This window comes from Rhinopithecus roxellana, chromosome 4 (genome assembly GCF_007565055.1).
Source record: "Rhinopithecus roxellana isolate Shanxi Qingling chromosome 4, ASM756505v1, whole genome shotgun sequence".
NCBI lineage: Eukaryota > Metazoa > Chordata > Mammalia > Primates > Cercopithecidae > Rhinopithecus > Rhinopithecus roxellana.
This window is the reverse complement of record NC_044552.1, coordinates 50,622,837-50,694,925: the sequence shown is the minus strand read 5'-3', so window position 1 is coordinate 50,694,925 and position 72,089 is coordinate 50,622,837. Positions and strand designations below refer to the sequence as shown.

At 41.3% G+C, this 72,089-nt stretch overlaps 1 protein-coding gene across 2 annotated transcripts; it reads right to left on the bottom strand.

The window, feature by feature from the left end:
- Positions 1-17,476: 17,476 nt before the first annotated feature.
- On the bottom strand, positions 17,477-65,231 carry GCLC (glutamate-cysteine ligase catalytic subunit). Of its 2 annotated transcripts, XM_010363973.2 has the most exons (16): positions 64,601-65,231; positions 42,540-42,652; positions 40,895-41,077; positions 36,245-36,358; positions 34,595-34,653; positions 34,360-34,493; positions 29,275-29,349; positions 28,689-28,805; positions 27,577-27,715; positions 27,006-27,118; positions 25,899-25,991; positions 25,488-25,592; positions 20,537-20,618; positions 20,352-20,455; positions 20,150-20,270; positions 17,477-19,105 (listed from the first exon to the last, which is right to left on the bottom strand). In XM_010363973.2, the coding sequence occupies exons 1-16, from the start codon at positions 64,748-64,750 to the stop codon at positions 18,894-18,896; spliced, it is 1,914 nt and encodes a 637-aa protein (XP_010362275.1). In that variant the 5' UTR covers positions 64,751-65,231; the 3' UTR covers positions 17,477-18,893. The 2 variants fall into 2 exon arrangements, with proteins under 2 accessions (XP_010362275.1, XP_030784586.1); XM_030928726.1 differs by lacking the exon at positions 25,488-25,592.
- Between the last annotated feature and the right edge of the window lie 6,858 nt (positions 65,232-72,089).

The window sequence follows — 72,089 nt, the reverse complement described above, 5'->3', positions numbered from 1 at the left end:
TTGTCTGACTTGGGCAGCCAGACTATGGGGTCCAAGGAAGAATCGAATACCTGGAAAGTGACAACAGTGTTTTTGGGGTCAGAACTCTCAAGTGGCAAAGTTACTCAAGATCCAGCTGCAGAATGAATGAGTATGTTCTCTGCTGTTTTTTAAAAAAAGTTTTATTTTTAAAAAAGAAGTAATAAAGTTGGGCGTGGTGGTGCTTGCCTGTAGTCCCAGTTGCTCAGGAGGCTGAGATGGGAGAATCGCTTGAGACTCCATCTGTAGAAAAAAAAAAGCAAAAAAAAAAACAAAACAAAAAAAAAACAAAAAAAAAAAAGAAAGAAAAGAAAAAGGAGTAATAAAGAGAGAGATTGGTGCTAAAGGGCTTTGAGGAAAGAGTTCTAGGCTCTCCACAGAATTTGGGAATGAATCCTGGGGGACTGGACTGTGAAAAACATCTGAGACACAAACTCTATGTGATACTTGGTGAATACTCATGAACACGCAGGGTTCTTGAGGGCTTGAACTGCTTGTTTTGGTAGCCTTGCATTTTCAGTGCAACAATCCCTGGCATCGAGTGGACCCTCAAGAAATATTTGTTAGCTGCCAGATGCAACTTTCCGCTGCATTGTCAACACTTTTTCAAAACAGGGCACTGAGGACTTCAGTAACTTCCCAGCAGTTACAAGGAATCTTGGGAATCTTTTCTCTAGGCAGAGCAGGCTATTTAATACCCCATTTGTAAAAGGGTGATTTAAAGATACTTTGAAAGCCACCCTAAGAAACAACATTTCCTCGATGGTGCCTGAAATTCGATGCATAGAGGTTTTTCTGTCTGTTATCCTCGCTAACTTCTTTGAAAATGCCTACAGTAGAAGGGGTATCCATATCAGGCCCTTGTGCTTCATGAGAATAAGTTGATCAGGTAAAATTTTTCTCCACAAGAGAGACCACTAGTGGGAGGGGTCAGTTGCCCAGTTAGGAGGTTTGACTTGTCCTACACCAATATTGTCAAGTAAGTGGGGTCAAGGGTCCCTCTGGACTTTCCTGCTTAACCTTCACCATTGGCTTAAATATAGGAGTGACCATCCCTTCTCTCCAGAAACTGGCCTATTTATAAACTGGCCTCAGTCCTGTAGCCTATTTATTGGGATCAGTAACCCACCTCCACTTTCCATCACCTGGTCCAGAGGCTCCAGAGAGAACCTATCCCTGTCTAAACAGCCATTATTAAATGTGACTGTATTTTTTTCTCTATAGGAATGATGTATTTTCTATAAAAAACAAAACAAAACAAAACAAAAAAACCTCCCACAATCTTTGTGTGACTTGCATTTGAGAGCAGCCAAAGGACCTACTTGCAAAGCAGTGCAGAGGTTGACATTTACTGAGAATCTGCCATGAACCAGGCACCCAGCCAGATGGACGCTTCCTGTTCAAAACGACTGTTAAGCAGATGCTATCATTTCCATATTACTGAGAACAAAGTTGAATCTCTGACAGAGAAAAAAAAGAATGTTCACACGGTCACAAAGGTGGGTTGAATTCCAGAAACCCTGTTCTCTTCTACAGCAAGGAAAATCGCCCATACCTAGGACAGCAGGGAAATGTCATAAATTCTTTGTATGCCCTCACTGCACTTTGCACAGGCCTTGGAGTCTTTGATGGAGAATGCATGTAATATAACCCACTGAAATTAAGGTTAAACAAAAATGATACTTTGCTCGGAGGGATCCTGGTCACCCCCTAAAATCTGAGGAAAGTTGAACAACCAGGATTCAGTACCAAGAATTCTTGGGTTTTATATCTGTCTAATGCTACACCCATAAGTGGACTAAATAACCTGCATCTCTGTCTCTTAGTTGGAGTTCTCAAGAGAGAGACCCTAAATGGTTCCTGGTCAGCCAATGGACTGCTTCCTCCTGAGTCAGGTGTTCACTTCTAGTCCAATCAGCTATGACCAAGAGTCAGGTAAAAACAAAACTTCTGGGGGCTAATTCTGAAGTCTGCCCAATGGTTTCTACTGTACCCAGATGTAATTCAATACTTGTTTATTGTCTGGTGGTTTTTTTGTGTGTTCATTAGTTGCAACCAAGCTCTTTAAGAACCTTGGATACGTCGTCCTTCATTTAATCATCAGGCAGGGGTTGATAAGCCATAGTGATCAAAAAAAATATGTGAAATTTCTATATGCCAGTTATCCCTGTGTTTAAAACTTTCAGAGCAAATTAAGAAAGAAGAAATGAATTATTTGTTCTTAAATGTTTGGTTTCAAGGGGACGGAGAAAATGGGAAAAGCATCTGTGGACAGGGCTATTGTGTTTGCTGCTGGAAGACTACCAACGCCGGTTACTAAATGGGTGGGCAGCAACAAGTAGTTGCTTTGTTTTTTTGTTTGTTTGTTTGTTTTTTCACCATAGGAAGTTGTTGTCTGTTTTGCAAGTTTGTCAAATTTCTTTTGTGTCTGGGGTCAATAACCTAGATACCTGAGACTCTTTTTTCCCCTTCCGAGGGTCCTAATTTTGCATTTTACGTAACACCAGTCTTGACCCAAAGCTGATTTATTAAGGAGGTTTCTTCTGGGTTAGTTGCTGGTGCTGGAGGCTGCGTGTACATGGATTAGTCTTATACTGCCACCATGAGGGAGATGCTGGGATTGCAAGGCTCTTTTAGTTAACAAATGTACATTTTCAGAAATGAAAGTGAGCACGTTTAAAATATCTATCTGTCTATCTATGTATCTATCTTATGTTCATATATACATACATATATATATACATACATATATATACACATACATATATATAAAATGGAACAATCCACCTCCTAAAACATATCCTCTGGAAGGCTTAAAGAGATATATAGTATTGCCAAGTGTGTCTGAGTTAGGTAGGCAAGGGTTTGAGACTTGCCTCTGCCTACCTACCACTATAACTGCCCTTACACTAGACATTTAAGTCTTCTAAGCCACAGGTGTAAAAACGATCTGATAGTACCCATTTCACAGGGCTTTGTGTTGAAAAAATGACATAGCCTGTGTCAGTCTCTAGCATTTGGTAAGCACTCAATAAATGACTACCATTGCTATCACCTGAAATTGACAATGGCTGAAAAAGTATTAGAAAAGTGTTAGAAAAGCCTTCTGCAGGGAAAGAGAGAGGGGTGAGGATGGAGGGCACCAGTAACCCCGTCAAAACACCCAGTGTACAGCTGGAGTGGATGCTCAATAAACATACGAAGGGTTCAGGGGAAAGGGGTAAGATCACCAGGGATGGCTCTAACAGCCAAAAAGGGATGAAAAACACTCTTTTACACTGACCATTTTAGAGTCAAAGAACCAAAAATATAGAATGTCCATGTGGTGAGGATTCTAGATATGTACTCCAGCTTTTTTTTTTTTTTTTTTTTTTAAGTAGGACAACCAAGTAATTGAATCACTCTTCAAGTTAAAATGTGAATCAGTAGTAGAGTGGGACTGGAACCCAAGACTTGTGTTTTCCCTCCCCGCCTCCCCTCCCCTCCCCTTCCCTCTCTCCTTTTTTTTTTCCCAGACAGGATCTAACTCTGTTGCCTAGCTTGGAGTGCTATGGCACATTTGTAGCTTACTGTAACCTTGAAGCCCTGGGTTCAAACAATCCTTCTGCCTCAGCCTCCTGAGTAGCTGGGACTATACACACACACCACTATGACCAGCTAATTTTTAAATAGGTAGAGACAGGAATCTCACTGTATTGCCCAAGCTGGTCTGAAACTCCTGGCTTCAAGTGATCCTCCCGACTTGGTCTCTCAAAGTGCTGAGATTTCAGGCATGAGCCACTATGCCCACCCCCTCAAGACTTTTGACAAATAATCCAGAGCTCTTTATATATAAGCACCAAAATATCAGTCAAGATTGGCCAAATCAGGACTGTCTTAGATTAAAAACAAAAACAAAAACAAAAACAGGCAAGTTGCTTAACCTGATTTTGCTTTAGTTTCCTTACTGGCAAAATGGCAATCATAATATCCTACTGCAGGGGGTTCTAGTAAAGACTGAGATGCCACATGGAAAGCATTTAGATTTGTGTAATAAATGTCCACTGGTATGATTATATGACTACAGAGTTCATTCGTTACAATTACAGTGTCTCCTGAAAGTGATCAATGAAACTTTGCCATCTCTAAAACTACTGGCTTCCTAACCCTGCCTCCATGATAAACTCTTTAATGGTGGGAACATTTGTACCTCTTTATACCTTCTCATGCCTGTATAATTACCTTTTTAAAATTAAACTTTTATTTTTGAGGTCATTCTAGGTTTATATACAGTTATAAGAAATAATACAGAATGATCCCATGTATTCTTTACCCAGTATTTTTCCAGTGGAAACAGTCTGAAGAACTATAGTACAGTATCACAACTAAGATATTGGCATTGATAAGATCTACCCATCTTATTCAGTTTCTCCTGTTTTACTTGTGTGTGTGTGTGTGTGTGTGTGTATTTAGTTGTATACAATTTTATCACCTTTGTAGGTTCATGTTTCCACTTCACAGTAAAGATACCAAACAGTTCTATCTTTCATGAGGATCCCTTGAACTGGCCTTTTATAACCACACCAACCTCTCTCCTGTATCCCCCCACCCCATCCTGAAACTCTGGCAACCGATCGGTATTGGGCTTTTTTTTTTTTTTTTTTTCTTGATTATAATTCACTGGAGACTCATCCAGATTGTTGCTGGTATCACTAGTTTTTTCCTTTTTGTTGATGAGTAGTATTCAATGAGATAGATGTACCACTGTTTGCTCAGTCATTTACTCCTTGAAGGACATCTGGGTTGTTTCCTGTGTTTGGCTAGTAGGAGTAAAGCTGCCGTGAACATTTGTGTACGGGCTTTTGTGTAAATATAAGCTTTCATTTCTCTGGGATAAATGCCCAAGAGTGCAACTGCTGGGCCAAATGGTAATCACACATTTAGTTTTATAAGAAATTGCGTAACTGTTTCCTGGACTGCCTGTACTATTTTATATCCCCACCAGCAACACACGAGTGATCAAGTGTCCTGTGTCCTTGCCGCATTTGATATTATCACAATTTTTAAATTTTAACTCTTTAAATAGGCAAGTAGTAAGATTCATTGTGGTTTTAATTTGCATTTCCCTAATGGCTAATGATGTTGAACATCTTTTCACGTGCTTATTTGCCATCTGCCTCACCTCTTTGGTGAAATAGTTCTTTTATGACGTTTGCCCGTTCTATGATTAGATTGTTTGTTTTTCTCTGTTGAGTTTTGAGAGTTCTTTACATATTTTAGATACAAAGCCTTGACATATTTTACTTTTAAAGTAAAACGTCAACACTGGATTGTGAGCAGCATAACACATGTGGTAGTAAAATATATGACAACAATAGCACAGAGAATGGGAGGTGGGTAGGTGAACGTGTACTCCTCATGGTGTTTCATTTTATATGAGCTGATTTAGTGTTATCTATGCTTAATTTGTAGTAAGTTAGAGATAAATATTATAATCATTTAAAAATATGCAAAGAGAAACCTTATTTATTTATTTATTATACTTTAAGTTCTGGGATACATGTGCAGAACGTGCTGTTTTGTTACATAGGCATACACGTGCCATGGTGGTTTGCTGTACCCATCAACCCATCATCTACATTAGGTATTTCTCCTAATGCTCTCCCTCCCCTAGCTTCCCACCCCCTGATAGGCCCCAGTGTGTAATGTTCCACCCCCTGTGTCCATGTATTCTCATTGTTCAACTCCCACTTATGAGTGAGAACATGCGGTGTTTGGTTTTCTGTTCTTGTGTTAGTTTGCTGGGAATGATAGTTTCCAGCTTCATCCATGTCCCTGCAAAGGACATGTACTCATCCTTTTTTTATGGCTGCATAGTATTCCATGGTATATATGTGCCACATTTTCTTAATCCAGTCAATTTCTTATCATTGATGGACATTTGGGTTGGTTCCAAGTCTTTGCTATTGTGAATAGTGCTGCAATAAACATACATGTGCATGTGTCTTTATAGTATAATGATTTATTATCCTTTGGGTATATATCCAGTAATGGGATCACTGGGTCAAATGGTATTTCTGGTTCTAGATCCTTGAGGAATCACCACACTGTCTTCCACAATGGTTGAACTAATTTACACTCCCACCAATAGTGTAAAAGCGTTCCTATTTCTCCACATCCTCTCCAGCATGTGTTGTTTCCTGACTTTTTAATGATCACCATTCTAACTGGCGTGAAATGGTATCTCATTGTGGTTTTGATTTGCATTTCTCTAATGACCAGTGGTGATGAGCTTTTTTTCATATGTTTGTTGGCCCCATAAATGTCTTCTTTTGAGAAGTGTCTGTTCATATCCTTTGCCCAGTTTTTGATGGGGTTGTTTGGAGAAATCATTTTTAAATACAAGATATTATTAAGTCAATAGAGTAGATAAAATGGGATACCAAAAGATGACAGGAAAGGTGCATTAAAGGAAACAGACCATTAGAAATAAATAGGAAACTACTGCCAAATATATATTATTCTGAAGTGTACATGGAATATTCATCAAGAAAGACTACACTGGGCTATTTACAAAGTCAAACATTCAACACATTGAAATAATACAGAATATTCTACAATCAAAATGAAACTATACTAGACTCAGTAATAAAAAAGACGTCCAGAAAATTCCCAAAGGTTTTGAAATGAAGCCACATTCTACTAAGTAACCCATGGCCAAAGAAGAAATCACAAGGGGTAGTAGAAAACACGTATGGTTGAGAGCAAGATGGCCAAATAGGAACAACTCCAGTCTCTAACTCCCAGCACGAGCAACACAGAAGATGGCTGATTTCTGCATTTTCAACTGAGGTACCGGGTTCATCTCACTGGGGAGTGCCAGACAATCAGTGCTGGTCAGCTGGTGCAGCTCGACCAGCAAGAGCTGAAGCAGGGCGAGGCATTGCCTCACCTGGGAAGCACAAGGGGGGAGGGAATCCCTTTTCCTAGCCAGGGGAACTGAGACACACAACACCTGGAAAATCGAGTAACTCCCACGCTAATACTGCGCTTTACCAAGGGTCTTAGCAAACGGCACACCAGGAGATTATATCCCACACCTGGCCAGGAGGGTCCTATGCCCACGGAGCCTCCCTCATTGCTAGCACAGCAGTCTGCGATCTAACCGCAAGGCAGCAGCGAGGCTGGGGGAGGGGTGCCCGCCATTGCTGAGGCTTAAGTAGGTAAACAAAGCCACTGGGAAGCTTGAACTGGGTGGAGCCCACAGCAGCTCAAGGAGGCCTGCCTGTCTCTGTAGACTCCACCTCTGGAGACAGGGCATTGCTAAACAAAAAGCAGGAGAAACCTCTTCAGATGCAAATGACCCTGCCTGACAGCTTTGAAGAGAGCAGTGGATCTCCCAACACAGACGTTGAGATCTGAGAATGGACAGACTGCCTGCTCAAGTGGGTCCCTGACCCCTGAGTAGCCTACCTGGGAGATATCCCCCACCAGATGCAGACCGACATCCCACACCTCACACGGCGGGGTACACCCCTGAGACCAAGCTTCCAGAGCAAGAATCAGACAGGAACACTCGCTGTTCAGCAATATTCTATCTTCTGCAGCCTCCGCTGCTGATACCCAGGCAAACAGGGTCTGGAGTGGACCTCAAGCAATCTCCAACAGACCTACAGGAAGGAAAACTAACAAACAGGAAGGACACCCACACCAAAACCCCATCAGTACATCACCATCATCAAAGACCAAAGGCAGATAAAACCACAAAGATGGGGAAAAAGCAGGGCAGAAAAGCTGGAAATTCAAAAAATAAGAGTGCATCTCCCTCTCAAAAGGAACGCAGCTCGTCACCAGCAACGGATCAAAGTTGGACGGAGAATGACTTTGACGAGTTGAGAGAAGAAGGCTTCAGTCCATCAAACTTCTCAGGGCTACAGGAGGAATTACGTACCCAGTGCAAAGAAACTAAAAATCTTGAAAAAAGAATGGAAGAATGGATAACTAGAATAATCAATGTAAAGAAGGCCATAAACGAACTGACAGAGATAAAAAGCATGACACGAGAAACACGTGACAAATGCACAAGCTTCAGTAACCGAATCGATCAACTGGAAGAAAGAGTATCAGTGATTGAGCATCAAATGAATGAAATGAAGCGAAAAGAGAAGTCTAAAGAAAAATGAGGAAAAAGAAATGAACAAAGCCTTCAAGAAGTATGAGATTATGTGAAAAGACCAAATCTACATCTGATTGGGGTGCCTGAAAGTGAGGGGGAAAATAGAACCAAGTTGGAAAACACTCCTCAGGATATCATCCAGGAGAACTTCCCCAACCTAGTAGGGCAGGACAACATTCAAATTCAGGAAATACAGAGAACGCCACAAAGATACTCCTCGAGAAGAGCAACTCCAAGACACATAATTGTCAGATTCACCAAAGTTGAAATGAAGGAAAAAATGTTAAGGGCAGCCAGAAAGAAAGGTCGGGTTACCCACAACGGGAAAAGCCCATCAGACTAACAGCAGATCTCTCGGCAGAAACTCTACAAGCCAGAATAGAGTGGGGGCCAATATTTAACATTCTTAAGGAAAAGAATTTTCAACCCAGAATTTCATATCCAGCCAAACTAAGTTTCATCAGTAAAGGATAAATAGAAACCTTTACAGACAAGTAAATGCTTAGAGATTTTGTCACCACCAGGCCTGCCTTTCAAGAGATCCTGAAGGAAGCACTAAACAGGGAAAGGAACAACCAGTACCAGCCATTGCAAAAACATGCCAAAATATAAAGACTATCGATGCTAGGAAGAAACTGCATAAACTAACGAGCAAAATAACCAGCTAATATCACAATGACAGGATCAAGTTCACACATAACAATATTAACCTTGAATGTAAATGGACTAAGTGGTCCAATTAAAAGACACAGACTGGCAAATTGAATAAAGAGTCAAGACCCATCAGTTTGCTGTATTCAGGAGACCCATCTCACATGCAGACACACATAGGCTCAAAATAAAGGGATGGAGGAAGATCTACCAAGCAAATGGAGAACAAAAAGAAGCAGGGGTTGCAATCCTAGTCTCTGATAAAACAGACTTTAAACCATCAAAGATCAAAAGAGACAAAGAAGGCCATTACATAATGGTAAAGGGATCAATTCAACAGCAAGAGCTAACTATCCTAAATATATATGCACCCAATACAGGAGCACCCAGATTCATAAAGCAAGTCCTTAGAGACTTACAAAGAGATTTAGACTCCCATACAATAATAATGGAAGACTTCAACACCCCACTGTCAACATTAGACAGATCAATGAGACAGAAAGTTAACAAGGATATCCAGGAATTGAACTCAACTCTGCACCAAGCGGACCTAATAGAAATCTATAGAACTCTCCACCCCAAATCAACAGAATATACATTCTTCTCAGCATCACATCATACTTATTCCAAAATTGACCACCAAAATTGGAAGTAAAGCACTCCTCAGCAAATGTACAAGAACAGAAATTATAACAAACTGTCTCTCAGACCACAGTGCAATCAAACTAGAACTCAGAACTAAGAAACTCAATCAAAACTGCTCAACTACATGGAAACTGAACAACCTGCTCCTGAATGACTACTGGGTACATAACGAAATGAAGGCAGAAATAAAGATGTTCTTTGAAACCAATGAGAACAAAGATACAACATACCAGAATCTCTGGGACACATTTAAAGCAGTGTGTAGAGGGAAATTTATATCACTAAATACCCACAAGAGAAAGCTGGAAAGATCAAAAATTGACACTCTAACATCACAATTAAAAGAATTAGAGAAGCAAGAGCAAACACATTCAAAAGCTAGCGGAAGGCAAGAAATAACTAAGATCAGAGCAGAACTGAAGGAGATAGAGACACAAAAAACCCTCCAAAAAATCAATGAATCCTGGAGCTGGTTTTTTGAAAAGATCTATAAAATTGATAGACCGCTAGCAAGACTAATAAAGAAGAAAAGAGAGAAGAATCAAATAGATGCAATAAAAAATGATAAAGGGGATATCACCACCGACCCCACAGAAATACAAACTACCATCAGAGAATACTATAAACACCTCTACGCAAATAAACTAGAAAATCTAGAAGAAATGGATAATTTCCTGGAACTTATAATCTCCCAAGACTAAACCAGGAAGAAGTTGAATCCCTGAATAGACTAATAGCAGGCTCTGAAATTGAGGCAATAATTAATAGCCTACGAACCAAAAAAAGTCCAGGACCAGATGGATTCACAGCCAAATTCTACCGGAGGTACAAGGAGGAGCTGGTACCATTCCTTCTGAAACTATTCCAATCAATAGAAAAAGAGGGAATCCTCCCTAGCTCATTTTATGAGGCCAACATCATCCTGATACCAAAGCCTGGCAGAGACACAACAAAAAAAGAGAATTTGAGACCAATATCCCTGATGAACATCGATGCAAAAATCCTCAATAAAATACTGGCAAACCAAATCCAGTAGCACATCAAAAAGCTTATCCACCATGATCAAGTGGGCTTCATCCCTGGGATGCAAGGCTGGTTCAGCATACACAAATCAATAAACATTATCCAGCATATAAACAGAACCAAAGACAAAAACAACATGATTATCTCAATAGATGCAGAAAAGGCCTCTGACAAAATTCAACAACCCTTCATGCTAAAAACTCTCAATAAATTCGGTATTGATGGAACGTATCTCAAAATAATAAGAGCTATTTATGACAAACCCACAGCCAATATCATACTGAATGGGCAAAAACTGGAAGCATTCCCTTTGAAAACTGGCACAAGACAGGGATGCCCTCTCTCACCACTCCTATTCAACATAGTGCTGGAAATTCTGGCTAGGGCAATCAGGCAAGAGAAAGAAATGAAGGGTATGCAGTTAGGAAACGAAGAAGTCAAATTGTCCGTGTTTGCAGATGACATGATTGTATATTTAGAAAATCCCATCATCTCAGCCCAAAATCTCCTTAAGCTGATAAGCAACTTCAGCAAAGTCTCAGGATACAAAATTAATGTGCAAAAATCACAAGCATTCTTATACACCAGTAACAGACAAACAGAGAGCCAAATCAGGAATGAACTTCCATTCACAATTGCTTCAAAGAGAATAAAATACCTAGGAATCCAACTTACAAGGGATGTAAAGGACCTCTTCAAGGAGAACTACAAACCACTGCTCAGTGAAATAAAAAAGGATACAAACAAATGGAAGAACACACCATGCTCATGGATAGGAAGAATCAATATCGTGAAAATGGCCATACTGCCCAAGGTTATTTATAGATTCAATGCCATCCCCATCAAGCTACCAATGACTTTCTTCACAGAATTGGAAAAAACTACTTTAAAGTTCATATGGAACCAAAAAAGAGCCCGCATTGCCAAGACAATCCTAAGTCAAAAGAACAAAGCTGGAGGCATCACGCTACCTGACTTCAAACTAGACTACAAGGCTACAGTAACCAAAACAGCATGGTACTGGTACCAAAACAGAGATACAGACCAATGGAACAGAACAGAGTCCTCAGAAATAATACCACACATCTACAGCCGTCTGATCTTTGACAAACCTGAGAAAAACAAGAAATGGGGAAAGGATTCCCTATTTAATAAATGGTGCTGGGAAAATTGGCTAGCCATAAGTAGAAAGCTGAAACTGGATCCTTTCCTAACCCCTTATACGAAGATTAATTCAAGATGGATTAGAGACTTAAATGTTAGACCTAATACCATAAAAACCCTAGAAGAAAATCTAGGTAGTACCATTCAGGACATAGGCATGGGCAAGGACTTCATGTCTAAAACACCAAAAGCAACGGCAGCAAAAGCAAAAATTGACAAATGGGATCTAATTAAACTAAAGAGCTTTTGCACAGCAAAAGAAACTACCATCAGAGTGAACAGGCAACCTACAGAATGGGAGAAAATTTTTGCAACCTACTCATCTGACAAAGGGCTAATATCCAGAATCTACAAAGAACTCAAACAAATATACGAGAAAAAAACAAACAACCCCATCAAAAAGTGGGGAAAGGATATGAACAGACATTTCTCAAAAGAAGACATTCATACAGCCAACAGACACATGAAAAAATGCTCATCATCACTCGCCATCAGAGAAATGCAAATCAAAACCACAGTGAGATACCATCTCACACTAATTAGAATGGCAATCATTAAGAAGTCAGGAAACAACAGGTGCTGGAGAGGATGTGGAGAAATAGGAACACTTTTACACTGTTGGTGGGATTGTAACCTAGTTCAACTATTGCGGAAAGCAGTATGGCGATTCCTCAAGGATCTAGAACTAGAAATACCATATGACCCAGCCATCCCATTACTGGGTATATATCCAAAGCATTATAAATCATGCTGCTATAAAGACACATGCACACGTATGTTTATTGTGGCACTATTCACAATAGCAAAGACTTGGAATCAACCCAAATGTCCATCTGTGACAGACTGGATTAAGAAAATGTGGCACATATACACCATGGAATACTATGCAGCCATAAAAAGCGATGAGTTTGTGTCTTTTGTAGGGACATGGATGCAGCTGGAAACCATCATTCTCAGCAAACTATTGCAAGAACAGAAAACCAAACACCGCGTGTTCTCACTCATAGGTGGGAATTGAACAATGAGATCACTTGGACTCGGGAAGGGGAACATCACACACCGGGGCCTATTATGGGGAGGGGGGAGGAGGGAGGGATGGCATTGGGAGTTATACCTGATCTAAATGATGAGTATGATGGACGCTGTCGAGTTGATGGGTGCAGCACACCAACATGGCACAAGTATACATATGTAACAAGCCTGCACGTTGTGCACATGTACCCTAGAACTTAAAGTATAATAAAAATAAATAAATAAATAAATAAATAAATAAATAAATAAATAAATAAATATAAAATAAAATTTTTAAAAAAGAAAGAAAACACATATGAAGAACAACAATGAAAGTACAATATAACCATATGACCAGGATGCAGCTAAAATAGTAATAAATGTGAAATCCACAGTTTTAGCTGCTTATTTTAGAGCACAAGCATATTTCTATCTTAAAATGAGAATGGAAAAATACATTTCGATGTGGAATTTCATTTTGTCACAAATGTGCTTTGAATGTCTCTGTGAATTGAGGAGTATTTGTAAAGCAAATGAAGTAAGAAAGGCACCTACTGAAAAGATCACTAGAGGGCACTATTATCTAACTTCCAGAGGGAAAAGCTTTTAGTGTGGATAAAGAAATGTTATTAGCTCTAAAACAGACTCAAGATGGCGTTATTTGATTCCTCTGTTTTATAGATGAGACAATTGAGGTCCAAAGGGAGGAAATAACTTGCTTAATATCATACAAACACCAGTTGTAGAGTCAGAACTAGAACCCCAATCACATCATGATTCTGCATGAAATCAGACAGACCCAGACTTTCCTATACACTTACGGAAAATGAGAGGCTCTTTTCCACTGGGGTTGCCCAGCTACTGTAATGCATGCCTGGCGTTGCTGGAGCTGCTGGATAGGGCTGGGCACTGGGGGAGTGTCCCTATGGAGAAAGCCTGCCTGAGAATGAACCCGTTATAGTGGAAGGTGTAAGCCAGGAATGGGGAGACGGGACTTGAGAGCATTTGAGCCAATAACTTGTGCCTGAAGCTAGTGCCACCTCTTGGACGTTTCTGTGATACAAGCTGGTAGATTTTCTTTTTATCTAAAGCTGGTGGGTATGGGAGTTTTCTATCGCTTGCATCCAAAATTTCTGAATATGCCAAGTGTGTCTACTTTGCAGAAAGACCAACAGTATTCAAAACACATGGCTTTATGTTGGACAAAGCCAAAAAAGGTTCTGGGAAACTCACCAGGACTGTTTGAGAGGTGATAAAAACATATGAAGAGCTTCTCATGTTTCATTTTCTAGAAATTTTAGATTCTAAGTCATCAGTATGATTGTTTTTCTCTGCTGACTTCATTGCATTCTTGGAAGGCTAAATTATTTCAAAGGAGACTATTAAGAAAATGTGTGTTATATACTGGTAGAAAGGAGATGCAGGTTGTGTCATCTTTAGTACAATAGTGTCGTCACACTCTCCAGGGGCAGAGTAGGGAGCGAATATGGCTTGCCTCAACAGTTTATGTCCTTTGCTTTTATGTACATCGCCTTATTTCCACCACATAGCAAATCGGTGAAGTGTTCTCATATCTATTCCACAGATGATATAGAGACAAAGTCTAAAGTCACCCAGCTAGTCTGTATAAATATTAGGATTGGAACTCAGTTCTATACTTTTGCTTTTATGCTAGAAGTACTTGTATCCTGTCCCAACTCAGTGCTGATAAACTTCCTAGGAACTTCAGAATGCATCACTTTTGATTGAGATGTTGGCTTTTAAACTGCTTTCATTTGCCATGATGAAAGTGTAATGTATTAAAAGGGCATAAAAATGCAGTTTTTCAACACATTCACCACACTATCATATGGTTTGGCTGTGTCTCCACCCAAATCTCATCTTGAATTATAGCTCCCATAATTCCCACAGGTTGTGGGAGGGACCTGGTGGGAGATAATTGAATCACGGGGGCAGTTTCCCCCACACTGTTCTCATGTTAGTAAGTCTCATGAGAGCTGATGATTTTATAAGGGGTTTCCCCTCTGGCTTGATTCGCATTCTCTTTGCCTGCTGCCATGTAAGACGTGCCTTTTGCCTTCTGCCATGATTGTAAAGTCTCCCCAGCTGTGTGGAACTGTGAGTCCATTAAACCTTTTTCTTTATAAATTACCCAGTCTCAGATATGTCTTTATCAGCAGTGTGAAAACGGACTAATACACTAGTTTTTGCTCAGAAAAGTTTCTTTTCTTCCTTCCTCCTTTCTGAACCAGTTTAACCCACATTTTGCTTCTGTCTGAGGCATAACAAACCCAAAATGTGTAAACTGCTCTCATCTTAAGTGTACAGCCCAGTCATTTTTAAACATCTTGATATCCATGAATCATCACCCAGATTGAGATATAAAACATGTCTAGCTACCTAGAAGTTTGTCTATTTGGTACTTGTTCATTCCATCCAGAGGTAACAGGCTGGAGTCCAGTGGCATGATCACAGCTCACTGCAACCTCGATTTCCCGGGCTCAAGTGATCCTCCCACCTCAGTTTCCTGAGTAGCTAGGACCACAGGTGCACACCACCACATCCAGCTAATTTTGTTTTGTAAACATGGGGGTCTCACTGTGTTGCCAAGGCTGGTCTTGAATCCCTGGACTCAAATGATCCTCCTGCCTGGGCCTCCTAAAGTGCTGATTACATGAGCCACTGCGCCCAGCTCATGGTTCTCTTTAATGCATCTTCCATACTTAGATTTGTAATGTTTCATTTCATAGAATATTGAGAGTAAAAATGGGCTTACTTTAGGGATTATCTAGCCTATCTCAGCCTCTGCTTACCAGGAAAATACGATAGTGAGGAATGTATCTTTCCCAGCCAAGGTTGCCCACCAGGGCCTCCTCACTTCCCGTCTAGTCCTTACCAGTTCCTCTCTGTTATGGACTGAATGTCTCCCCGGGTCCCTGTGTGGAGGCCTAACCCCTAGTATGAGGGTATTTGGAGTTGGGGTCACTGGGAGGTAATTAGGTCATGAGGGTGGAACCCTCATGAATGGGATTTGTGTACTTAGATAAGGAGATACAAGAGAAATGATCTCTCCAACACATGGTGATGCAGCAAGACAACCATCTGCAAACCATGAAGAGCGCTCACCAGGAGCCGAGTCTGCCGGTGCCTTGCTCTTGCACTTCCAGCCTCCCTAACAGTAACAAATGTCAGTTGTGTAAGTCACTCAGTCTGTGGTAGTTACAGCAGCCTGAACTAAGACATCTTCTTACACTTCCATAAACATCACTTGGCATGTACTTCCAGAATTGCTTATAGGGAATGTTAAATATTTATACGAAAGCATAACGGAGAGAAGACAGCAGCAGATAGAACTCAGTGGCTTATCTTCAGGGAAAGCAGGGGAGCCTTAACCTAAACAAAAAGCTCATTAGCAGGCCCTCTGAAAGCTTATTTACAGTTCTGAGAAAGACCCCCTCATCTAGCCAAGCTCTGAAAGGCCCTAGCATCACAGGTCCCCTTCCCCCGGCCTCTTTCCCCCATGTCAAGCACTACAGTGGCTTGAAGGACACTTATTTCCACATTTTCTCTTCACAAGACTTCAGGTCCCTGAGAAACCTTCCAGCTCCTCAGAATATGGCCTAACCCATAACACATCCGGGATTTCTACGTCTCCTGGCTCATTTTTGTTTTGGGTGGTGGTTTAGAACGAGGCATCTAAGGCAATGGATTTTCCTTCCATTTCTGAACTGGAAGGCTCACAGCCTCAGAGATGAGCTGAGCAGCAGAGGCATCCTGGGACCAAGAGGAAACTTCTTATTCACACAGGGGACCAGATGGGCAGAAAACTAGTCTTTAGGTTAGCAGCAGGTTAAGTAACAATCAGTTGTATCCCAAGTTAGGATCTGAAGGTCTGGGCTTGGCCACAGGTATTTCTACCAAGGAGAAAACACTTTTTGCTTGCTTTAAGATTTATAGTTCTGTTCCTAAAAATCCCAAATTCTCAGCTGTGTTCACATGGTAAAGCTCATGAGAGCTGTGAGGCTTACATTCTCTGTCCTGGAGAAAGAAGACCACTATCTGGTCTTTAATAAGAGAAAATCTAGACATATCACATTAGACTTAAAAACCAGTGTTATTTGAGACTTAATGTTGATCTGTCCATAGCTCAGGTAGAGAAAGTCCTTATTATCCACGGGGCCAGCAAATCCACAGCATCAGCATCGCCTGGGAGCTTGTTAAGAAATGTGGGCCCCACCCCAGACTTACCAAGCCAGAATAACACCCCAAAGAGATTTGTATGTAGACTACAGTTTGATAAGCACTGCCCTAGGAACATTCAAATAAAGAAATTAGAGCTCTGAGAAAAGTGTGTTGCTCAGATGAACATTATTTCATGAACCGTGTGTGGGGGGCTGAACACTGATCGAAAGACAGGAGTTGAAGACAGCTCTCTGTAGGACTTGCTGACTCACAGTCTAAGTATCTCCTGCTTAGATTGCGATGTGCACACAGCACCCAGGTTACTCAACATTCATTCACCATGTCCCCACTGACCCAGCAAAACAGCAGTTGGGAGTGAAAAAAAAAAAAAAAAAATATTTCAGTGGCCCAGCAGTCAATTCAGTCACACTTCAAGTTCTGTCTCCCCACAGGGGTTGATAGCTACTAGCAGAGATAAGGCATCTGTTTGTCTTCATCACTATGCTTCTTTCTAGAAACGTCTGAGGTCGCAATGATGAAAAAATAATTTCACGGTATTTGGGTTAATTACAAAAACCAAACTCTCCCACTATTTGTTGAGCTGTGGAACTCACACACATTCAAAGGTTTCTGAATGAATGCTAATTCCATTCTTTTATTTCCTCATACCACAAACATTTTAATTTATCTGCCTTTTTACAACCTGATTTACCCAAGCAAATTGCAAACGAAAACCAGGCATTCTTTAATCATCCAAAGTGCGTGTATAAAATATAGAACAAACCCTAGTATTTAAACATAAACGGGTAGCTGAAGCAGCTTTATTGCAATCTCTTCAAGTTAGCATATTACAGTTTAAATATTTATGCCTGTAAAGGTCTGCGTAATCTACAATACAGAGTTATTTTAGAAGCAGTTAAGACTTAACTAATTGAAAAAAACCAACAAAACGTCAACGCAAAGCTGTAACAATTATCTGAAACTTATTTACAATTAAACATTTAGGGTCCTGATTTACAGAACTCAGTGCCTTTCATGATTTATTGATGAGTTTTACAGAGAAAGTAAGCAGTATGTAGAATATTCCCCAGGTAAAATCTGGAGTGAATGGCTTTTAGAGCAAAGTCTATCAATATGCTTAACTAAAAACTAAAGAGTAACAAAACTGTATACAGCAGCAATCAGAATAACAGGCCACAACAGAAGAACTAATGCCATTTTTGACAGTATCCTTTGTATGTATAGGAAGAAAAATGATTGCCATCCCCCACCCCCGCTGCCAACTTTTTTAATTAAAAAAAAAAATGTCCTTAATAATCACTACATGTGAATTCTGGGTAATAATCTCCTTTCTTCCCACAGAGCTGTGTTTAAACTTAATTCCTGCATCAGCAAATTTAAACAAAGAAAAGTTCCTTTGATAACAGCCATCAGAGTTCAATGGGTATTTATTCAGAGGGGAAAGCTTGGGGCAAGGTGACCAAGTGGTTAACTATTCCAATTGCAAAAGAGACATCACAGGTAAGGTGCTAGAAACCCAAGATTACCCTTGAAGCACTTCAGTGGATTCAAGTGATTTAATGTACACAACAAAGGAAATGACAAAGGAAAATTAATGAAAGTGTTTTTAAAGAGAAAAATTTCAACAAATCAGGTCCCAGGTAGTCTTTAAAAGAACAAAAATTTACAGTAAACATTTTAACTCTGGAATGCAAGTATTGTACAATCACCAGTACATTACATTTACAAAACTGCTTAGACAGTAGTTGCTCCAAAGTAAGAATTTTAAAATGTACAAGCCAGTTCACGATGACTTTAGATATGTTATTAAAATACATTGTTAATCAAAAATACTTTACTATGTACATGTACACTGTATAAACTCTAGATTTACCTACCAAAGAAAGCCTTAATCAATTTCTGGTTCACTGGCCCAGTACAGTTCTATCATTTGGTCTTCATATCATACACATGGGCTGAGAGGCATGGTACTGCCATCAGTTCGTCAATAAAACAGTAACGCATTTTTCTTTCTGCAGAACGTCTAGTTGGATGAGTCAGTTTTACTTCCACCATATTTTACTTTCCTAAATGCTGATCCAAGTAACTCTGGGCATTCACATAATTCATTTGCAATTTGGTTACACTTCAAAATAAGGCTATAATTCATTTCATCAGTTATGACACTGTCTTGCTTGTAGTCAGGATGGTTTGCGATAAACTCCCTCATCCATCTGGCAACTGTCATTAGTTCTCCTGTGGGGTGGGGAAGCGAAAAAAAAAAAAATTAAAACCACAGAAGTTTTTTTTTAATAAGTTGATATTTAGTGGTCAGCATAAACGCAAATCTGGAGAGAAATCACTGTGTTCTTTTAGAGTAGCCGCATGGCAGGGGGTGGGAACATCTTTCATAGCGTTTGAAGAAGTCCTCCTGGGCAGGAATTCTAGGTTGCGGGCAGGCAATGAGAACACATACATCCAGTTTCTATGGTACCTGTTAGAGGCCCCCCATATGCCGACACTGCTAGCTCTTAAGGGACAGGAGCCAGCACAGGTGTACAAGAGCATGTGTCCTCTCGTTTGGCCAGAGGGCTAGGACTACAAATGCCGAGACTGCCTCAGAGGACTGTAGGGTCCCTTGAGCAATCTTTGATCAAAGAGGTGGAGAGAATGAAGAACAGCAAGTAGAGTGAATGAAGAGGGAAATTGGCAGTATACCATTTGAGGGTTGAGGTGGGGTTCTACGGCTATCCTTTGTGACTCCAGAAAGTATACAGAAGCCTCAAGTTAAATACAGATGCCATTACCATTATTGCTGTCACTTTATTAACAGCTGACAGCTCCCTTGTGCCAAATACTGTGTTAGGCACTGTAAATGTAACCTTAAAGCTAATAAAGAAAGGGGATTCTCAGGAGCCTCATTGTATGTACAAATGCAGGCTGAAGAACAGTTCAGCTTATTTAACTTACAGAGTTCCTTATAAAAGAGCGCATGATGATGTACAATCAACACAGTTGGACGTAAATGGTAAGTAAACAATCCAGATACCATTTCATCATCTGAGATGACAGTGATTTGAAGATGCACCCCTATTTTCTGAACTGATAAGAAAAAAAGCACTGCTAATCTAAATTATGTGTCAAAGATTAAAAGGTGAATACAATTGCAGAGATATGAAAATGTGAAACAGTGTGCATGAATTAAATACGGCATTATTTTAAAAGACTTTAAGAAATTGAACATTCTAAGATTGTACCGTTCTGTCTACTTTATGAGATTAAGAAAAATAGATATCATACCAGATGCTCTCTTCTTAATTAGCTTTAGGTAGTTCAGAATACTACATCTGGTGTCCACATCCACTTCCATGTTTTCAAGGTAAGAGTTCAGAATTGGGATCAGTCCAGGAAACACACCTTCCTACAAGAAGCGGAACACATTATGAACTCCCTGCCGGCGGATGTGCACAGCGAGGCATACTGTACAGGGCCACCCTCCTACCTTCCCATTGATGATGGTGTCTATGCTCATGAGGGTGTACTCCTCTGCAGCAAGCTCTGTGCTGTTCTGGGCCTTGCCACAACCATCCACCACTGCGTTGCCACCTGTCGGAGAAGAGGGTCAGGGGAGCTTTAGCAGCTTGCAGCAGCATAAGCTGACGTTAGAAATCGAAGACAATGTAATACCTTTGCAAATATCTTTCCTGAAATAAAACATTCCCTGCAAGACAGCATCTCGTTTCTGTGCTGCCTTCATGTTCTCATCAACCTAAGGGAGAAAAAGAATCACGACTAAGTCAAAATATTCTTGATCGGACATACAAGTTGCAGCGCCTTCCTCACTTTTGCAATGAGGACTCACTCCCTTAGGGATTCTATGTTCTGCTCAAATGCTTCCCAGTGGGAGGAACAGGCTTTTTATTTACGTGAGGACTGTGTCACTCAATCATGGATTGGTATGTGATTTTTTTTAACTAATCAGGGAATTTTAAGAGAAACGTAAAACCCAAAACTTATATTCACATGGAATGTCTGTATTTCAAAGCACCTCTGTGACTGAGGCTTGCAATAGATATACAGTGTTGGGAGGGCAGGTGGCTGGTTCCATTTACATAGCAGTGTCTCACCAGAAGTCCCAGGGTAATGAAGGCAGAAGGCAGGACTAGAACCCAGTTCTTCTTCTGTTTTTTTGAGATGGAGTCTCGCTCTGTTGCCCAGGCTGGAGTGCAGTGGTGTGATCTCAGCTCACCCCAATCTCTGTCTCCTGGGTTCAAGTGATTCTTCGTGCCTCAGCCTCCCAAGGAGCTGGGATTACAGGCCTGCACCACCACACCCGGCTAATTTTTTTTGTATTTTTAGCAGAGATGGGGCTGGTCTCGCACTCCTGACCTCAAGTGATCTGCACGTTTCGGCCTCCCAAAATGCTGGGATTACAGGCGTGAGCCACTGCGCCTGGCCTATAACCAGGTTCTTCTAAGTTGAATGCTCTTCCCCTGCTGCCTCGCCATGGGGGTTTTGCCTCCCCACTATAGCGAGGAAAGGCAAAGACAGTTCATAGGTTGTCGTATCTGGAATAAGGTTACAGCCCTCTGAAGGGCAGATCACTGCTTTTTGCCCACCTGGTGGCTCTGGACATGTAGACTCACTCATGAAACCGAAAACTGTTTCATTTGTGAATTCTCTACATCTCCAATGACTTTTTAAGACTCTCAAAGCAGAATTTTAAAAACTTTTTAGTAGTAATCCCTTATTTTCTATAATGAAATCTTATGTGGGACCTCAGTATATACAATAGTGACCAGTTAGGCTGATGTGGGACAGATGGTACATAAGCTCTCTTGATTACCAACTCTCCTCCCATATTCATTATGCGGGGAGTGCGATTGTTATGGTTTCATTTTTGAAGAGACACACAGGACCTTCTGAACAATCTAGATACCCTAGGAGCACACTCAAATAAATAGTATAAATTCCACCATGGCTGTGAACATCTGCTTTCATTACTAGTATTTGTTTCTTTTTTCCTTAGTCTTGAAAAAAGTTGATAATGACCACTTCTAATTTCTGCTTTTATGACTTCCTTTCAAAGTATATTTTATTTTGTTCTTTAGATTCTCAACTACTTAGATTCAAAATCTTTGTTTTAAGACATAATTTTTCCTTACACACCAGCTCTGCCAGCAACCTACTGTCTTTCACTTTCCTACACAATCTGTAATTCTAGTTTTGGCGAATCTAAAATCTACTAGGAAAGACATTTTTAATTTCCAATGTTAAATTTCTCCAGAATATCTCTTTAGTTTTAGTGGGAACGCATGCTCTATTGTGTCTACTTTTGAGAAGTGAAGATTTTCTTTATTTTTTGTAAGTCTTACTCATGGCATCTGAAAAAAGATGTGGTATGAGATATGTAATACAGGCCATACAACCAAGCTTATTAACCGTGCCATTTAACTCCTCCATGGCCCTTCCCATCCTTTGATTATATGGCCTGTCAGTTACTAAGTAACAGGCAAGGTACTCTGCTAAGTGGTTTACCTCATTAATCTCACATGTGCTTACAACAGCCTACTTATCCCCCTCTGGGATACATGTGGGAAACTGAGGCACTGAGAATAAGTAACTTGTCCAGGTTAAAAGCCTACTGAGTAGTACCAGGGATTTATGCATTTAGTTCTCACATCAAAGCCACATATTACCCATCACACTAAATTCTTTTCATGTTACATTTCATGGTACAAAAAGGACCACAGCTTTCACATCTTCTTGGAAGAATATATAAAACTACTTTCTCTATCCCATTTAATAATTTCTACCTCACATTTTGCCTGATATTGCTTTGCCATTCCTGCTATCACTCCAAAAAGTCACTATGCAGTTCTTCTCGGCATCTGTCCTTGTTCTAGGTATATCTTGTGCAAACTGTGTTGTTGCTATTTTATATTATCTGGTTTAGCTGTTTAATAGGATAGATTTTGTCTATTCAAATTTGTTTTCATTTTATTTTCACCATTTTATGTTCTGTAGGCTATTGTTTCTTCACTCCCCTGGCCCCACACCCAATTTTGTGGCACTGAAATGTATTCCTGGTTCATTTTACCACCCTTTTAGCCAGCAAGTTTAGGAGTAATAAATCCTGTTTCTATACTATTAATAGTTTTCCTTACTTTTAAAGAGGTAGTTTTGAAATTATAACTCTCTAAGTGTCAAGCACTAATGAGTATCTGCCATTCATCTCCCTCCATATCCCCTTACTAAGTGCCATGGTTTGAATGTTTGTGTTCCCTCAAATTCATACACTGATGCCTAATGCCCATTGTGACAGTATTAGAAGGTAGGGCCTTTGGGGGGCGACTGGGAGGACCTCCTTTGGGATGTCATGAAGGCTCTACCCTCATAAATGGGAGTAGTGCTCTCATAACAGAGACACCTGAAGAGCTAGTTAGCCCCTTCCACCATGTAAGAACACAGCAAGAAGGCACCATGTATGAACCAGACAGCAAAAGCTCTCACCAGACACTGACACTGCCGGTGACTTGGTGACTTGATCGTGGACTTCCCAGCCTCCAGAACTGTGAGCAATACATTCCCGTTGTTTATAAACCACCCAGTGTAAGGTATTTTTGTTACAGCACCCCAAACAAACTGAGACACTAGATAAGACTTCTGGAATACTTTTAGCCCTAACTTGATCCATTCAGTTTTGTTAGAATCACCCAAAATTTAAAGAATAATTTGGATGAGAAGATAATTCTGTGGTTGTTAATTCTTTACTTCTCGAGATTCTGAAAACTTCTTTCCATCCAGCATTTAATGTTGCAAATGAGAAGTAGTATCAGTTGATTTTTTCCCCCTTGGCAGGTCTCCTAATTTTTTCTGTTATCCAGACAGTTAATTTTCTCTTTGAAATTAATAAATGCCTACATTTGAGTTAAGTATTTGTCTCGTCCTTAAGGGAGACTTATTAAGGAAAAATTCTATTATTTCCTTGATTATTGTATTTTATATCTTTTCTATATAAACTATTCTCCTCTTCTAAATTATTACATAAACATTGAATTTTCTAGAGTTTTCCAGGCTTCAGGTTTTCTATAATTTCCATTTCTTCACCATCCTGCTGGGATTAATCTTAATTTGGTCTTCTAAATCACTACCTTGGATATTCAACAACATCTCCTCTACTGGTGAGAATACTCACCATTAAATAAGCACCATCTATAATGCTTGTTTTATGGATGTGACTGAACCTCTGTAGAATTTGTCTGAGGCCACTAATTAGAATTCCTTTAAGAACTCTTTCCAAAGCTGAGCATGGTGGTTTGTGTCTTTAATTCCAGCTACCTGGAAGGCTTGGCAGCAGGAGGATCATTTCAGCCCAGGAGTTCGAGACCAGCCTGAGCAACATAGTGAGACCCTGTCTCTTAAAAATTAAAAATAATAATAATAATTCTTTCCAGTTTCTTATCTTTTTTTTCAAGAGATGGGATCTAGCAATGTTGTCAGGGCTGCACTGGAATTCCTGGATTCAAGCAATCCTCCTGCCTCAGCCTCCTGAGGAGCAGAGATTATAGGTATGTGCTGGGCCCAGCTTACTTCCTTGAAGTAACTAAGTTTCACTGAACAGAGTATACACTTGCAGGACCAGTTGGGCCCTTCTCTTTAAGGCTGTTAATTGTTCTCAATTTTCTGTTGCCTTCCAGGCATCTACTCTTATTTATAAGCAAAGGCTTAGACCGGTAGCTTACATGCAATCTCTCTTAGATGGATTTGGTCTCCCCAGTAGGTAGGCATGAGGGCAATGTGGGCCCACAGAGTTCTATGAGTGATCTTTGGTCTGAGTGTGAGGAGCAGGCAGGGATGGGCTGAGAGCCTGACTTCCTTCAGAGGGTGTGGGGATGGGCACAGTCTGGCAAACCCCTTATGGAGAAAGGAGATGCCCTAGGGGCAGATGCTGGAGCTAAGCAGTTTCATTCCTGCTTCCATGTTTGCTGTGACAGGACTGCCCTACTTCTCCATTCTCTGGCCCTGAAACCCTCAACCAGGAGCTCCTGTGGCAGGGCCCTCTCTGTTTAGCAGTTTTTTCCAGCCACTCTCTGCCAAGAGGAACCCTGGCCCAGAAACCAAAGGCCTTCACCTCCTCAGCTACTGCCCCACAACCCACAGCTCTGCTCCCTCATCACCTGGAGTTGTTCTACTGGCAAACCGCTCCCAGAAAGCTTGGTTTTTGGTCTTCTGGGGGGCTGATGGACTCCAATTTTTGTTTTTCTGACAGTCCAATCCCATCCAAATTCTTCAGAAACATCTCAAGTTCAGTTCTACTGAGAATACTTTTCCCGGCATTCCAGCATTTACACTTTCCCTCCCCATCCTAATTTTAACATTGTAATCAACCTGGGATTTTGTGGTGGATAAAATCAATGTGTGGGACTACTTCTAGCCATCAATCATCTTGAATGGAAAGTGTCTAGAAATTAAGCTTAGGTTTAAAAGAAAATAAAGAATAGGGCTGATGGAGAAACGTTTTGTTGCAAAGGGTAAAAAATTCCAAATGAAATCAGGTTGTAAAAAAACAGCATATATAAATAAATGTATCTACAGATAGATCTATACCCATCACCATAAAGAAACATATCCTTACCTTTGACAGTGGAATGAGAAAATCCAATTTGTAGGAAAGGATCACTCTGGTGAGCAGTACCACAAACACCACATAGGCAGAGTTCTCAAAGTCTGTTAATTGCACCTAGACAAGCAGAAGCTCAGAGAGGCTACGAACCAACTACATAAATATGCTCTTCCCTGACCCAGGCCCCTCCTTAGATCATGCCATTCCCAAGCCATCTCCTAATTCCCCATCTGGGTCTGGAAGCCCTTTGCCCACATCTATTCTCAGAAATCAACCCTCCATAACTTGGACTGACTTGTTACCATGCACATACTTAATTTTTATTTTATATTTAAGAGCCTTCTGATAGCAGCATCAGAAGGGTGATGAACAGCTGGCGAAAGAGTACTTTTGAATTAGTTCTTGCTGATGCATGTGTCTTACCTCCATGGGTCGAAATTCTACTCTCCATCCGATATCTGAGTTTGGAGGAGGGGGCTTAAATCTCATTGTCTGCCAATTTGTGGACTGAATATTCTATGATACAAAAGCACAGAAGAAAACCATCTTTTCATACATCCAGGAAAATATTAAGATGATCTGATATTTAATTAGGAAAGAAGACTGCTCACTGTCCATACCAAATTTCTTCAACTGACAAAGACAAAAAGGTACAATTTAAGATTTTCTTGGAGTGTGCTCTTTCAGGAAAATAAAACAGCAAGTGTTTAACAAAAGCTAGAGGCCCTATCCCTGCAAGCTTAATCCCACCCAGCTCCTACTCCCTACCTCCCACCTAGGGGGCAGCAGCCAAAGAGCCACGGGGCCCCCACCTTCATCCCTGAGAGTTTTAGGAGCCAGCCTGCCATTCCAGGTGACACTGGACACTTTCATCTGAGAACCCTGTCACACAACAGTTGTTTCCTTTCTTCTTCCTCTCCTGGGAATGCTGCTGCTTCAATGACCCCAGAGCCTAAGAAGGGTAGCTGTTTCTCAAGACATTGGGAGAGAGTTCTTTCTTGGCCCTAACCATCTCGGGATCTGATGGCAAGACTGGAAGGATTTATATCTTTGTGAGTTTGGTGGGGGAAAGAAAGGGGATATAGGTGGTATTTCAAAAGGTATATATGTCAATGTCTACATATAACATGACACAGAAATAAGCCTACGAGAAGCCTATCTACAAAAAAAAAAAAAAAAGGTGGTATGTCTGAAGCACTGAAATAACTGATGAGGTTATTTTTTGTGTAGTGTATGAATTTTTCACCACTAGGCAAATAAGAAAATACTGAACAACAGCAAAAAAATATAATAAGTGAGATAAACAGTAAGAATCGTAAAATAAGAGTACTTGAAACCAATTTTTCATTTGTTCAAGTTCTTTTCTGCACTGGGTAAATGAAAGTCTTACGAAATTTCTTTTGTATTCTTCACAGGTACAGAAAACTGCCTCCCCATGTTGGTTTGTGAAGTGAAATGCATATAAAACAGAGGATTCTAGACTCTCAGAAGTCAATAAATAAATACATAAAAACAAAACTGAGGAGATACCTCAAAATGGTCAGACTCATTAGCATCATCCAGGTGTATTTTCTCTTCAAACAGTGTCAGTGGGTCTCTAATAAAGAGATGAGCAACATGCTGGGCCAGGAGATGATCAATGCCTGCAAAGAGAGATCATATGGGAACTCACTGCAAAACGGGAGATACCATTTCCTCTTAGTCCAGAAAGATGACAGGATAGCTCAGGAAGTTTGAAGAAAGGGTGTCTAGAAGCCTGAAATAGCTGGTTTGATTAGTATCCTCACCTTGCCCAGTATTTTATCCTGCGGACACTGCAGAAATGTCAGCGTTTTATTCACTACTTACTTACACAATGCCTGCTGGGGCACTGGTGTGGACCTACACACAGACCTCCAAAGTAAGCTCCTTTTGCTAAAAGTCAAGAAGATCTCACAAGTATTTGGAACCTGAAACTTTAGGAACAAGCAGCCTCATAAGGAAAGTTAAAGACTTCACACTAAAAATAGAAACCAGACCAGGAGTCAGCAAAAAAGTGTATAAGAGCTTTGAAGAACTAAAGGCGTACAATTAAACTCAGAAAGATGCAGTGGGAACCCACCTTCCTGCAACAGCTGTTCGTAGATCTCTTTATCTATCGTCAAGTCGATGTCATTATATTTCTCACCACACTTAGATAAATAGCTGTCTATTGAGTCATATCGGGATTTACTGATCCTATAGTTACTGTTCTTCAATGGCTAAAGATTAAAAATATATATAAATGAATATGCTATATAAAATGAGTTGAAAATATTTTTATATATGATAATTATATAAAAACCTCAACATAAGATACAGAAAAAAAGTTAGTGAGCCCGAAAAAGTATTATTAAGGAAAATTATATTTTTTAAAATCTGAAGGTAATTTAAATACCCTTTTTTTCTAGTATGATTTAAATATACTTTTTTCTTTTAAAAGCAGATCACTTTCATTTTTATTAAGCTAGGGAAAATAAATGCTAAGGTTAAAAGCAAATAAATAAATCTATAATGTAAGATAAACCTATCAAAATAATTTATCCTTTAAAGTTTATTTCTACTTAGAAAGCATGTTCAACAATTTATGAACAATTACATGAAGACCAGAGCAGCAGTAGTATAGCCCTGGTTAAGAATATCAAAAACACTTATGAGGACTCCTTTAAAAACACCCCTGTTCAGGTCCCATCCTAGAGATTCTTATTTAGTAGGTCTAGGATAGGGTCTCGGTGTCTATTTTTAAAGATTTCCATGGGTGGTTCTGAGGCACACCCCTTGCTGGAGAGATGCAAGGGTTACTTTACAGTTCAACATGCAAACAAGAGGTGCCATCTCACCCTTATTAGTCAATGCCTAACCTTTTACATGAAAAAAGAATCTCTGACACAAATTATACTTTCCACGGCAGAAAGCACCATATACAAAACACTCATGTGGCACCCAAAAGCCTTTTGGTAAAAACAGCCATCAGCACTTCCAAAATATAGAAAAATGGCACTACTAATTTTAAATGAAGCTAAAACAAATACAGACATCAACATATGATAAAAATTAACTCCCAACCTAGACCAAATCTTTTTCCTCACTTCAGATAAAAATTTCAGGGAGACATCCTGAAATTGCAAGTAGTTATAAAAGATCCATTTTTACCTGCTTGATTTAAAAGGGCTATTAAGGAACAATAATTCCCACCTCCAGTCCTCTCTCCTCCCGAGTTCTATCATCTACAGATGCAGAAATCACTCCCCAGCGACAATCGATGTCTGACACATAGCCTCGGTAAAAGGGAGATGCAGCACTCAAAGCCATCTAAAAACAAACAAAAGTCAGCTGCAAATTCAAAGTGTCACTTACATGCTAAAAAAAGCTCCATGCAGTTATATTTCTGATAAAAAATAATCAGTTTATGCAACTCATACAGAGCTCCACCACACGTAGCTGTGCCTATCTTACAGTGAAATATACCAGGAAGAATCCAGTTCCTTGGGTTTGATTCACTTAAATCATCCTCTCTCTAATGTGAGGACATGAAGTATGGGAGAGGGAAAATGGCCACATTCAAACTTGACGTTTAACAAATCAATGTTGTACTAGCAACAGTAAACTTCTACAGTGTAGACTCTCAGTTCACTATACCTAAACCTGCATACTACTTATATTAGTCCATCTCTCACTGAGGTCTTAACTGGACTTAAATAGCACACCATCAGTAAATTCTGCATATGCTATCTTATTTCCTACGAAGTAGTATTTAAAATAAGAGCTAATTTATACTTACAACAATTGGACAGATAGTAGCCAACTGATCATAAAGGTATCTGGCCTCAGATATACTGCAGGCTTGGAATGTCACCTGTTTAAGAATTGCAAAGTTATTAACACCAAGGAATCATTAGCATGCTCCCCAAGCAGTGAAATCAGATAAGGAAGGTGCTGGGGAGAGAGGGGCAAGTTAACAATGCTTCATTAATGGCAACATTTAATGCAAGAGTTTTGTTTAAAAGTTGTCTTAGGTGAATTTAACTAGAAAATGGTATTTAATTATGTTCCACTGCCTATAGGCAACTAATATAAATAACCAAGGTCCTAAGTGAAATAAGATTAAGTAGTCAAAAAAGAAAAATAAGACACAGACATACAATGACCTTTAGCAAAGCATTTTCTCTTCTACTGGCTTGTTGCCTTCCTATCCCTTCAGTTAGTGAGGGATGCAAAAGGGATTTGGACATGCTAACTATTGTTTCCTTTCCCTTCCTTTCGTTTTCCTTCCCTTCCCTTTTCTTTTCTTTCTTTCCTTTTTTTTTTTTTTTTTTTTTTTTGAGATGGAGTCTCACTCTGTCACCCAGGCTGGAGTGCAGTGGCATGATCTCGGCTCGCTGCAAGCTCTGCCTCCTGGGTTCACGCCATTCTTCCACCTCAGCCTCCCGAGTAGCTGGGGCTACATGTGCCCACCACCACGCCCGGCTAATTTTGTTTTTGTATTTTTAGTAGAGATGGGATTTCACCGTGTTAGCCAGGTTGGACTCGATCTCCTGACCTCGTGATCCGCTCGCCTCGGCCTCCCAAAGTGCTGGCATTACAGGCGTGAGCCACCGCACCCAGCCAACTATTGTTTTCAAACTTCACTGGTGGCAGTATGGTGAAGAGCTTGGAAGGGGGCAAGACTAGAAAGACAGGGAAGCAGTTAAAATACTGCACCTGTCAAGGAAAAGGCTGAGGAAGGATGTAGGGGAGAGTGATACTAAAGTCAAAGTAGCAGGCACTGGTGAAAAAGGGGAGACTGAGAGTAGGGGGTGGCTTAGGTTTTGGCTTGGGTGTTCAGAGGTTAGAGATAAAGAGGTGTCATGACGTGATGGACTTATGAGGCCAAGAGAACAGACAGAAAAAGAGGTCCTCTAAGTGGCTAGGTCTCCAGGGCTGGTGCTCAGAAGAAAAATCTGAGTTGTAGAAATACCTGGGGAGTAGGCTCAGATAATGTCCTGAAGATGGGGAGATCACCCAGGAAGCCTGCACAAGGAGGGTAGGTAGGACACTTCAGAGTTAGGCAGAGAAAAAGATCATATAACTTGGTGAGCATAAATTCTTTGTTACCCAACAGAAACCAAAACCAAAAACAAAAGACCTGCTTTTTTTCCAAGAGGGTAGAAGGGACAAGGAACAGAAATGTGTTTGTGTTAGCACATTAGTAATAACTGCAAGTTGGCAACAGTTTTAATCTCCTCTGTTGTTGTTATTCAATAACGACAGTTTGAATTTCGTGTTATTCAATAACGACAGCTTGAATTTAGTGTTGGAACACGAAATAATTTCAGTGTTGAAGACTTGAAATAACAGCAGCTAAGTGAATATTTTACTGTTACAATCTCAACTTGTTAGTTCCAATGGTTTTAGCTAGATCTCAACTTTGTTTTCCACAGCAGACAACGTCTATTGGAGACTCAAGTTTGCCTGCTCAATTATAATCGCATTTCATGTCAGTGTGGAGACTATATTAACTAGTCATTACTAGTTTAATAATAATTAATAGTTAATTCAACACAGAGAAAAGCTGTGTCATGGGCACCAAAGAATAAGAGTTTCAAAGGTTAAAGTAGACAAAGATTGGTAAGGGTTGGCAATTAGGTCACTGATAACCGAACCAAGGGGAGTTGCTGCAAAGAGGTGGGAACTTGGAAATCACTTTGCATGTGGCATGAATTACACGAGCAGTGATGAAATGGGAGCTGGCACGCAAAGTCTTCATGCACTTATTTGCTGAATTGGAAGCTCCAGAAGGGCGGGGATCTTTCTTCCCATTCTCTATCCCAAGTGTGCAGGACAGTGTCTGACACCTGGTTAGTGCTTAACAAATGAGAATCTTGAAAAAAAAAAAAAAAGAGGGTGCTAAAGAGGATAACATAAGGTCAAAGGTATGGTGAGAAACCTGAAAGACAGGGGACCCCAAAGGCCAACTGACAAGGCATTGAGATTTAAAGAAAAACAAAAAACAAAAAACGACATGTTTCCCAAGTATTTTGACTAAAGAATTATTTTGAACATGCATCTCTTAGTTTTTTTATGTCTTTTTTGTGTTACTCTTAGGTATTTTAGTGTGTGTCATTTTTGTTTTTAAAAAGATACTATGAGAAGCAGGTTTTCTTTCCAGTTTTTCAATTGACTTCTCTCAGATGGCCTAGTACACAATACATAAGTCGTAGGTGAATCCTGGGAAATCCAACCCCAGAGAAGTATACAACAGTGAAGTGACTTAGCTATTTTAAATACCTTTAGTAATTAGCTTTCTTACTCTAGGGCTGATATGCAATCATCAAATTAAATAGGACATCACTGTGGATAATGGCTTTAATGGAAGGAAAAAAAAGTTCTTATACCTTAAAAAGCTTTGAATACATGAGTAATTTGGGCTTCTAGTGTCCTTTTAAAGCATCATATAAAGGAGACGCACAATGCTGCCAGGAAGCTGATGGGGGTGGGGCTGGGGGTGGAGGCAGGAACTAAGGAAGATATATGTTCGAAACCTAAACATCTAATCTAAACTTTATCTACAACCCAGATTTGAAGTCACATGACTTTGGGGGGGGGGGCTCTCATAACCTGTCATGAACTTTGTGCTTTTTTTTTGGAGACAAAGACTTGCTCTGTTCCCCAAGTTGGAATGCAGTGGTACAATCTTGGCTCACTGCAACCTCCGCCTCCCAGGTTCAAGCGTTTCTCATGCCTCAGACTCCTTAGTAGCTGGGATTACAGGCACATGCCACCACGTCTAATTTTTGTATTTTTAGTAGACAGGAGATTTTGCCATGGTGGCCAGGCTGGTCTCAAACTCCTGACCTCAAGTGATCTGCCTCCCAAAGTGCTGGGATTACAGGCATTAGCCACCGCGCCAGGTTGTGAACTTGGTGCTTTTTAAGTGATTCCTGAAAAGCCCCAAAACAGTCAAGAATTTGAATGTGGTTAAAATGCTTTTTGTTTTATACAGTAAGTCTTCCATTAGCCTTAAAAAACTACTTTAAAACTATTTTTTCTGCTTTACTGTAATAAGTAGTTTCTTTTTTTTCCCCATCTCTCTAATGATACATGATAGACGTACACAGCTTCAGGGCACACGTGATAATTTAATACATTCATATAATTTGTACAGATCAAATCAGTGTACTTGGGAAAGAAGTTGTTTTAGCGTTCCACTGAAGAGATATGAAGCAGGGATTCTGGCAGTGAACTGGCAAAATTCATTTCATGTGCCACACATGAAATGCTTTATCTGTGCTAATGATTTAAGTGGCATAGTGAAACTGTACATGTCACTGGGAAAAAGAAAACTTAACCTACACCCATGACAAAGCTTACACTGGATGGAAAAGTTCTATCTACAAGCAACAAAAATATTGATCATCTACCACTACGGAACATTTATGGGTATACATACAGTGTTTCAGTGGAAAGAAATCCCTTTGGAACTATATCAGAGAAACTATGCGGTCCTTGGCAGAACACCCTGGTTTAATATTAAACCAAGAAAAGGCAATCAATACGCTAACAGCACTTACACAATTCTAAAACCATGTACTGTAAGCTTTAGAACTTAATGGTTTTCTTTAGAAATACTTGTAATTAAGGTAGGAAAACAGATATGTGGTTAAAAGTTGAAAAATCTTTTTTCGTGAAGTGTGATGGTTTATGTTTATTTGGAAGTCACCTATTTTATACTACCTATAAATGTCAAGAAAACAGAAAGAAATGATCCTCAGTCATGTTATTTAAACACATTCAGAATGGAAAAATCTGATTCTAGCATTCAATTTGGATTATACTTAGTTTTGAAAATAAACAGACCAGAGATATATGCGCAAGAAATGCGTGTACACGCTGTAGCTGTCTGGGGTGAAGGAAGGCTGAGATCTGAGCCTCTGCATTGAGGGAAGTCAGGCTGGGGGCTCAGAAGGGTCTTAATGGGTCCAGGCTCTGCACGGCCCCGCGCCTCTAAGGACGCTGTTTTTAATCAGCTGAAGTAATCAGAACTGCATAAAATTTCCTTGGACATTAAATAACAAGCAGCCTCTCTCTTTTACTTCCATTAGTTAAGGCAATAAAATAAATATTAGCTTAGAGTCAGATCTAGAAGGGGACTTAATATCAGCCCTTCTTTCAAATGACGAAAAACCTGAGCCAAAAGAAGTAAAGGGAGTTGCCCAAATACCTGAGTAGTGACAGAGCCAAAACCCAACTGCAGGCTTGCGTGTGGCCACCTGACGGGTTCCATGCTCTTCCATTCCGGTCTTAAGCGTGCTTGGACACTCACGGCCAGGGGCACCATAATTCAAACAGATCCAGGAAAATTTTTTAATGGGTAAACAAAGACAGGCTCCTGTATACTTCACTCAGGGGCAAGACAAACACAAGCTGCTAAGTTATTTACTCTTTTTATACCTCTAGACAGTTTTGCACAAATCCCTTGGATCACAAAATCATTGGAATACTTCCATTAGAGCTCATTTTCAGAGTTTGGAACAATATTTAAGCCACCTCATTAGCCTGTCACAAGATGGCAGTAAAAACCAGGCATATAAAAAGAGAAGAGAAACAATGACAGATATATTGCATTTTAAGTTAACTGAAATTACAGTTATAAAGGTATATATACTGTGCATACCTTTGTGGTGAACCACAGAGTCTGTAGAACGATTAGTCATAGACAGCTACCAATGAATTTGCTAATATAATTTCACTGTTTTCCAGAAAGGCATACCAGCTACCATTTCAACCTCATTATGTGATTTTTGGAACAGGAAACATACATATATAAAGAAGCTAAAAAACAGAAATGGATGGAACACTTCGCCTCTCTGTATGTTTGAAACAATACCTGAAGACAGCAATTGCCCATTCCAAATCCCATGGCATCCATGTAAATATGATCTGGCTTAGAAGCCCTTGAAGCTTCATCATCCTCAGGAAATGTTTCTATAAATGGAGATGGTGTATTCTTGTCCTTAAATACTGTATTATAAAAATACAAAAATAAAAATGGTTTAGAATTCAGGATTAAACAACAATTCAACATGTCTCTCTCCCACCCCACCACCTCTCAGTAGACTTACTTGGTACATTGATGACAACCTTTTCTCCTCTCCTATGTCGGATATTTCTTGTTAAGGTACTAAAACAGACAACCAAACGTCATAAAGTGGTCACCTAACAGTCATCGTGTAAAAGAAGAATTTGATTACACACAAGTAAGTGGAATGAAATCATACCTCAGATTAGTTCTCTAAGACAACTCAACAGATAACGTATCTGAGTCAAGATACTATAAGGGAACTTTCTGATTAAAGGTTTTGCATTAGTAGTCAATTCTTTGGCTCCTGCTCAAGAATGCTGTTCTGTCTCCTGCTCAACCCCTGCTCCCACAGCTCCCTTAACTTATCAAATCAATTCAGGTGTTCAAAGTCTGCCATGGTCTGCTTTCACTGTTTCCAACATGTCCCAAATTAACTCCAAAGACTTTGGTCAAACTTTAGTACCCACTTTGCCCAGGGATCTCTGGAGCCCCAATAACTTGTTCCTCCCTCCTTCAAATCTGCAGAATTAATCCTTATCCTCCAGACTCATGCTTGTTTAGTCCAGAAGCTACCAGGCACACTGTGTGGCCACTGAGTACTTGAAATATGGCTTGTCTTAAAACATGCACGTGCTGTGAGAGTAAAATATACACCAGATTTTGAAGACGTAGTACCAAAAAAACATGAAATTACTTGTGAATAAAGGATTACATGGTTCAAATAACATTTTTGGACATATTGGGTTAAATAAAATATAAAATTATGTTCATCTGGTTTTTACTTTAATGTGACTATGAGAACATTTACAATTACATGTTTCTATGGGCAGTGCTGCTATAGATTCAGCCTAAATGCCACTTCTTCCATGAAGCCTGCTTTGATCCCCTCAGTCAGAAGCACCTTACTTTCTCCAAGAAGGATTTCTGGTGCATCTTTTGACATCTGTCATAATCTATCTTTTCTTGAGCAGCTGAATTATTTTTATTTTCCTTTAAACACATGACAACATATGAAGTTAGAAACTATGTCTACAAATATCTGTCTTCCCCAAAAGGCTCTGCACATAGCAAACGTGCGGGCCTGTTAAAAGTAATGAATGCTGAGAAGTCTCCATGTTGCCACTCTGGGTCAGGAGCCTAGGCTCAGGGTGACAGATGAGCATGCATTGTACAAAGCTAAGATCAGACTAGTAACAGCCTTAAAGCAACTTAAAACCTCAGAACTGAATGACAAACCAACAGAACTCGAAGTTAATGGAAGAGAAGAGAGTGCTTATTATATATATCAGGTGTTTTATAAGTTATATAGAGTAAGATGGGCAGATCACAGATACTGATGGTTAGATAGAGGGAAAAAAAGTAGAAATAACTGAAAGAAAAAAAAATCCCAGTAGGCATTTACAGACCTAGGACTGAAAATAATCTCCTCATTAAAAGAGGTCAGTGGCTCAGCTAATAACTTTGTGATGACTTGGAGAACTGACAAGCCTGGTGCACGCATCAACAACCGAGGAGGCTGGGGGTACTGAAGATGTGAACAGGTGCACATCTGCTGTCTTCTCTGGTTACTTAGGAAGACAGCCAAAACTCAGTTAATGCTCAAAAAGGATTTCTAGACAGAAACACTATACTCTCAGAAGTCAGGGGTCTAGTGAAGGGCATCTGCATTTCAACACAAAGCCATACTCACCTGAAGCGAGGGTGCTTGTTTATTGCTTCATCTGGAAAGAAGAGGGACTTGGAAGCTCCTCCTTCCACTGGGTTAGGTTTGACCTCGGGCAGTGTGAACCCAGGACAGCCTAATCTACAACAAATTGAAGAACTAAATAGATGGGATTTGTTTTCAGGAATTAATTGTGTGCAGTCTTGCCATCACTGCACCTGCTAAAGACACCTCATTTCTAGTATCCCCTTTTCAGAGGGTTTTGTGTTTACAAAACAAATGTTGTGTAAATACTGTGCCCCTTTACAACCACTCCCCACACTTCTTGCTCACAAGGATCTTCTTTTAATTCCAGCCCACTACTAACTTTATCCAAGTCTCTACTCACTCATGATCCACACAGCATTTACTCGGGTCCTCTCCATCTCTTCATCTAATAGAAAGGACTGACAGCACAGAAGTCATTTCCCTTGGTCACATCAACTGTCATGGGTGACAGGTGTCCCCCTACATGGCCTATGAGGTGTCTTCCTTTTCCATCTCTAAACTCTCAGATTATCTTTGGACCCCCTGCATGGCACCACTGCCTCCCACTTCCCGGTAGGCTCTGAATCTGGAAGGAGCCTGTTTTTTGCCTCTGTAGGTCACCTCATGAGTCCCTCAAGATTAGGGAGTATCTCTGCAGGTGTCCCCATCTACCCCTGAGATCACCCTCTGAAGTCTGAAACCCAACCCTTTTCTCTTACTTAAGGAGCTCTACTTTCAACACAGAAAAATGAAGCTCCATATTTATTCCTAAGTGTAAAGCTCAAATTCCACATCACTTTTAGTGATGGCCCCAGTTTTTCCAAGTTAGGAATTTGAGGTCAATATATTACATGTGCTGTGAGGGAGGACAAAGACTAAGTGAAAGCCAAACAAGGGAGGAGTTTAAAATCAGTGGGAAGAAACTTTTGGCTTGAGGGTCAAGACTAGCTCATATCTTTTAAAAAAAAAAATTATTTTTTTTTTTCTGAGACAAGGTCTTGCTCTGTCTCCCAGGCTGGAGTGCAGTGGTGCAGTCATAGCTCAGTGTAGCCTTGAACTCCTGGGCTCAAGTCATCCTCCTGCCTCAGGCTCCTGAGTAGCTGGGATTACAGGCGTAAGCCACTGTACCCACTTTTTTTTTTTTAGGGATGCAGTCTCACTATGTTGCCCAGAATGGTCTTGAACTCCTAGGTTCAAGTAATCCTTCTGCCTCGGCCTCCTAAAGTGCTGGGATTACAGGCGTGAGCCACCACACCTGGCCATCCATGCCTTATTTTTAACCCCTACCTTTTCTTAACATAAAATAAAGTATGTGTTGGCTGCCCATATCCACCTTGTAAACAACTGAAGGTAGTGATCTTATCTAGAAAACAGTTCCCAGCTACAAGGGTTCTTGAGAATTCTTGAAGTTATGTGCATTATTTACTATGAGCCGACAACCTTAGGAATAGTCCTTTGGGAGAGTAACAAACTTAAACCTAAGGGGATTCCTTGCTCACCAGAATCAGATTGGATGAAGAGAGAATGAGAATGTGTTTGTGTGGCAGGGAGAAGGTAGAATCAGAACTTGCATCTTCGGACACCTATGGCACTGCTTCATTTTGGACCAGTGCTGTCCCACAGAACTTTCTGGAGTGATGAAAATGTTTAATATCTCTACTATCCAAAACAACGTGGTAGTCACTAACCACATGGCTACTGAGCCCTTGAAATGAGGCTAGTTCCTCAGTCACATCAGGAACTATAATTTTCATTTTATATAATTTTAATTTTAAATTTAAATAGTCACATGGTTACTGTTTTGGACTACAGTTCTGCACTACAGAGTTTTGCATCTTTATAAAGAAAGTCACCCTGTTTACACTTAAGAACCAGAGCACTCCTTTCTCTCTTGATCCTATACTACAACAAAACTTTATCATTTACTGTGGATGTATAGGGAGGCTTCTAACCACTAAATAACTAATAATTATTTTGTCAAGTCCCAAAATACCTTCCTATATGGACAGGGTATAAAAAAATTATACATATAATGTTTTCAAAATTACAGGTTTTTAGAATAAAGCTTATTCCTCTGTCTCAACTCTCCCTTCACAATAACTTAAGATGTTGAATCTTTTTATTTTTATTTATTTATTTATTTTGAGATGGAGGGTTGCTTTGTCACCCAGGCTGGAACAGAGTGACACAATCTCAGCTCACAACCTCCACCTCGCAGGTTCAAGCGATTCTCCTGCCGCAGCCTCCCGAGTAGCTGGGATTACAGGCACATACCACCATACGTGGCTAATTTTTGTATTTTTTGTAAAGATGAGGTTTCACCATGTTGGCCAGGCTGGTCTCGAACTCCTGACTTCAGGTGATCTGCCTGCCTTGGCCTCCCAAAGTGCTGGGATTATAGGTGTGAGCCACCATGCCCACGCATTTAGCGCACGCTAAATCTTTTTTAAAAAGGCAACTATCCCATATGGCACCATTCTCAAGGTAAGGGACATATTAGGTTTAACCCAAAACTTTATTTTCTGGCCCAGAAGGAAATACCACTGCCCATCAATCCTATATGTTCTTCAGCTTTAATATATAAAACAGTTCTGGTTTGTGTTACAAATCCCCTCCCACTTTCTTAATTTGCTAAGTGAAATGTACAACCCTCTTAATGTTAAGTGGGAGAAAAAGGAAAATATAAGGTATTACATTTTCCAGTTCACTAGAAGTTGTCATTTAACATCTGTAACCTACTCCTTGGCCTCTACTCTAGTATTCTAAGGTTTTCAGGACAATGACCTATAGCAAAAGCCTTGATGTGTCTTCTCTTCCCAGCAGTTCACCGACTCTGCCATCTTTTAAACCACACACTTTTCCTATCACCAGCACCCACCAGCATCCAGGCAGCCCTTGTCTCTCCACAGGCAGCTCGCTCACTCACTTCCTAGTAAGCCCTGGCACCTACAGCCCAAGTGAGGGCTGCAAAGCAAAAAGGGGATGCCATTCACCCAACCCAGCCTTCTCAAGGCCTCCAACTGTTTTTAGGAGAACAACTAAAATTTGTGGTTAACCTGACCTGCCTGCCAATTACCTGCCAGCTTCCCTTTACCCCATACTTGCACTTCCTCCTCAGCCTCCTAGTCACACTGGCCAGCTTGCTTTCTTCTAGTTCCCAGGAAGTCCCCGCTTGCTTGGCTCATCCTAGGACTTCTACACAAACTGCTTCCCCTCCCTAAGACTTTCCTCCGCTCCCCATTCCTATTTCACTCCTCCTGGAATCTTGGACATGCCACCCCCTCTCCCTCCACCCACCAGAGTCCACTGGATACCCAGGTTGTACTCTTTGCTCCTCATCTCCTCCTCCTAGCATGGCCCCACTTTGACACGTATTGAATCTATAGGTGTTTGATTGTCCTTCGTCCCCCCAGCTCCAAAGAGACAGATCTGTCCATCCTCACTCATGACAGCATGTCCATTCTGCCTGCAGCAGGCACTCAAGTGTCTGAGTGAATGGCAGGGCCAGTGATTTTTCACCTCCTCTTTCAAACATTAGGTTGAAGAAATGTGCCCACTCTAATCAAAACAAATCTGTCCACCCTCACCCAGCTGGGATTTTCCTTATGGTGGGGAGAGGGAAGTGGCCTGTACATACAGAATGAAGGTATCACAGAAATAGAGACGTTTCTATAAATGTTAGATGGCTGGCTTAAATAAGTTTTCAACTATTTAGATGTTACAACAGAGATATAAAAAACAATAAAATTCCCATTTAAATGCCCCTCTGAGGCCAGTGATATGACCCTGAATGGCTGATGGACATTTATCAGAGAAAAGGTATAAAAATAGTTCAAAGTGTTCTCTCCACCATGGATACCAACCCCCAGAGCTCCTTTGAACTTTGAGGAGCAAACTATACTGTCACAATCTGACAGACACCTAGCATAGATAAATCACATTCATGCTTTGGCAGAAATGTATTTTTACATAGAGGTTCTATGTATAATATATATGATATTCATGTACCTCATTCTAAGCGAAGAACATAATTTCACTATTTACTTTTATGTACTTTTGGTCATAACTAGATTTGATGACAAACCCTAAATCTTCTTTTCAGGACAATATGCAGGGACCTAACGACTCATGTTGTTCATAGAGTATCGGTATCGACAGTGCTTTGGGTGCACCACAGACCCTCCGATCTGCCATTGAAGCCACCATATGCTACTAGGTAAATGCTCCTTTTTGAAAGTGCATGAGGGCACAACCATCACAGTCACCAGGGGATAGTATTCCAGAAGCTTTGGCTACTGCTTACAGAGTCAGAACTGTGTGGCAGGCATGCTGCTGCCTCCACCCTCGCCTGCGGCAGACACGGCCACACTGCTGGTCTGTCATCACAGTATCCTGGTCTTTCCCACTGAGCCCCACTGAGTGTGCTCACCTCGGTGCGGCCACCACAGCTGACAGAAGCTGGCATGCAACTGTGCCTGCAGCTCTACTGTTACAGAGTCTAGCAAGTGCCATGTATAAAAGATAAACTGTCTGTATACACTGTAGGGTGGAATAGGGGATTGTAGGGTGGAATGCCTGGGTTGTGACTTGCTCTTTTCATTACCTGTATCTCTGAGAGATCTGCTGGGGCATGTTAATATAGGAACTAACCTGGGAAATGAAGTTATTGTGCAAAGAGCCTGATTTTCTTCTAATATAGAAGTAGCCTCCTTCCGGCGTTTTCGCATGTTGGCCTCAACTGTGTTGAACTCGGACATCGTTCCTCCGTAGGGCTGTCCCGGTGTCCCTTCAATCATGTAACTCCCATACTCTGGTCTCCAAAGGGTAGGATGGCTATGGAGGAGAAATAATTTAGTTCCATCTTATTCTTCTGCTATAGTCTGCTCAATTTTTAAGTTTTTAAAGTTGCTTTAAAAGTGTAGAAACCATTAGGTATAAATGAAGCTAAGAACTCCTTCATAGTTTCCAGTGATTATTACTTTTTCATAGCTATTCAACTACATAAGGGTCAACAAGTATTGGGTCCAAAATGTTTTCTTCTTTTGAGCAGAGTCTCACTCTGTCACCCAGGCTGGAGTGCAATGGCACAATCTCGGCTCACTGCAACCTCTGCCTCTCTGCAACCTCTGCCTCCCAGGTCCAAGTGATTCTTGTGCCTCAGTCTCCTGTGTAGCTGGGATCACAGATGTGCACTACCACACCCAGCTGATTTTTGTATTTTTTAGTAGAGATGGGGTTTTGCCATGTTGGCCAGGCTGGTCTCGAACTCCTGGACTTAAGTGATCCGCCTGCCTCGGCCTCCCAAAGTGCTGGGATTACAGGTGTGAGTCACCGTGCCTGACCCAAAATCTTTATAAATAACTGAAAATACACACAGAGCATTCACTGTCTGGGACAAACTAACCTACTCTGCAGAGAAGGAGATGAAGCCTTAAGGGTTCTTTCAATTCAGTGCTGCCCTCCAAACTCAAATGCAGCTTCCCCAAAACGAATGAGTAGAAAATGAACAGAGGAGGATATACTCCCCTTCCCTCCCCGTCTCTCTCCTTAAATGCAGGAATATCTTTAAAACGTGCCAGGTCAGGCACGGTGGCTCATGCCTGTAATCCCAGCACTTTGGGAGGCTGAGGCAGGCGAATCACAAGGTCAGGAGATGGAGACCATCCTGGCTAACATGGCGAAACCCTATCTCTACTAAAAATACAAAAAATTAGCTGGGCGTGCTAGTGGGCACCTGTAGTCCCAGCTACTCGGGAGGCTGAGGCAGGAGAATGGCGTGAACCCAGGAGACACAGCTTGCAGTGAGCCGAGATCGCACCACTGCGCTCCAGCCTGGGTGACAGAGCGAGACTCCATCTCAAAAAACAAACAAAAAAAAATCATGCCAGCCAACAAAACCCATCTGCAAGTTGTATCTTGCACCATGGTTTGTGATCCCAGTTATACGCTTCCGCAATACATTTTTTCCCAAACATATTTTAATAAAAAACAGGCTTTATATTTATTTACTGTACAAAGTGCTTCATATATTAATGTACTTAATTCCAACACCTTAGGTAGGTATTGCTATTATCTTTACAGACGAGAGAACTGAGGCACAGAACAGTTAAGTAACTTGCCCAAGGTTATTCAGCTATTGAGTAAAGGAACCGTGATTTGAAACTCTGTCAACCTGAAACCAGAGCCTATACTCTTAACTGTTATGCTACCCTGCCTCCAATAACTGAGAAAAAAACTCTACATTCTAGTAGTTTTAGCAGTTTCAGAAACACTAAATCAGCATATGAGAGCTTACTTTGGGTTTGTCCTTTCCCCCTTCTCTTGTAGAGTTTCAAGAACTTTCTCCCCAGACAGGACCAACCGGACTTTTTTATTTTCATGATCAAAAGATACCAACATGTATTCCACCTATTGAAAATAAAGGTGAGAAAAATTAACATTCTTCCAGACTTGTTTTCAGCGTGACCTCCAGAAGAAAAAGGCAGGGAAACGTGAAGTCTGTAAAGGATCCACAGTAACTCCAGTCAGTCACATTTGCTTACAGTACAGCACAAAATAAGTGTTCATATGCATAATATGGAAAGCTGCAGAAAGGATCAGTCAGTAGTGCCACTTCCACCCCTTCTTTCCTCTGTCCTACTTAATATCCTATGGAAAGGTCAATACCCATTTTGACAAGCTGTACGTCAAAAAAGAAGTATTTTGGAGCAAAGATTCTGGAAACCGCTGTTGTAAAAAAGAAGCTGCATTTTAAAATTTATTTCCTCAGTTGGCTTATTATAAGTTTAAGAAAGAGGTTATCTGGACATTGCAGTCAAGGTAGCTTATACTTACTTATTGGCAGAGTAGTAAGTAAGGTAGATTACACTTTCATAATCCTACTACCAGTCCCACTTTTGGAGAGTTAAACCATAACCATGAATATACCGTGTGGAGAAGTTATTTTAGGGGTTTCAACAATGTAATCTGGGTTTATCTCAAGTAATTTAAGACAAATTCTCCACTCTGAAACCATATACAATTTACAATGCAGGGTGCACTGGTGCATTTATTAACAATACCTGGTGGAATTCTAATAAAAATAAAGACTTAAACACCAAAGTCAGACTTCTGGGCAGAATACAACTGGAACCTACTTTTGTTTTTCCTGAAATTGCATGCTTTCAATTATGATAGTTGGCATGAACAGTGAAGATTATGAATCACTATGTGTGACTGAAACAAAACATCCACTATCCACACATAAGTGAAAAGATACGGAATTATTCAGGCAAACCCTTGAATGTACCCTTTGCACATGGCACCAAGAGAATTACTACAGAGGTAGGAAACTGACTCCTCACAAGGCAAACCAGGCCACAGTGTATTTCGTTTGGCCTACAATAGTAGTTTAGAAAAAAAAAAAAAAGGGCAGGCAACAGTATATCCACTATTTCCCAGACATTTCACATGTAAATCTAGGTTCTCAGTCTTAAAACAATACCCAGAAGCTCAGCATGAAGCCTGTGACTGTGTGGCTGGGCTGTCTGCTTCTCAGGGGTGCACACTGTCTGCAGTTTATTCCCTTATTTATGTGTATTTCCCTGGTCTTGGAAGGCATTTGGGTCATTCATCCTCATCACAGAAACATTAAGGGCCAAGTAATATGATTATAACGAGGAAAAAAAATGTTAGTAACTATAGGAGATAACCTAGCAGATTTAAACAACAACAAAATAAACTTTCAATTAACTTTTATTAGCTCTCATCAGAATCTTTTCGCTCAAGAAATGGAAAAGGCTGCTTGATTTGGGTACATGAACCAGAAACATGAGATCTCCACCTGCACAATCACTCAGTGTCAGCTGACTAAAAAATAGGCTGCAGAATCTGGAACCGTTCGCCACAACAATTACAGGTTGCAAGATACCATCTATAGATCTATGACTCCAGAACAGCTAAAACCTGATGGAACAGGAAACTTGGTTAAGTCTCAGAACGGGTATGTGAAAAGATACAAGTTAATCTTTAAATGAGTATAATGAGAAAGGATATGCTTTCATATATGAATCCTAATCTTCAAACCCAGCATGCAAAAGTAGGCATAATCACCCATTTCACAGGTGGGCAAAGGGGCTCAGAGAGGTAAGCTACTTAAGGCCACAAGTGTCAGGCAGGGATTTGAAGCCAGCCCCGTCTGGCCTCAAGGCCCAGCACACCTTGCTGCTAGGCAAACTGTAGAGGGTGCCAATCTTGGTAAGTGAAGATAAGCTTTTTATAAAATTGTTAGTTAACCTATACAAAGCAGGGAAAAGTGATACTGCTGGATGAAACTATCTCAAATTGATTATGCTTTTATTTATTTTTTATTTTTTTAATTTTTTTTGAGACGGAGTCTTGCTCTGTCACCCAGGCTGGAGTGCAGTGGCCGGATCTCAGCTCACTGCAAGCTCCGCCCCCCCGGGTTCACGCCATTCTCCTGCCTCAGCCTCCCGAGTAGCTTGGACTACAGGCACTCACCACCTCGCCCGGCTAGTTTTTTTGTATTTTTTTTAGTAGAGACGGGGTTTCACTCCTGACCTCGTGATCCGCCCGTCTCAGCCTCCCAAAGCGCTGGGATTACAGGCTTGAGCCACCGCGCCCGGCCGATTATGCTTTTATTTTATGGAAGGGGTCCTAACATTATATCATGGAAGCTGAGCTGTAACAACAGTTACAGTCATAGATTTAAACAGATGAATTGGCCCATCCCTCAGGCCCAGGACAGAACTCACTTATTCTATGCAGCATTCCTAGCTCCCAGCCAGGAGGAAATGTTCCTTCTTCAGTACCTCCTCTATCACTCACTTAGACTCCAACTGATCTGCCTGGCATCTGCTACTGGAATTAAGTTATTTGCTTAACTAGATAACATGCTTCCTAAAGAAAGTCTAAGAGATACTTCCTTGCTTACTGAGTGCATCATTTATTTTTTACCAAATGAGCAAAAACTTGTAGCAATGATATAAACTAAGTTGCAATAACTTGTTAGTTTCCTAATTTTGAAAAAAACTGAAATCCTTAGTTTTCAAATTCATTCTTAGCCCACAAGTTTCAAACACGGGTAGGGCAAAAGAACAAAAAGTTCAAGCTCATTTTGAGTTTTAAACATCAGCCAAATGGATGACATTTAAAATGTTAACAAACCAAACTCTCCTCAATTAAAGTATAATCACTTCATGATCTCATTAAGCAAATGAAACAGAAAAACATCAGAATATTTACCAAATGACAAAGAAAACCAAATTTACTTTTCAATAGAATGTAATCAGTTGGAAGCCTCGAGAATTTCCTGAAGGTTTTTCAAACTAAAATTTAATGCCTTCTGAAGTGCTCCTTCTCTGCAGTCACCTTGATCTTTCTGCACTAATCCTCAAAGAAGTTCTTCAACCTTTTAGCTTTTTGTTAAACAACCCCGCCACCTCAACACATTTATGTTTATTTCCGATTAGAGCCTGTCTTATATGAGCATTCTGAATCGTAACCGCATCTTTAAAAGCCAAACTAGAGCTGAAATGGGGTTTGACGCAATAACCTAGATGACTGGTGATAATAAAAAGTGATACATTAAGACAATGCTTTTCCAATATAAAACATCTAAAGCCCCCATACATTATTTTATGATTGCTGGATTGTATCCCCATCCTAAACTTCGTTTTTGAATCCAAAGGATAAGAGGAACAATATACAAAAGAAAATCTTAAAACAGATGTCTTTCTGTATCACAACACTGATTCCAAGGATAAAATTGTACCCGTTTTCTAACTTTGAATAGCATCTAGGCTGTAAACCCAGAATTGCAGCAACATCTAATATATTTATGTACTTTACACACATATATAACTCCAAAAGCATATAAACCCAAAGAGTATTATAAATGGGTTGCAGAGCAAACAATTCAAACTTGTGTAATTAACATATCATCTTGGAAGTAGGGGGAAAAATGCCCACTGAGCTCTACTCTCTGCAATACACAGGTCACAACGTCCTGAAGGTGACTTTGGGATACTGTTTTTTGGCACCCATCAGTTATCCTTTTAACTGAGGGAGGAGAGACCCAATAAAAATACCTGACCACTTTGCAAGACATTCAGATTTTAAATGTGCACTATTTTTACAAATGAAAATTAAAATCTCTTAGATTTCTATTGCTAAAAGGCTAAATTTTATCCTACTAGAATAAAAGCCACTACTCTCAGCTGTCATATCAAAGACAAAGACACATCTAAAAGACCAGAATAAACATCACTAATACACTACTATCTCTGAGCTGTTGAACCAAGGACAAAGACACATACAAAAGCCTAGTATGTACTTTGCTTTATGTGTGACATAGTGTTGCTAGCAACACTCTGGACACAATAATCCAAGTCATTTAATGCAGGTTTAAACAAGGGTGAGGTACTTTTATGTTAATCTGAAATTAGGCCAATAAAAAGAAATAATTTTAACTGAGGCGATGTAAGTACTCAGTACAATGCTGAATATACAGCAGACAGTGAAAATACCTGTGACAAAGAAGTTTAAGATAAGAGTCAACACAAGCTTTTAGGATTTAAGTCTTTAAACGGCATTTACCACTAGTATAAAAATTTTCTTTTCTTTCTTTTCAAAACATGTTGATACTGTACCTTAAGGGTAAGAGTTTCAGGGAGCTTAGAATTTGAGGAACGGTGGGCCTGGTGGGGTGGCTCACACCTGTAATCCCAGCACTTTGGGAGACCAAGGTTGGCAGATCACAAGGTCAGGAGATCGAGACCATCCTGGCTAACATGGTGAAACTCCATCTCTACTAAAAATACAAAAAATTAGCCGGGCGTGGTGGAGGCGCCTATGCGAGATCACGCCACTGCACTCCAGCCTGGGTGACAGAACGAGATTTCGTCTCAAAAAAAAAAAAAAAAAATTTGAGGAATGGCTGGGTATTTTACGAAATACTAATTTCTTAATATCTACTCCTAGAGGTAAAAACAGTGCTTAATTAGGAAACAATACAGTTCTATAATACTCAGAGCAGTTATAGGCAGTTCCCCATTTAGGGAGAAAGTTCCTTTGTCAGTTTCTGTGTAAATGAGATGAAGGAATTTCCCCTCTCAAACTATTTAACTCATCATATGCTTGACCTCTGAAGAGAAGAAACCTACACCAAGTCCTTCAGAGACTATGAACTGTGAGGTCCTACATTCCTCCCAGAGACAGCATGAGGACTTTCCCCTCCTTACCTCATGGGAAGGATCTGTATTCAGGGGGTCAGGCCAAGAGGGCAAGACAGTGAAGGGCTCCCCAGGACCTAGTCCAGGTACAGTATGTGTGCAGGGCGGGGTTTTCAGTCCCCCTACCGACATCTGGGGTTCAGGGCCAGCTCTTCCATTCCACACTGCTGGCTCTCTTGCACTGGCCCAACCAATAGTTTTGATCCTTTTGCTAGAACCACCTGTTGCTTCTCAGAGACTTAGTCTTCTCCTTACACTAACTCCTAAACAAGCCTGCAACCATTTTGAGGACTAAGGCTCTAGTTAGAGTTGATGATTCATCAGTGCCAAAAAACACCATCTTGCTGGACACGTTCCCTGGCCCCCACCCCCAGCACTAACCCTTTGTCCTTTTATCCATTCAACAAAGCCCTTTGCTAAGCAGGTGCTGGGAATACTGTGAAGAGCCAGGCAGATGTGGCTCCTGTTCTCAGGCTTACACTGGCTGGACTGACAGCCAATAACACGCTATTGCTGAATTATCTGAATGAGCACTCGAAATGACCAAAGAGAGCTGTGCATATGTAACAGCAGAGTCTAAGCCAGTCTAGAAGATCAGAATGCTTCCTAGAGGAAGTGCCATTTAAATTTAAGTTGATTCCTGACATGGGGACTGGCTAGGCAAAGGTGAGGGTCTAGGGATTCTTCAACATAAAATTCAACCTCCCATCAGGATCCTGGCCCCCAGGGGAGCTACACCACTGACTGCAGCACAATCACCCTCTCGCCTGTCAAAGATGCAGATCACTGCATCCACCCTGCAGAGATCATGTCAAGTAGTCACCCTCTAGGTTATAAACTGTTTTAAAGTTAGGGGCTATGCCTTCTGTCCAGAAGACTGTTTCATAGCAAAATGGTAATGACAAATATTTTTTAAAAGAAATCTCAACCATCAAGTTGGATGGCATTCATTTCCCAAACTTGGAGCACCCAAAGAGGTGTTAGCCATAGTGATATTACTTAATTTTTAAACACCCACAGTAACATACGACAACCTGAATGACAAGGCTAAAAGAGGAGCTGTGTTTTAAAAAGTAGAAAATTGAATATGAGATTCTAACACAGATGTATAAAATTACATATGGCTCAGATTTTTAAAGATGGACTCCCATGTTCGATATGTCTAATGATGACATCGCGAATATGAAAACCACTGTTTCACAAGGTAATCTCCAAGCACTTTTAGGGGACCAGTAAGTAAAGTAGAAACTGTGTGTGCTTTTGTGTACATGACACTATACATACATAACATCACACACACAACTATATTTTAAACTGATGACTGTGGATACTGTAATAATTAAATTGTTCTATGTTCCAAAAAGAAAATGTTTTAGCAGTCTCGTCTAAAGCTGTATCAAATTCTTCTAACATTTCATATATTTTGAGAAAATAGGTTTTTTTCCTCCTACTTTGAAATGCCTATTCATACTAAAGAATTTCGCATGATACTATGAAAGGTTTACACTTTTAGAAATTAAAATAAATGTGGCCTCTCCCTGATCTAGTTTTCTGTAGCACAGAGCAAGCTGCTTTTTATTTATAACACATTAATCTCAATTTTAATACTGCATAAAAATCAATTAATTTCCTATAGGATTAGGTGGAGTAACTTTCTCAACATTGTCTCGGCCCAAACAGAGAAAACATTCTTAACATGCCTAGATTAGTGATACGAGGCCCAAGAGAAAAATTTCAAGACTTTAATAAAATACAGAAAGACAATGAGAGTTGCGGCGTAAACTGGGATGACTCTCATACAGGGGAAAATGTCACCTGTCACCAAAGGAACGCAAAACATTGTGTTGTCCATTATGCCACTCACTTAGCACATGTGGCTCTATGGATTTAAAATTACTTAACATAAAATAAAAAAATCAGTTTCCTACTCCCTAATGGTTAGGACAGAGTAGAACATTGCTCTGACTGCAGAGGTTGTACTAGGCAGCACTGGACCAAAACCCAAGAGAAACCACAATCCTGAAATTAATTTTACCTGGACACACTAATTCATTCTTGTTGGCACAAAGGAAATCCTTGAATGTAAATCTGCTCTTTCATGCTCCACAGATGCATGAGACATTTTCTGGGCCTCTGAATTTACATTGGCTGATTTTTTTTTAAAAACATCATGCTACCACAATTCAGGCATATGTTAGTTTGAATTTTCTGACAATTATAAAAACCATTAAGGCATTCCTACTTTATTTCTGAACCATATCTAGCAAAACCTAACCAGTCTTCTCACACAAATTAACCTCAGAAAAGACAGCACATCAAGTTGCCAATGGGGATGTCTGCTTATGGCCACCAGCATAACCCAGGTACTCTGTAATTTAGAAACCTAAACCAGAACACATTTTCTTTTAAAGAAACAATATTGTAAGTATGAATAGTTCTTATTTACCTCCAAACATCTGTACTTTAGTACAATAGCTTCTGGGTTCTAAGGACAAGTGAATTCCTTGGCTTTTTCCTAAGACCGTATTCCCCTGCTAGAGTCCTAGTCACCACATGGTTGACAAGAAACAGTATCCTGGTCCCCAGACAGAAGCTGCTTTGGATCAACTGCCCTGCAGTAGCCAGAGCTGGGGCACCATAGCGGGTGAGGATCATGGGCAATTTCTGCAGGGGCTCCCTCCAGGTGCAGGAGAGTTTAGGGCTTTCGCATGTGGGCAGGACTGTTGCTAGAGAGAATACATCCCCCTAGTGGGTGGTGCCCAGCTCAGGGTCTGATGTACTTCTTGGGCTGAGCAAGCAAGCACACACACATGATTTCCTTCTAAGGCATGTTATAAGTTAGGCTGTCCTAAATTCACAGACTACCTATGAGAAATTCAGGATTTTAGTTCCTAGGAACTGGTGTTAGACTAACCAACCCAACGAAGAGAGAGAAAAAAGAGAGTTTTCTAAAGAGACTAAGTGAGAGTCAATGCTAAATGGAGGAATTCTAACTCCAAAGTGACTGCTAGTGCTCAGTGGGGGTCACCTATGCCTCCAGTGACAGGATGACAGGGCTTCAAGACCTCCAAGTTTAATGCCATTCCACCATCATACGAATTTGAGTGCAGACATTCTGCCATAACCACATCTCCCATCCAAGTACTAACCAGGCCCGACCCTGCTTAGCTTCCGAGATCAGACGAGATCAGGCGCGTTCAGGGTGGTATGGCCGTAGACCATAACCACATCTCATAAAGGCAGCGTCCAGTTCCCATTCAGGAATCGTACCTGGGTGTTACAGTAGATCCCACCAACAGAGTAATTCTAACCTGTGGGATCTGGAAGATTTAGGTTTTTGTGAATTCAATCTCCTTCCCTGCCATATTTGAAATTCATGCTAAAGGATGAAAATCTCACATAAGTTAAAGCTCCTGACTTGGGGTTCTGATTCTGGCCTGCTACCTGCTGCCCTGGGAAGAGGGTGACACAAGCTGCATAACTATCAAATGAGGTCAGCCTGATTTTCATAGAAAGGGCTCGTCCTGCATCTGCCTTTTCACAGGGCTCGCTTGCCAGCAGATTAGCTGGGAAGGCTGCAGTCACATTACTAAACTTGTTAGCATTTGTCCTGCAGACCGAGAACTTTGCCAAGCATATTCAATGGTATCATTTTGAAAGACTGCTGGCATTTCACTAGAAGAGAATTACCGGCTATGGGGTACCAAAAAATGCTTAAGCCTGGATCTGTGGCTGATGACATATTCATATTTTCATTAAAAAAAAAAAAAAAAGCCTACTTCCTGCATTACCGCCATCCCTTTCTCTATTCTTTCTTCTCTTCCTCGCCACTCTCAATCTCATCTCTGTCTGGAGCCTATTAAAACTGTCACAGAGCTCTTTTCCTCCTGCCTATTTAGGCGATAATAGGTGGGGGAGCAGCCAAGAGGGCAGGCTTTGGAGTCAATCAGTTTGAATCCTGGTAACTTGTTGATGCTTCAGTTTTTGCAGAATGGAGGTAATACCTGCCTCACAGGGCTACTGAGGAGGATTACATAAAATAATGCATGTGAAGTGCTAAAACAGTATTAAGTGCACCGTACTACTTAAGGGTTAGTGGTTACTATTTTCTAGCTCCGGGGCAGCCATACACTGATGGACATAGAATAGTGTCTTGTGCTTTTCAAATGTTGGTTACAGCTCCTTTGTGGGCCATGATGAGTTGTGATCAACATAACAAAAAATAATTTTTAATAGGGTAGAACAGAAATACCAGAATATGTCACTCATGGGAAGGGAACTGCTGTTTTGTGGAAATGTTGTTTCACAGAGCACTTGTTTTAGTCGAAGGTGAAAGCTACTAGCATGGAATACTGTCGAACCCTACAGTCAGGAAGACCATGGTCCTTCAGCAAGCAGGTCAAGTCACTCTCCTTAAAACTTTTAAATGGCTCACAATCAGTAAAAACTTCAACATCCCTCCTAAAGAGCAGTACGACCAATCTTCTCAGCCTCCAAACCCCACACCATGTTGCAGCTACACCGGCCTTTTCTGTCTCCACAACAATCACTTCAAGGCCTTTGAAACACTTTTGTTCCCTCTGCCTGGAAGATTTTACCTCAGTACTTCAAAGAGCTGGCTCTTGTGTGCTTCAAGTCAAGCACCGCTCCTTCACAGAGACCTTTGCTGAACCCCCAGCACGGTAACTCCTTCCCCTTTCCACTCTCAAGAGGTGCTACCCAACCTGGTGCCTCCTAAAGTTGTACAAGGTATTTATCCTGCACAGAGCAGCCTTAATTTTCCCTAATGATAGCCACTCAGAATGTGTTGTAGTCTTTGGCTTTTAAACGATCTGAAAATAAGAGAAAACCCAATGTCCCTGCCAGTTCTAAACTACTGTTTTTGAAATTAAAGTCTTCCAGAAACTCTTAGTATAAGACCATCCGTTTTTCTTTTACTCATCAAACACAGAACATTCATTTTATTCAAATTAATTTTATTACCCAAAACTTACCCCTTTAGAGCATATGTTTTCTTTAAAAAGTTTACATATACAGGAGTGGAAATCTTTCTAAAATTGACTACATCCCCTTCTGCTATCAACAGGAAGATACTAAATATACTTTCACTTTTTATTAGGACTTCGGATGTTTTTGGCAATTTCATTTCTTTAACTACAGCTATAACAGAGCAGGGCTCTTGGGGGCACATCAGGAAGGCCACATCTGGACCTGTTTTGGGCAGCTGCTCTCCCGACTGGTCCCTCTCATTTCTGCCTCAATTTCTTGCAGTACATCCTGAGCTGAGAAACTAGATGACCAAGTTTACAGGAACTATGTATAAAGTGATCTGCATACAGGCGTCAAATATGCTTCCAGGAATAAAGTTTTTGTTTACTTCCCAGTTCTTGCTCTATTTGAGTAGTGGAGCCAACAGATGGTAACCCCTAGACACAACTTAACACACTGACAGGCCAGGGTTCTACTCAGCTTAGCTCAGGCAGGACTGCTGAAAAGTCTGCTAGAAAACAGCAGCTTCTATGACCTTTTCTATCTCTGTGAGGCTTTGGGCCCCTGCCAGCAGTTAATCTGAATAGAGCAGACTTACAGCCCAGATTTTTACTAGTCTCCTGGAAAAGCGTCATGAAGTCGCTCACCTTACAGTCTGAATTCTGCTAAGTCACCATCCACTTCAAAAAGGAGTTAACTGAATCCAAAGGCCTAAAAACAGAATCTCGGTGGAGGGGGACAAAGATGACAGGTGGTCTGTAAGAGCATTTATGTAACTAGGAACATCTCTTTTGGGGGCTCTTTTGTAGTATTATTGTGGAAATAAGTTCAACTACTAAACTCTAACCATAAAACAGACACAAAAATCTAATACAGAAAGTTCCTTAGAGATCATCCATCAGAGCAGAACCTTAGCCATAGAAACTCAGTCGCTCAGGTTTCTATGGTATGCCGCTCAGGACATACCAACCCAGATAACCAAACTTTCCAAGTGCCAATAAATGTGTATCAAAAATGAACTCTTTTGGCTATAAGTCTGAGGCTCATTACATCCTTCTTTGTCTTTTTAAACCATGTCTGAGAAACATAACCATTAAGTGGAGATTAAGTCATCGCTCGTTCAGTTTCACTACCAAAGTGACCCAAATTCATATGCTGTCCCAGTGCAAGCCTGTCTCCTTCTAAAAATTATAATCAGGATTTCAAGGATCATATGAAATGTAAAAACATGCATGGGGGCTTTGTGGCATTTATTTTGGTCTGACACCAACTTCTGCTATTCTCCCAAATCCTTAATATGTTCAGATATGGTGTTGCCAGATGCCCCCAGTACCTGCCCAAATGGCAAATCCAGAGGCTTCTTGTCCTTCCCCACCTCTTGAAAGCCTGCCATCATTCTGCCTACACACAGCAATACTTCTAACTCCCATACCAAATTTCTAGGAAATTAATATCTGTGGCTTTATAATTAAGATTACTTTTTCAGTTGACGGTAAAGTATGTAATATCAAAGAAAATGCTAAAACCTGAAAGGTTGCAGGGCAATGAATTCTATCACTTCTGGTAGAATGTACCGATTTTCATAAGTTACAGAGTATTAAGTGTTAAAGTATTCTGAAACAATTAAAAATTGTTAAAAAATACAACTAAAAGAATGTATATATATAAACATGCAATTCAAAACACGAAATGATAGGGTTTTTTAATTAGTCTTACAGATGAGGAAATTGTGGTCCAAAGAATTTAAGTTCTGTTTTCTTCTTCTTTTCTTTTTTGAGACGGAGTTTCACTCTTGTCGCCCAGGCTGGAGTGCAATGGTGCGATCTCAGCTCACTGCAACCTCTGCCTCCCGGGTTCTTGCGATTTTCCTGCCCCAGCCTCCATGGTAGCTGGGATTACAGGCGTGTGCCACTACTCCCGGCTAATTTTGTATTTTCAGTAGAGACGGGGTTTCACCATGTTGGTCAGGTTGGTCTCAAACTCCTGACCTCAAGTGATCCACCTGCCTCGGCCTCCCAAAGTGCTGGGATTACAGGCGTGAACCACCGTGCCCAGCCTTAAGCTCTGTTTTCTAAGCTCACACAACCTGGGATGACCCCAGGTCTTAGACTCTTATCTTCAGACTAAAGCCCATTCATAAAATGTATGTCAACTTTCAAAATAATTGTGCTTTAACCAAATATCCAGTCACAGGATGATAACAGAGATACTAAATGATGAAAACTATAGCTTAAGAGCAAAGAAAATCCTGACCTTTTAAAAACTTGGCTAAATCTTGGGTGATGGCAGGTATCTTATAAATCACAATGATAGCCAGCTTTGCACAAAGTTTACAGACAAAGAAGAGCAAAGCTAGAAGGACAGAAAAGTGGGAAACAATTCTACTTCTAATCAAGATGGAGTAACAGGGGCTAAATTTACCCCCCTACCTGAAAAACCAAAAAACAACAACAAAAATAAATAAAGAGAGAGGAAGAGAAAATATATGAAAGAATACTTTTCAAGACACTGCGTATCAGATAAGAAAGGATCCCTGAGATATAGGGGAAAATGAGTGGGCTCTACAATTTCCCCCACTTACTGCCTGGGGAGAGGCTCCAGGTCATGGGCAGGAAGGTAAAGTAGAGCCCAGTGGACTCCCTGGGTGGAAGAGATGGAGGTGAAGGTCTGGGGAAATCATTTACAATAGAACTGAAACATAAGAAACATTCAGGGATAACAAAAAAGACGTGAAAGACCTATACTGAAAAACTACAAAACACTGCTGGGAGAAATTAAAGATGTAAGTAGAGTGGAGAGATATTCATATACTCAAAGACTTGATCAATATTGTTAAGATGTCAATTCTCCCCAGACTGAGCTATAGATTCAATGGAATCCCAATAAAAAACCCCAGTAGGGTTTTTGTTTGTTTTTAAGTAGAAATTGCCAATCTGGTTCTAAAATTCACGTGGAAATTTGGAAAATCAAAATATCCAGAAGAGTCAAACCAGTTGAAAAAGAATAAAGCTAGAGGGCTAATACTACGTGATCTCATGGCTTATTATAAAGACACAGCAATCAAAAGAGTATGCCATTAGCCAGGTGCAGTGGCACATGCCTCTAAGTCCCAGCTACTTGTGAGGCTGAGGCAGAGGTTTGTTTGAGCCCAAGAGTTCTAGGGCAGCCTAGGCAACACAGCAAAACCTCATCTCTTAAAAATATAAATAAGGCCAGGTGCGGTGGCTTATGACTGTAATCCCAGCACTTTGGAAGGCCAAGGCAGGCGGATTGCCTGAGCTCAGGAGTTCGAGACCAGCCTGGCCAACATGGTGAAACCTCACCTCTACTAAAAACACAAAATTAGCCAGGCGTGGTGGCGCATGCCTGTAATCCCAGCTACTTGGGAAGCTGAGGCAGGAGAATCACTTGAACCTGGAAGGTGGAGGTTGCAGTGAGCTGAGATCATGCCACTGCACTATAGCCTGGGCCACAGAGTGAGACTCTGTCTCAAAAAACAAAACAAAACAAAACAAAAAACAATAAAAAACAAGAATGAAAACAGACTGAGAGGAAATATTTGCAAAGTTTGCAAAGCATGTGTCTGATAAGACTTATATCGAAAATATAGAAATGCTCAAAACTCAATAGTTTTAAAACAGACAAATGATTTCAACACACTTCACAAAAAAAGATACACACGAGACAAATCGGCACATGAAAAGATACTCAACATCACTGATCTTCAGGTAGATGCAAATTAAAAATACAATAACGTACCACCACACTCCTATTAGAATAGCTAAAATTAAAGAGACTACTGCCCATACCAGTGTTAACAAGAATGTGGATGAACTGAACTGGCATACTCGCTAGTGAGAATGCAAAACGGTACAACCATCCTGGAAAAGTCTGGTATTATAGTTTCCTTAAAAAGTTCACACACACCACTCCAAGGGTAATAAGATGAAGAAAAACATTAGTCCATACATACAAACTTGTATGTTAATGTTCATATGATTTTTTTATAATAGTGAAAAACTGAATGCAACACAAATGGTGAATGCATAAACAAACTGGTATATCCATGGAATGAAATATTACTCAGCAATGAAAAGGAATGAACTACTGACGCATGTAACATGCATGGATCTCAAAATATTTATGTAGAACCAAAGAAGCCAGACCAAAAGAGTATATGCTGTATGATTTCCTAGATATATGAAACTAGATATCAAATGCAAACTATGATTTCCTGGATATGAAAATCTAGAAAATCCAAACTACAGTAACAGAAAGCAAATCAGTTGCATGGGATGGAGAGAGGAAGAAATTACCAAAGGGGCATGATGACATTTTTGGAGGTAATGAATATATTTATTATCAGAGGTGATTTTATGATGTATACATATGTCTAAACTTACCAAATTGTACATTTTAAATATGTGCAGTTAACTTTATAACTCAATAAAGCTGTTAAAAATTTTTTTTGAAACACCTGATTATATCATGAAATGTAGAAACAGAGTACTAATTAGCAAGCTCATTAAGATATGGTCCTTCCAATAATACCAGCAACATCAGTAATGCTTCATATACAGTTTTCTAACTTCAATAATATATTCACATGCCTTGACAGTATGTAAAAATGTTCAGAAACATAAATAGTGATGTTAGAGGCTCAGTTAATATTGTGACATCTTTTCTGAACATGCAGAGTCTTACTGAATGTTACTCAGGTTTATGCTTCAAAATGAAACTACGAACAGTACCAATCAATGAGTATATCTGCTAATGCCATACTTCTAAGACAGTAGGGTCTTAACATGCAGGAATTCAACAGTGATATGGTAGGTCATAGTAACTGGTAAGCCTTAAAGGATTTTTCTGTAGGAGATAGGTATAGAAGACTAATATACTTTTTTTTCCAGTCTACTCTTCTCATGTTTTTAAAGTACAACATAACCTCTACTTATCGAGAACTAGACAAAGACCTCTACAAGCTGGCTAAACCTATTCACTGTGTTTACACCACCAAACTGCACAATAACCTTCACATACTATCCAATGGTATTTCTCACCTTTCCTCCTTTGTTATACTGTTCTTTTGACAATAATGCCTTCCTTTCTCCCCTTCATCTAATTAATGACCACACATTCTTTAACGCAGTTTCTCAAAGGTGGTGTCTGAAGAAAAACCAGCATCAACTGAAGTGCTCTCCCTCTCTCTCTCTAGCATACACACATGCACGCATGTGCAAAGGGCACAAGGAAACTTCTGGGGGGTGGGTAGGGGTTAATGGACAATAAATGCTGTTGAATCAATGTCCAGTGACAGCTAAAAAAGATAGATGCGACAACTTTGCTTTTTGTGCTACAGAATACGCTATGACCTATAGAAGAGACCTGAATCTTTGTCATGCCTATTAAAAAATAATTAATTTGTGCTCTATATCTTATTTTAAGAAGCCTAGCCTGTGTGAATGCATTTTTGAAGAGCAACTTAGAAATACGATCAAAATCGCTTGAGCCCGGGAGGCTGAGGCTGCAGTACACTGTGATGGTGTCACTGCACTCCAGCCTGGGTGACAGAGCAAGACCCTGTCTTGAAAATAAATAAATACATAATATTTTAAAAAAAGGAAATAAATATGATAAAAAATTATTGTTAATGGAATTTATCTGAACAAGCAAGTTTCACTTAACTGTAAAAAACAAACAAACAAAAAAACCCTACATATGTGGAATGTTTCATTCCCCAGTGACCACAGCTATTTAAATAAGATATACTGGATGTTTTAAATTTTCTAAGTAAATGGTTTAGGCTATTTATGAGTTTTTACTTAACAGGCTAGGCACCTGCAAACCATCTCGCTAATATTACCTCTTTTAATCTCAATAACCCTGTAAGGAAGGTAGTATTGTCCCCATTTAATAGATGACAGTTTGAGAGAGTAAGCAACTTGCCCAAAGCTATAGAGAACCTTCAATTTGACTCAAATAATTGTGCTTTTGTCCATTCTAGATTTATTGCTCAAGACTGTATTTTTAAATAGGATCATAAGCGTATTCATTCATAAGCTAGGCATTTTCTTTCTTTTTTTGTTTTAAAGAGATGGGGTCCCACTCTGTCACCCAGGCTAAAGTGCAGTAGTGGCATGATCATGGCTCACTGCAGCCATGAACTCCTGGGCTCCAGCAATCCTTCCACCTCAGCCTCCCAAGTAGCTGGGATTATAGGCACAAGCCACCATGCGGGGCAAGCTATGCATTTTCTAAATAGGCACTTCAGCATTCTGAACCCAGCATAGGTAAATTGGAAGTTCAAACTCAATGGATGATATATCAGCCCTTAATAAATCCCATTTCTGTTTTATACATAAGAACATGCTCATAAAGATTAAGGATACATTGCATTTTCCCCTCAAAGTTCACATGGACTTTTCTGCTAACTAGAAGATAATTTACCTTTTTGCCTTCAAGAGCCACTGCACTGGGTTACAAACTTAGAAGAAGTCTAAGTTTTAAATGTTGTTTTCTGACCCTGTACAACCTATACAGTTTGAAGTCCGCAAAAGGAAATTCAATGAAATTCATGACTGTGAATAACCCAAAACCTGGTAAAATGTTTAAGGACTGGACCTGGAGTCAGACAGATTTCAATTCTGATGATACGTCTGCTGCTAAGTAGCTGAAAAGGTCTGGTGGGCAACTAACATTGGAGTGATTAGCAAAAAATCAGGAGTCATATTTATTACATTTACATCATAGATTTCCCAGATCTGTCTTTTAATGTGCCTAAGTTACAAACAAAACCCATATCTGAAAAGCTGCGTGTGAACTGTGCGGAAGTGCTTACTTGTTTGTATTATCGGCAGGCAACAGGGCACCCAGGAATATCCCCCTCATCTCTCCTCATCCTGGGGCAAAATAGGTATCTTCCTGGAACGTAAGAACTGGAATTTCTGTTTCCCACAGAAGCAGCACAGTAAATGGTGGCTAGAGTTAGGACCTGTCATAGTAAAGGTGAGACAGGCACCTGCAGGCTGATCCTGGAGCTTCTCACAGGAACATACCTGAGTTCCAAAAAGCCAGCACACACGCAGCTCTGTAAGACAATCCACTTCAGCCTTGGACGAGAACACAAGCTGAACCCCAAATCCAAGGTTATTTCTGGTGTGAAGAGACAAATACTATCCTAGTAAGTAGAGCTGAGCATTTCTAAAGTGGCAGCCTCTCCTTCCAACCATACCTATGGCAAGTTTTCGGTTCATGTTTGTCTTTTTTGATCCAAGTCCATGGCTCTGTAAGTGCAACAGTAAGCAACAAAAAGCAGCATTTTGATATGATCCCCATAAAGCCAAACATATCACATCCAAAACACCACTTTCTGTCCTGCGGGCCATTCTTCATCTCCACGTGGCACACCACCCACCACACCCACTTTTATCTACCACACACACACTTTTATCTGCCCAGCCTGTTTCTCAGTTATTTCTCAAGGCTTCTGCACACAAACAAGCTCTCTTGCATCTGAGCTGCTAGGCTTCTGACCTGTCTTCAGACTTCTATTCAGAATGCGTACCAGTGAGTTCCTACTATGTGCAAAGATTAGTGCTAACCTGTTCTTTTTCACAAGGCTCACCTCATCGAATAAATACATCTGAGACTGTGGCCTTCAAACTCTTCAACTGTGAACCATTGTAAGAAATAATTTACATGCAATCCAATGCACAAGCCTACCCTTCACACACCCCCTCAAAAGATAACTCAGAAGTTCTACATAATATTCTTACTATGGTATGATAGATTAATATTCTTCACCCTGTCCCATTTAATATTTTAAAAAGTCGTGTTGGCAAAGAGATATTAGCACTCCAATGTTCATCAAAGTTATTCACCATTGCCAAGATGTAGAGACAACTAAATGTTCACTGACAGAAGAATGAAGAAAATGTGGTACATACAAGCAAGGGAATATTATTCAGCCTAAAAAAAAAAAAAGAAAATCTTGCAGTATGGGACAATTTAGATGAACCTTGAGGACATTATGTTAAGTGAAATACATCAGTCACAGAAGGACAAATACTGCTTGATTCTACTTATATCAAGTACAAAAAGAGTCAAACTCATAGAATCACAAAGCAGAATTGTTCCCAGGAACTGGGTGGAGGGGAAAATTGAGGAACTGCTAATCTGTGAGCATGGTTTCAATTATGCAAGAAAAACTAGTTCTAGAGATCTGTACAACATTGTCCCTGTAGTTAACAATACTATATTTGTGCACTTAAAAATCTGTTAAAGAGGTAGATCTTGTGTTAAGTGTCTTGCCACACACACACACACACACACACACAAGTCCTGGTTGGAATCTTCTAAATGTATGTCAACCCACTACTGAATCATGACCTGCAGTCTGAAAAATAATGCTCTATCTTACAAAAGGGTGATTAGATTACGTTGACATGATGATGATGCTAGAGGAATGGTTAGAAGCATCAGCAAACATTTAGGCATGATGAGACCCTCCCAACCTCAACCCACAAAAAAAAAAGGTCACTTCTTCTCTTTGCCCATAAGAGATGTAGAGAGGTGGCCAGGCACAGTGGCTCATGCCTGTAATCCCAGCACTTTGGGAGGCCGAGGCAGGTGGATCACCTGAGGCCAGGAGTTCAAGACCAGCCTGGCCAACATGGTGAAACCCCAATTCTACTAAAAATACAAAAATACAAAAATTAGCTGGGCGTGGTGTTGGGTGCCTGTAGTCCCAGCTACTCAGGAGGCTGAGGCAAGAGAATCGCTTGAACCCTGGGAGGCGGACGTTGCAGTGAGCCAGATCACTCCAGCCTGGGTGACAAGGGCAACACTCCATCTCAAAAAAAAAAAAAAGAAAAAAAGAAATGTAGAGAGGTACCACAAGAGAAAATTAGTATCTGCATCCCAGATCAAGGGTAGGAGGGAGAACTAGCTGGTGGGAGACCAAGGTTTCACTGAAGTGTCATTGCAGGAGGAAAAAGTAGGGTGGGGATTCTTTTTAATCACTGGGCCATCTTCACAATCTTAATTCTTTCCTTTGTGTCAGGCAACTATCAACACTTCAGGGCAGGAATGTTATTCTTCTCAAAAATTCTATACTCCACCCAGAGACATAACTGAAGCAAATTTAAAATAATAAAAAATGAGCAGCGGGTTATGTTTTACATCTAAGATGACTTTCCTACCTCAGTTTCTGTTTACTCACCACTCCAAAAGACCTCAATATGTTAGTGGGTTGGGGGGAACAAAGGCAGATGTGGAAAACAAAATAGTCTAGGGAAATAGAAAGGATAGATCATAAAACAGTAAAATGCTGGTAAAAGCAGCATTTCAAATGAGGTTTAAAAAAATCAATGTATAGCTTTGTATTTATAACAGAGTATTTGGAACAAGAAATGTGAAGGTAAAGTCTCAACAGTCACTAAAGAAAGTTTTCAGTGAACATCATTTACACATATTAAGGTAAGAGCAGTGTTATCAAATCTTTTTTGGGGGTGGGGGGCTAAGGTCTCACTGTCACCCAGGCTAGAGTGCAGTTGAACAAGCATGGCTCACTGCAGCCTCAAACTCCCTGGCTTAAGCGATCCTTCCATCTCAGCCTCCTGAGTAGTTGGGGCCACAGGCACACGCCACTACTTTTTAAATTTTCTGTAGAGATGGGGTCTCGCTACATTGCCCAGGCTGGCCTTGAACTCCTGGGCTCAAGCAATCCTCCTGCCTGGGCCTTCCAAAGTGTTGGGATTACAGGCCACCACGCCCAGCCATTATTAGAGTCTTAACACAATATCAAAGTCTAATTCTCCACAGATCTGCTCAGAATAATTTCTTCAAGAAGTGTTACGACCTGGCTAAAATGCTGCATCCAATGTTCTCTCTTTATAGATGCATAATACAAGTTTGCATTATTGCCACTCTTTTCCAAGCCTCTTGATCTTTCGGAGTGGGAAGGAGGTAAACCTATTGCAAAGCTCTCCATGAAAGCCTGTTAAAAGCAGAGACACGTACTTCAAGACTCTACTCTTCAGTTCTTCTCACTTCAACTTACCCAACAATTACAAAAGTCACTTAAAATAGGTAGTTCTAAATGCTCTTCCTGCCAACAGGAGAGGCCCTTTTTAAAATGGTAAGATTAAGGATTCCTGGAGGGTCTTGCAGGAATACACCAAATGGGATGAAGATGGATAAGGGGTGGTGGGGGTGGGGCATTGTTTCCGGAATGAGTTGCTGTGCTCCAACTGTGCTGCAAATTTCCTGTTGATGTAGTTCTACCTGGGACAATGACTACCAAAGACATGAACTGCCTGTCTTTGTAGAGAGACCTAGTTAAGTGTCAAAAGAAGCACAGGGCACATTGGCTCACGCCTGTAATCCCAGCACTTTGGGAGGCCGAGGCAGGTGGATTACCTGAGGTCAGGAGCTTGAGACCGCCCTGACCAACATGGTGAAACCCTATCTCTACTAAAAATACAAAAATTAGTTGGGCCTGGTGGCGGGCACCTGTAATCCCAGCTACTCAGGAGGCTGAGGCAGGAGAATTGCTTGAACCCGGGAGGCACAGGTTGCAGTGAGCTGAGATCACGCCATTGCGCTCCAGTCTGGGCACAGAGCAAGATTCCGTCTCAAAAAGAAAAAAAAAAAAAAATGGAGCAGCACAAAACAATGTCAAATTTTGAACTGCTCTAGAATGACTAGTTACCATACAGTGTAAACTTTAAATGGTAGTTCACTCACTCATTCATGCCACAAGGACCTGATGCCAGGCACAAGGCTGGGACCTAGGAAAACAGAGGTGAACAAGCATAATGTCCCTGCCCTATTTCGTCTTACATTTTCCTGTGACACACAATACAAAAATGAATATACAAAATGGCAGATGCTGTAAAGAAACTATGAACTTTACAGTAAAACTGAATAATCATCACCAAAACACATGCTGTGCTTTTTCTGTTCAAAGAAGTGACGAACCACTTTTTGTAGAAATGTGAATTACTAGTCATCATACTTTCCTAATTTAAAACAGCACAATTTCTTCAGCTGTAGGAGGCAGAATTATCTCCCAATCTTAAAAATTAAAAAAAAAAAAAAAAAAAAACTAACTTTTTGAAAGGAGATATTCTGCACTGGTGTAACAACACCTCAGCACTTAGACCAAGAGTGATAACAACACTGGTCAAAAGATAAACAGTTTACACAGGTGGTAAGCCATCTAAGGCAAAAACTAAAAACAAGAGAAACAGAGATGGACTTCTCAAGAAGTCATTTAATGTGTACTGCATATGCACGTAATTTTCAAAAACAGAAAGGGGAGGCACAAAAAGTTTTGGCAGATGACACTAAACCAACAGTTTTAACATTGCTGCATTCCAGATCATTCCAATAAACAATGGTTCAACATACTGAGAATCTAGAGACATTTCATCTCTAGGCAGAACACTGGTTTGTAAAGTTTAGATGCTGGACCTAGGCCATGGAAAGACACAAGCAAATCCTAATGTTGAAACTCTAAATGCTTTCCCACTGAGAACTAAACAGGAAAGGGAAGGTTCCTCCCCCATGTAGGAAACTGAGCCATAATTTACTGGTTTCAATTTAGAGCTATCAAGTGTGTGTGTTGGAGGGGAGGGGAGATGAGAAGTTGGAGAGATTTAAGAAAAAGAGACCTGCATGAGGTAGAGCAGAAGTGGACATCCTGAAGACCTGATTTCTAAAAGCAGCAGGCCTACTAGGAACTTAGTCTCTTTCATATTGACCGCAAAAGCGAATTTTGAGCCTCTAAGGTGGATCGTGGTAGTTGCCTGTCTGCAGATACACTAGGTTGAAGACTCGCAGCACCTAATGTCACTTTTTCATGCTCACGCCCTCCCAGCGCCCAATCCGTGTTTATGGAATGAAGGGGAAAACCCAAAAGAATGAATGAACGAGAAAGGAGTCAAGAGGATGGCCCTGGACGCCGACTAGGCGAAGGCAGGGACGATGCTCCCGGGGCCGGGAGGCGCTAGAGGACCCCCGGGCACAGTGGAGAACGCGGACTGCGATAGGGCCGGGGGCGTAGGGCCAGACAAAGGCAGCGCGGGTGGCCAGATAGGGGTGCCAGGCAAGGGCGGGGGCCGCGGGCGCTCACCTCATCGCCCCACTTGAGAACGTCCTTGTGCCGGTCCTTGACGGCGTGGTAGATGTGTAGGAACTGGAGGATCCCGTGCCGCCGCACGTGGTCGGCATGGCGCTTGGTTTCCTCCCAGCTCAGCGGCGAGCCCTGGGACAGCAGCCCCATGGCAGCCCCCTCCTCCTCCTCCTCGGGGCTGACGGCGGCCGCCCGCTCCGGGCGCGAGACGGACACTCAGCCGCCTGCAGAAGGCAGCTGCCGCTCCACCCCGCGGGGGCGCCCTCGGGCCGCAGTCGGCGGAGGGAGGGTCCCGCCCGCTCCGGCTCCCCGGCGGCGGCCCCTGGCGCCCAGGTGACAGACCCTGGGTCCGACGCACCGCGCGGATGTGAAGGCAGAAGACCGAGGGCAGGCGGGACGGCTCTCCGCCCAGCGGCCTCGCCCTCGCCGGCTCCCCGCTGCTTCTGCTCCCGCTCCGATGCGGCGGCGGCTGCGGACCCCACGGCCGCGCTCCCGCGGCGGCTCCCGCTTCTCTTTGCCGGTGTGGTGCACTGGCTTCTTCCTACTTGTGACCAAAACCTGCGCCGCCGCCGAGCATGCCCAGTCTTTGCGTCCGCCAGCTCGCCGCTCCTGGGCGCGATCCGTCGCTCCGGGTTTTATAGACTACGGGCGAAGGCGGGGACAGGAGGAGGTGCAGCGGCGGAGGCGTGGCCGGGGGGAGCCCGGTGGGAACTGCGGAGACTGAGGAGGGGTGTGCAAGGGTGGTTGGGGCGGAGTCGAGGGGAGCAGCTCGCGGGAAGGGGGCCTGCGGTCGGCCTCGCTTTAAGCAAACGCGACATGTCAAAATGCATTTTTTTTCCTAATCAAAAGAGACAAACTTGGGGTTGGGGAAGAAAGTTGATTGTTTGAATCAATGACGAACTCACCATATTATTTTTTAGTTGGTCAGGGCCTCACACTTAAATCAGAGTGAGAGCGGCAGAATGTGTTGAGAAAAGTATTAACATGGTAGTGAAGTGAAACACTTCAACTCTAGGCTCCATCACTTACTGACTGTGAGGCCTGGGACAAGTTCTTCCCATAGCTGCATAAAATTAGATTAATTCTATCTTTTATAGATGTCGTAATCATGTGCATAGTGTACATGTGTATAGTGTTGATGGCCAATAAATTGACCCGGTTATTAAGAGGAATCACTTTGTCAACATTTGTAAATCATCATTATTTCCTACTCTCTTGATTAACTGGTGACATATGTTCTCTGGATGGCACAGACACCATTTATTGCAAGAAGTCTTGAGATAGACCATATGAGGAACATCTCCAAAAGTTTATCCTCCATCTAAACCTAAAATTCATCCCTCAAGTGATCAAAATGACGTTCATGTGAGCCTACAGTAGGGCTGAAGATAGTGGGAACACCTAGAGTTGGCCTTATCTTGGAGGGAAAGGAGAGGAAGGAGGTACCATGCCCCCAAATAATTGTTTAATAAATATGTGTTGACAGAGCAATGACCTGTGAGGGGAAAAGTGCAAGCAACTAGATCATACATGTACCTACCCAGAAAGTGTGTGTTTATCATACCATCTTCCCTCGCACTACAGAGTTAACATTTACTAAGCACTTATTAATTGCTGAATGAGTGAGTACATGATAGCCAGATTCTCTTCTCCCACAGTCTTCATATTGGTTGTGCCACTCACAGGACTTGGGGACGTGAATACCCAAGGTCTGGCTGGGATTTCCACAATGGTGTGTGTGTGGGGGCGGGGGTGGGGGTTAGGGATGTTTGAAGCTCAGGAGATGATGTTTCCATCCTCCTCACACAGCTGGGATAGAAATCAAACCACATTCTAATTTTTCCACAGCCTTTCCTCTGGGGCAGAGATGACTTAGGCCTTTTGTACCTTTAATTCTAGAAAAGTGCTTGGTATAGAGTGTGTGCTTAATAAATGTTAGCTTCTCCGTGAAAAGCAGGTAGTGGGAGAGGGGGAGAAACAGTGTTTCACATGTAGGTAAGACATCCAAGTATCACTGGGTTATTCTCACCATCTCACTTCACATTTTCATAGACCTACATTGTTCAACATGACAGCCATCAGCCACACTGGCCGATGCACACTTGAAATGTGGCTACCATGACCGAGAAACCAAATTTTCATTTTAATTTAATCAACTTAAATGTAAATTTAAAAACTGATATACCATTCAGTTACTGGAAAGCTTTTAAGTAAATCTGGAACAAGTTGGAAATGTGAATCTACTTTTTGACTGTAAATTTTATGAAATGTAATTACAGATCAAGTATTTCCAATGAAAACTTAGTGGCCCAGATGTGCTGTGAGTGTAAGTCACACACCAGATTCTAAGACTTAGTGGAATAAAAACTTGTTAATATCTCATTAAAAATTGTATATTGATTACATACTGACACAGTATTTCGGAAATTTTGAGTTAAATATGATGTGGTACGTTATTTAAATTAATTCACCACCCCCAGTCCCACTTTTATTTTTAGTTTTAAAGGAGGCTACTGAAAAATTTAAGATTACATATGTGTCTCTCATTCCACTTTATTCAAACAGTACTGATGTAGACCTTGATTTACACTTCGCAAAGCACACTTTTCCCATACACCTGCTGGACACCATACACTTTTCCCATGCACCTGTTAGGAATCATGGACCTGGGCAGTTCAATAACAGACTAAATTCTAGTCTAGCCAAAGCCCTACGCGACACTGAACCTAGTGAGAGTTTAACACTGTAATTGGAGTTATTCTGTCCTAGATCCCGGCTCACACTCACATAAGGGACCTCCCTCACCCTATCCCCTGAATTCTGAACCAGCTCTCCCAGCGGGGGTCCCAGGGCTTTGGATAATCCCCAAAAGGGCGCAGGCACTGTTGCACCACAGGGCAGTTATGCCCAATTTAAACTTTGATCTCTCAGTGCCTTCAGCCGTTTCTGTTACAAAGAAAAAACAAAAACCCCATCACAGATCAACTGAAGTCATATTTAACAAGAGTCACTCCCCTCTGACAATGCTTTGCCTTCATAGGTCCACTGCTGCTCAATTTCATTCTGTAGACTGCACCCAGAGCTAGGTTTCGACATCTGGAAGTGAGTTTTCAGGAGACAGCTCCATCAGGGCTGTAACGATAGCTGAAGGGGAAAGAAGGAGCTCATATCTTGCAGAATCAGCTCTTCCCTATACCATGACCAAAGGCCGATTCCCAGTAGTGTCTTCCGCGGAAAAACGCGAGACCCGCTCGCCAGGATCCCATCACTGCCCAGCGGCGCCCTGGTACTGCAACCTCGCCTCGCGGCTCCGCGGACCAACACAGGCCCCGCCCCCAGAGTCGCCCGAAAAACCTGGACGGTGGAGATCCGCATTGGGGGACGCCGTGCGGTCTTGAGGCCAAGCTGAGCATGCTCGGAGGGCCGGCCTGTCGCGGGAGGAAGCGGTGTGGGCCGCGGGCGGTGCACGCCGCGCGGTTGTTGTGATACAGCCCCCGCCACGTGACTGCGCGGGCCCGCCTTCCCCGCGCGCGGCACCACCTCTCCGTGACTCAGCATTCTGTTCGGGCTCCCAGCCGGAGGTCAATCCGGGGGAGACTTCTCAGGGCAGAGTCTCAGTCCATCACTCCTGACCTCTAGGCTGCTGCTGCTGCTGGTATTGCAGCAGTCATTTCAGACACGATGGGTTTCGGGCCTCTAAGGACCAAAAAATACATCACTTTCCCTGTGGTCACGCCATTCCCAGTTTCCCCTGAGTCAGCCCTTCACGAGATCAAATAAGGAAAACAGAGAGAGTGCCTAGGGGACTCTGAGGAAGGCACTACTAGGTCATCTGCCCCTGCCTTTACCGCTCTCTTTGGCTTGAGTATCCCTTGACCTTGGTGGTCTGTTGCGTGGGTACCAGTATATCGCACTCTATTGCCAGGTACTTTGAGCTGGTATCCGTAAAACAGTACTAATTTTTGCCACATTTTATAAGTGAGGCAACTGAGATCCAGTAATACTAAGTAACAGGCAGTGGCTAAGTCGGGATTTGAACTCCAGTGATATTTCAAAGCTGTCTACTACACCACTCAGCCTGGGTGAAGCTGGTGGCTGCCTTCAGTGTGATTCTTCCTGGGACTTGATGCCAACCTTCATTACATCCTTTCTTCTCCCTTGACACACCCTTCCCCCAAAACCCGCGGATCTGCCTCTGAAGTCCTTAAGATTTTTGTCTGTTAAATTTCTTAATTGGTAGAAACAAATGATTATTTCCTAACTTCAGTGTACATGTTAAAGAACAAAAGATATAGAAGGAATTTTCTCCCTACATTTGAATTATACTTGGAATTTGGCTTGATCTTATTCAAGAAGATCCCTGGGGGCTTTATGATGGAAGAGCAGTAGCCAAAAGACTGGGGCTTTGGCCCCAACTCAGAGGGCTACCTGCTGGGTCAATCTAAGCAAAGTTGTGATAATCATTGGAGAGTCCTTTCCTCTCATCTGTTCAAATGAGAGTCTGGAGTAGATAAAATTTCCCTTCCAGCCTAAACATTCTCTGATGTCGTTACTAAAATTAGTTGAAAGAGTTCAAATCTTTTTGTATTGTGTAGTATTTGTAATACATGCTGCTGATGTGTGCTATTGTCATTGTCAAAAAAGCAAGGAAACTCTTTTGACCTTTCTAAGCCAATTTTTAGTTTACATGGATTTTTGAAAAATATAAATGTGCTTATTTTCATGTAGAGTTACAAAAGGTCTGTGAAGTTCAAGCGAAGAACTTTTTTAACATGGAGAAATCTGTGCTAAAGAAGATGGGTAGGAGTCAAAAGGGGGCAAGATTAAAGATGTGGGAATGAGAAAGGATGTTTTCAGAAGCAAGATACCTTGGGAGACCTGACTTGTTGGGATCCAGAAGACATGGGTAGTGGTGAGTTTTTTTTCCAGAAAAATCTCATTGTCTTCTTATGCTAAGAAAGAAGATAAAGATGCCATAGTAATGTGTTGAGATGGGTCGAGTGATATCTGAGTCCTGTAGACTCATTCCTCTCACTGGAGAATAATTAAAGATAACTTTTTATTATGGACATTTCCAATAAAGCACAAAAGTTGAGAGAACATAGTGTAATGACTCTTCATGTACTTTTTTCTTTTCTTTTTTTTTTTTTTTTTTTTTTTTTTGAGACGGGAGTCTCGCTTTGTCGCCCAGGTTGCAGTGCAGTGGCATGACCTTGGCTCACTGCAATCTCCACCTCCTGGGTTCAAGCAATTCTCCTGCCTCAGCCTCCCAAGTAGCTGGGACTACAGGTGCCTGCCTCCACGCCCAGCTAATTTTTGTATTTTCAGTAGAGACGGGGTTTCACCATTAGCCAGGGTGGTCTTGAACTCCTCACCTCAGGTAATCTGCCAGCCTCGACCTCCCAAAGTGCTGGGATTACATGTGTGAGCCGCTGTGCCCAGCTTTAGTTTTTGTATTTTTAGTAGAGATGGGGTTTTGCTGTATTGGCCAGGCTGATCTCAAACTCCTGACCTCAGGTGATCCGCCTGCCTTGGCCTCCCAAAGTGCTGGGATTACAGGCGTGAGCCACTGCACCCACCCTCTTCATGTGCTTATTATTCACCTTTGTATGTTTCAGTTATTTGCCTCCTCCCATTCGTTTAAAAGAAATCTCACTCTGCCGGGCGCGGTGGCTCAAGCCTGTAATCCCAGCACTTTGGGAGGCTGAGATGGGCGGATCACGAGGTCAGCAGATCGAGACCATCCTGGCTAACACGGTGAAACCCCGTCTCTACTAAAAAATACAAAAAACTAGCCAGGCGAGGTGGCGGGCGCCTGTAGTCCCAGCTACTCGGAGGCTGAGGCAGGAGAATGGCATAAACCCGGGAGGCGGAGCTTGCAGTGAGCTGAGAACCGGCCACTGCACCCCAGCCTGGGCGACAGAGCGAGACTCCATCTCAAAAAAAAAAAAAAAAAAAAAAACAGAAGAAATCTCACTCAAGTCTGATCTCAGGATCTCAGCTGTAAGTGAAGGTTGAAGAAAGAAAGAGGAATGTAGAAGATGAGGTTTGAGCAGCTGATATGGGAGGTGATCTAGAAAGATGGAAAGTAATGACCAGTACCCTAATACCTGTAAACCAAAAATAAAATCCTAAGCCCTCCAACTAACTGGATGAACCACTCCTGTAGGCCAAGAACATTCTAAAGTAAACCTGAGGCCAGGCACGGTGACTCACACCTGTAATCCCACCACTTTGGGAGACTGAGGTGGGAGATCACCTGAGGTCAGGAGTTCAAGATCAGCCTGGCCAACATAGTGAAACCCCGTCTCTACTTAAAATACAAAAATTAGCCAGGTGTGGTGGCATGCACCAGTAATCCCAGCTACTTGGAGACTGAAGTAGGAGAATCGCTTGAACCAGGGAGGTGGAGTTTGCAATGAACCAAAATCACGCCACTGCACTCCAGCCTGGGTGACAGAGTGAGACTCCGTCTCAAAAAATAAATAAATAAATAAGAGAAAGTAAACATGGAATATGAAACACTGCTTCAGGCCATGATGGAATAGGTGATTGGACATGCCTAATTATAACACCCTCTCTTTGAATTTCAGACATAGCTGACCAGCATTAACATTGAAACAGAGACCCAAAGACTGACTAAACAGATTCTTTGGAGCAATAAAATACCAACATGATGGATAACAGGCCCTGAAGAAATCAAGTGTTTTATCCCAAAATACAGTTCTTTGACATTTTTGAAATGGCCTTGCAAAGCTGTTTCTTGTGGGGAAAATCTACATCCTGTAGAGAATCCCCTTCCCTTTCCAGGTCTTTTTCCTGATCTAGAAGAGAATTAACGGAGTCTGGACCTTTTTTAGTCTCCCAACAAACATTTACAATCTATTCTCTCTGAAGCCTGCTACCTGGAAGCTTCATCTGCATAATAAGAACCTTGGTCTCCACAACTCCTTATGTTAACGCAGACACTCCTTTGTATTGATTCTAGGTCCTTAGGTAAACTCAACCAATTGCCATTCAGAAAATCTTTGAATCCACCTATTCAAACATTACAGGGGACCTGAAACTGACCCTCTGATATTGTTTGGCTCTGTCCCCACCCAAATCTCAACTTGAATTGTATCTCCCAGAATTCCCACCTGTTTTGAGAGGGACCTAGGAGGAGGTAGTTGAATCATGGGGGCTGGTGTTTCCTGTGCTATTCTCATGATAGTGAGTAAGTCTCACAAGATCTGATGGGTTTATCAGGGGTTTCCCCTTTTGCTTCATCCTCATTTTTCTCTTGCTGCCATCCTGTAAGAAGGGCCTTTTGCTTCCCACCATGATTCTGAGGCCCTCTCAGCCATGTGGAACTGTAAGTCCAATTAAACCTCCTTTTTTTCCCCAGTGTCAGGTATGTTTTTATCAGCAGTGTGAAAACGGACTAATATAGTAAATTGGTACCAGTAGAGTGGCGTGTTGCTGAAAAGATGCCTGAAAATGTGGAAGC

Bases quoted from the DNA above. Each gene is read 5' to 3' on its own strand.
- GCLC (XM_010363973.2), bottom strand. From the start codon at position 64,750: ATGGGGCTGCTGTCCCAGGGCTCGCCGCTGAGCTGGGAGGAAACCAAG. The intron at 34,654-36,244 runs GTGAGTATGGCT...TGTCTGTTTTAG, and splicing joins AACAAGCACCCTCGCTTCAG to TACCTTAACAAGAAATATCC. The intron at 20,456-20,536 runs GTATTACATTGT...CTTCTCCGACAG, and splicing joins CAGGAAAGATATTTGCAAAG to GTGGCAACGCAGTGGTGGAT.